This window comes from Salvelinus fontinalis, chromosome 34, assembly GCF_029448725.1.
Source record: "Salvelinus fontinalis isolate EN_2023a chromosome 34, ASM2944872v1, whole genome shotgun sequence".
In the NCBI taxonomy this organism is placed as follows: Eukaryota; Metazoa; Chordata; class Actinopteri; order Salmoniformes; family Salmonidae; genus Salvelinus; species Salvelinus fontinalis.
The window spans coordinates 34,463,781-34,535,318 of NC_074698.1; the positions used below are offsets into that span (position 1 = coordinate 34,463,781).

The 71,538-nt window shown below is 42.6% G+C and overlaps 4 protein-coding genes across 4 annotated transcripts in view; 1 reads left to right on the forward strand and 3 right to left on the reverse strand.

Annotated features, from left to right (window-relative positions):
* LOC129833764 (metalloproteinase inhibitor 2-like) overlaps positions 1-86 on the forward strand; it is a 3,383-nt gene extending 3,297 nt beyond the window's left edge. The window contains exon 5 of the mRNA XM_055898566.1: positions 1-86. This exon is cut by the window's left edge and continues 293 nt beyond it. The gene's annotated coding sequence lies outside the window, so the exon portion shown is untranslated.
* Positions 87-11,269: 11,183 nt separating this feature from the next.
* Positions 11,270-17,029, reverse strand: LOC129833767 (metalloproteinase inhibitor 2-like). Its single transcript, XM_055898568.1, has 5 exons — positions 16,751-17,029; positions 15,475-15,545; positions 14,790-14,892; positions 11,678-11,799; positions 11,270-11,526 (listed from the first exon to the last, which is right to left on the reverse strand). The coding sequence occupies exons 1-5, from the start codon at positions 16,878-16,880 to the stop codon at positions 11,401-11,403; spliced, it is 552 nt and encodes a 183-aa protein (XP_055754543.1). The 5' UTR covers positions 16,881-17,029; the 3' UTR covers positions 11,270-11,400.
* A 15,536-nt stretch (positions 17,030-32,565) lies between these two features.
* Positions 32,566-37,267, reverse strand: LOC129833766 (metalloproteinase inhibitor 2-like). The gene is made up of 5 exons (XM_055898567.1): positions 36,854-37,267; positions 36,128-36,198; positions 35,423-35,519; positions 33,066-33,187; positions 32,566-32,903 (listed from the first exon to the last, which is right to left on the reverse strand). The coding sequence occupies exons 1-5, from the start codon at positions 36,981-36,983 to the stop codon at positions 32,748-32,750; spliced, it is 576 nt and encodes a 191-aa protein (XP_055754542.1). The 5' UTR covers positions 36,984-37,267; the 3' UTR covers positions 32,566-32,747.
* Positions 37,268-50,586: 13,319 nt separating this feature from the next.
* On the reverse strand, positions 50,587-54,257 carry LOC129833768 (metalloproteinase inhibitor 2-like). Its single transcript, XM_055898569.1, has 5 exons — positions 53,973-54,257; positions 52,721-52,791; positions 51,734-51,836; positions 51,030-51,154; positions 50,587-50,883 (listed from the first exon to the last, which is right to left on the reverse strand). The coding sequence occupies exons 1-5, from the start codon at positions 54,100-54,102 to the stop codon at positions 50,710-50,712; spliced, it is 603 nt and encodes a 200-aa protein (XP_055754544.1). The 5' UTR covers positions 54,103-54,257; the 3' UTR covers positions 50,587-50,709.
* Positions 54,258-71,538: the final 17,281 nt, after the last annotated feature.

Sequence of the window (71,538 nt, forward strand, 5' to 3'; positions counted from 1 at the left end):
GCAGGAAATGGTGTATGTGAAAGAGCGCAACAATCTTATGAAAATGTCACTTGTTGTAAAAGTACAATAAAAATGAACTACAAATATAGCGTTTCAAGTACTAATTTCTTCTGCCATTAATTTGCTTGTTTTAAACTGGAACCAAAGGCTTTATTGAACGTGGTCCTGGATTAGTTTGTCTAAACCAGGGCTTCAGCTTTGTCATTGACTAAATTAAACTCATTGTTTCTTCCTTTTATAAGATTAAATTCAGTTGGATGAATATTCAGCTGTTTCAGTGTCAGAACTAGAAAAAACTGACATGTCTGACTTGCTAACTGGTGGTACAATGCATTCGGGAAGTATTCCGATCCCCTTCTACCACATGTTAAGTTACAGCCTTATTCTAAAATTGATTAAATACAAGTTTATCTTCAGTCTACACACAAAGGCAAAAGGTTTAGCTTTTATTTGCCAATTTAACTAAAATCCCTTATTTATATAGGTATTCAGATCTTTTGCTATGAGAATCAAAATTGAGCTTGGGTGCATCCTGTCTTGGCTCATTCTTGATGTTGCTACAGCTTCATTGGAGTCCACCTACAGTAAATTCAATTGATCGGAAATTATTCCGAAAGGCACCCCTAAGGTCCCACAGTTGACTGGGGAAAAAAAAAAAAGAGGTCGACGGAATTGTCCGAGCTCCAAGGATTGTCGAGGCAAAGATGTGAGGAAGGATCCCAAAAAATGTCTGCAGCCTCGATGGTCCCCAAGTACACAACCTCCCTCGCTGGAAGAAGTCTGTAACCAAGATTCTTCAGCGCTGGCCACCCAGCCAAAAAGCACATTTGGGGGAGAAGGGCCTTGGTCAGGGAGGTGACAAAGAACCCGATGGTCGCTCCAGAGTTCCTCTGTGGAGAAGGACAACCATCTCTGCAGCAATCCACCAATCAGTCCTTTATGGTAGTGGCCAGACCGAATCCACTCGGTAGAAGGCAGATTACAGCCTGATGGAAGTGTACCTAAAGGCACCTGAAATCAAGATTTACTCTGGCCTAAATTCCAAGTGTCACATCTGGAGGAAACCTGGCACCATACCTACAATGTGGGTTGTTTTTCAGCGGCAGGGAATGGGAGACTAGTCGGAAACAAGGGAAAGATGAACTGAGCAAAGTACAGAGATCCTTGATGAAAGCACAAGTCTGAGGTCCTGAGCAGGTTAAGGTTCACCTTCCAACAGGACAACCACCCTAAGCATACAGCCAAGACAACGCAGGACTTCGGGACAAGTGGCCCAGCCAGAGCCCGGACTTGAACATTGTAATATTTGTGTTGTGGAGAAATAACAAGGCAGGAGACGGGAGTACAGTTAGTTTTCGTTTAGTCAAAACCTCCTCGTGCTCTACAGTTCTCCCGGGCACACTAGTGCGCATGTGCATTTCCTATTAGGTGTAGTAACGTACACTGTCGTAATACATCACTGCTTAGTAACAGCATAGTAACTAATATAAACAGATGTAGATCCCAGATACTACACTCCTCCCCCATAGTGTTTAACTCCCAGAGAACAAGGTAAATATGTTAGGGAACTACTAATGCAATATCTGAACAATGCATTCTTAACATTTTTCAACTACTGGGTTGAAGCAGACTTTTCAGAGCCCAGCACAAATCCAGGGGATTATTCTGCCCCGAAGATGGAGTTTGTGTCCTAATAACTAACCCAGGTAATGTCCTTTTTCTTTCCTTTTATCTAGGACATATTAAAGTGTTTGTTTGTTTTACTGTCTGTTACCTCAAACAGCTCAACTCACAGGTCAAGCTTTTGAGGTGCCTTTCGCTGTCGAATAGGATATCTCCACTCCTCCTGGGCTTCCGGTGGTGGGCCAGGTTCGGGTGGAAGGTCAGGCTCTGTCTCTCCCGTACGTCCACAGTCAGGAGAATAGTCCTGGGGGTCGTTATTGTTCTCTCGGCGTGTCTCTGCTGGGGCGTTGGACCGTAGCAGATGATCCACATGAACGTTGACCTGGCGATGACCAATTTGGACTTGGTAAGTCAAAGGTCCTTTGCGTTGCAAGATCACACCTGAGTTCCACAGGCTCTTGGGGTGTCTGAAATCACGTACCATCACCCTCTCTCCCTCTTTGAATTCTCTGACAGTCTTTGAGTGTCTGTCATGAGCTTTCTTCTGCTGTAGCTGGTGCTTTGCCACAGTGCTTGACAAGTCTGGTTTCAACAATGTCAGGCGGGTACGTGGTTGGCGTCTCAGAAACAGTTCAGCTGGTGTACATTCCGTTACTGTGTGTGGTGTGTTACGGTAAGTAAACAGGAACCGGGGAAGCCTTAGGTGGGTGGGCACAGACTGAACCTCGAGTCTAGTCCAGGCCTTCTTAAAGGTTTGCACGGCTCTTTCCGCTGCTCCGTTTGATGCCGGATGGTAAGGTGGTGACCGGATGTGCCTTACCCCATTGTTCTTGAGAAACATTTCAAAATCGTTTGACGTGAAAGGAGGGCCATTGTCCGATACGAGCTCCTTGACTAGTCCAAAGGATGCGAACAGGTGTCTGAGAAGATTGATGGTCTTCTCAGCTGTGGTCAGTTGAGTAGGGAACACTTCCATCCACTTGGAATGGACATCGACGACAACAAGGAAATGTTGCTTGTCAATCTCGGCGTAATCCACATGGATGCGTTCCCAAGGTGTCGCAGCCCAGGACCATGGATGAAGAGGTGCAGCAGCAGGCTTGTTGCGAACAGCTTCACAAGGTGAGCAGTGGCCTACATGCTGTTGAATGTCCTGATCCAGTCCAGGCCACCACAGATAACTGCGAGCGAGTGCTTTCATTCGAGTGATCCCTGGATGTCCCTCATGCAGGTCAGATAGCAGTCTCCTCTGGAATTTGTGAGGTACCACCACCCTTGATCCCCACAGAACACATCCTTGATCAGTGGACAACTGGTCTTTCTTGTCGATGAATGGACAAAGGTTATCGTCATTTACGAAGTTTGGCCAACCTCCTAATGTTAAGTCCAAGACTTTGGAAAGCACTGGATCTTTCCTTGTTTCCTCTGCTATGTCTGAAGCAGATATGGGCAGTTCGTCAATGAGAGAGATCTGGAAGACTGCTCTATCATCTTCACTGTCGGAGTCACTATTGCATGGTAGTCTTGATAGTGCATCTGTATTTGCGTGATCACTGGATCGTCTGTACTCAATCTCGTAGTCGTAGGCTAACAATATCAGAGCCCAACGTTGCATTCGAAGTGCAGCAAGGGTTGGTATAGCTGATTTAGGTCCAAGGATGGCCAACAGAGGCTTGTGATCTGTCAGCAGTTGGAACTTCCTTCCGTACAGGTATTTGTGAAACTTCTTCACTCCGAATATTATGCTCAGGGCTTCCTTCTCAATTTGAGCATAATTTTTCTCACTTGGTGACAGAGTCCGTGATGCAAATGCAATAGGGTGTTCTTCACCTGACGATAGAACATGTGAGATGACGGCTCCTACTCCGTATGGAGATGCATCACACGCGAGTCTCAGCTTCATCTCTGTGTTGTAGTGGGCAAGCCACTTGCTCTTTAGCAGACGCTGTTTGCAAGTCTTGAATGCTTCTTCGCATTGTGGGGACCAATCCCACTTTATATCGGCCTGCAGCAGTTGGTGAAGCGGATGCAACAATGTGGACAAGTTTGCCACAAACTTTCCGTAATAGTTCAGGAGCCCCAAAAATGACCTCAGCTCTGAGATATTTGTGGGTGCTGGTGCGTTTACAATTGCTTCCACCTTGCTGTTGGTTGGGTGCAGGCCTTGTGCATCAATCTTGTATCCGAGATACTCCACTGAGTCCTGGAGAAACTCACACTTGCTGCGTTTCATTCTCACTCCGTATTTCTCCAGTCTTGACATCACTTTGTCCAGCACTACAAGGTGCTCTCCAATGGTTGGTGCTGACACGAGGATGTCGTCCATGAAGCACACAACGTTGTCTATACCGTCCAAGATCTGATCCATTGTGTGTTGGAATATCGCTGGAGCTGTCGAGATTCCATAGGCCAAGCGATTGAATCTGAATAGCCCCTTGTGTGTATTGATGGTCAGATACTGTTCTGACTCCGGATCCAGCTTCAGTTGCTGATAAGCGAATGCCAGGTCCAGCTTACTGAAAACCTTCCCACCAGCTAGAGTGGCAAACAGATCTTCAGCGTTTGGTAGTGGATATTCCTCTGGTAGTATGCAGCGATTTACTGTGACCTTGTAGTCACCACACATTCTGACGGTCTTGTCTTTCTTTGGGACTACAACAATCGGAGCGGCCCAGTCACTCCTCGCTACTTTCGTGATTATGTTATTCTTCTGTAGGCGGTCCAGTTCCTTCTCTACTGCTTCCTTAAGAGCATAGGGAACTGGACGTGGTTTGTGAAAGATAGGCTTGGTTCCTTCTTGCACTCTGACTTTTGCTGTGAAGTCTTGTATTTCGCCGTAGCCATCTTTGAAAAGTTCTTTGTGCTTCTCCAGCATGTTAGTGAGTGTAGCTTGACTCACTGGTTTGTCCTTTCTCAGACTGAAGATTTCTCCCCAGTTCAACTTGATCTTTTGTAGCCAGTTTCTGCCTAGCAAGGCTGATTTTTCTCTTTTAACAATGACAAGCGGTAGCGTCCACTCCTTCCCCTCATACTGGACTGGTACCTGGATCTGCCCTAACACAGGAATAGTGTCACCAGTGTATGAAGAAAGGCGGATGGACGCTGGCTGAAGAGGGCACTCTTTCAGTTTTTCTTTGTAGAGTCTCTCTGGAACCAGAGATACAGACGCTCCGGTGTCCAGCTGCATTTTTACCGGTTTTCCCGCTAACTCCATGTTGAGATAGATTCCATCTTTTGTTGTTGAGCTGTGTACACTGTGGACAGTACTTTGTGCGCTCTTGCTGTGCGTTTTGAGGCTTTACACACTTTCTGTAAATGTCCAACCTTTCCACAATTGTGGCACTTTACATTTTGGAATCGACATTCACTGTGCTGATGATTATCTCCCCCACATCTGTAGCAAGTTGGCTTAGACCTTTGAGATGTGGGCTGCTTTTTTCTTGTGTAACCTTGAGGACGGAACTGAGAAAAGTGTGACTTTTGTGAGCCTTTTTCACCACGTGCATCACTGACCTTGTGAACACCTTTCTGACGTTCTGCATATCCCGATAGCTCAATAGTATCCCTGTGGGCAAGCTCGAGTCCAAGTGCGATATCACAGGCTTTCCGAAAGGTCAGGTCCTTCTCTGACAGAAGCCTTCTGTGATATGCTTCACCTGTGAGACCACATACAAACTTGTCTCGAAGAGCATCATCAAGAAATTGTGCAAACTCACATGTACTTGCCAGCCTTTTCAAAGCAAGGATGTAGTCAGCCACGGTTTCCCCTTGACTCTGGTGACGTTGGTAAAATCTGAAACATTCTGCAATGAGAATTGGCTTAGGCTTGAAATGCCTTGAAAGAGTATCAGTCAGTTCTGCATAGGTCAACTCCACTGCTTTTATTGGTTCAATGAGACCTTTCAGCAATCCATACTCAGTTGGACCCAAAACACTGAGAAATACGTCTGCTTTCTTTTCATCTTTGATTTCATTTGCAGCCAGACAACGCTCAAAACGCTCCAAATAGGAATCAAAATCCTCTTTTGTAGCCTCAAACTCCGGTACTCGACTAATGGTTGCCATTTTCACAGTTAATTGTTCAGTTTCCTTATTCCTTGTATTCCTTAATTTTCATCTAATTCTTCACTTCAGAAGTTTCTGCAATTACTTCGTTCACTGCACTCATTTGTAATAATGTACACACCGTGTTACGTTCCTTCTTCCTTTTTTTTCTTTCTTGATAATATTTCTCCACTGAGATCGCCTAATTTCAATGGGTTCAATGACAGTTCTTTTTATTTTACCACCAGAGGGCAGTGTCGCTATTCTGGACTCCAATAGTCTTGCTACTTGGCAGCTCCTGAACACTGTACCTGCTAGCAGTGCTTAGCCTTTTTTTACTGGCGAAAGAAAATAAAAAATAACTGACGAATTACGTAATTATTTTGAGTTTCATTACTAACGCAACATTCTTCCCTTCAAGCAATGTCCGTTAAAGAAGTTTAACCACCTCGTCGCCACTGTAATATTTGTGTTGAGGAGAAATAACAAGGCAGGAGACGGGAGTACAGTTAGTTTTCCTTTAGTCAAAACCTCCTCGTGCTCTACAGTTCTCCCGGGCACACTAGTGCGCATGTGCATTTCCTATTAGGTGTAGTAACGTACACTGTCGTAATACATCACTGCTTAGTAACAGCATAGTAACTAATATAAACAGATGTAGATCCCAGATACTACAAACTTGATCTAACATCTCTGGAGAAACCTGAAAATAGCTGTGCAGCGACGCTCCCCATTCAACCTGACAGCGCTTGAGAGGATCTGCAGATTGAGGAAGGAGTAAGAGTAAGGCTGTAATGTAACAAAATGTGGAAAAAGTCTGAACTTGCCGAATGCAGTGTACATGTCCCGCGTTCAACCACTTATCAAGTCAGAAGTTTCCTAATTCTGACTAGCATGTGAACGTGTCACTAGACAGTACTCTGATATTGTATATATTATTTACGGTTAGGAAACTGTCAGCTGGAATAAGTGTTGAGGTCCTTTACGCACAAAATATTGGGAAATAAAAATACTGAAATTTTACATTTAATTAATTAAATATTGGAAGATGATGTGTACAATAGGTAAATGACAGAGTTGTTTGGATAAGGGAATTGTAAATATAAATGACAAATGTTTAAGATCTATTTTAACTTAAGATTGCTCAAGACCAATTTGAAGCCAGTAATAAGGCAGCAAACCGAAGCATATCACCTTCTCCAAAGTGAAGTTTATGAAATGTTGGCCTTTTAATTAAAACTGCTACGGGATCATTGTCCCTCCCGCGGGACGGTTTAGCTAACGTAGGCCAATGCGATTAGCATGAGGTTATAAGTAACAAGAACATTTCCCAGGACATAGACATATCTGATATTGCCAGACAAATTACATTATTGTTAATCTAACTGCACTGTCCAATTTCCAGTAGCTATTACAGTGAAAGATTACCATGGTATCGTTTGAAGAGAGTGAACAGTTATGAACTTGATAAGTTATTAATAAACCAATTAGGTACATTTGGGCTGTCCTGATACATTTTGAGCAGAAATGCAATGGTTCATTGGATCAGTCTAAAACGTTGCACACACTGCTGCTATCTAGTGGCCAAAATCTAAATTGCATCTGGGCTGGAATTAAACATTATGGCCTTTGTCTTGCATTTCAAAGATGATTGTACAACAACAAAAATACTTTTTTCTTTGCATTATCTTTTACCAGATCTAATGTGTTATATTCTCCTACATGCATTTCACATTTCCACAAACTTAAGTGTTTCCTTTCAAATGGTATCAAGAATATGCATTTCCTTGCTTCAGGTCCTGAGCTACAGTCAGTTAGATTTGGGTATGTCATTTTAGGCGAAAATTGGGGAAAAGGGGCGGATCCTTAAGAGGTTTTAACAAATTACATTTGGAGACCGAAGCTATAGGCTTCTGTAGCCATGCGCAAATGACAGTATAAATCGGGTCAAATGCATTAAAATATCATTTTATTTAACATTCTGGCCTGTAGAGGTTGTGAGAGGAAACTTTCCTGATTCAAACTCAAATTTCAATGTTCACCCAGGACGGAGTGTTCAAGCACGACTCCAACTCAATCAAATTTGCTGACTACACAACAGCGGTAGGCCTGATTACAAACAGCGAAGAGGCAGCCTACAATGCAAGCATGGGGCGATGGCGCTGAAGGCAGCAGGGCCGCGGGGAGCCTAGTGCAGTCTTTTCCAACTCTGACTCCCGAGTTCCTCAAACAGTACACATTTTTATTGTAATCCTGGACAAGCAAACCTGATTCAACTTGTCAACCTATCATCAAGCCCTCAATGAGCTGACTGTCCAGGGCTACATCTAAAATGTGTACTGTTGGGGGTCCTCCATGACCAGGGTTGGGAACACTGGCCTAGTGGTTAGTGTGGCCAGTAACCGAAAGGTCGTTGGTTGGAATAACTGAGCTGTCTCTGTGCCCTTGTACATGGCACTTAACTCGATTTGCTCCAGGGACAAGCATACTAATATCACTGACCTTCTAAAATCACATTTCACTGCACCTATCTGGTGAAAAGTACAAACATTTTTGTGGGGGAAAAACTGAACTTTGTTACAATCAGGAGAAAACAAATTGCCTCACCACTGGGACTTTTGACACCTCTTACCAATCAGATTCTGGGATATCACAGGTTGTTCATGGCGCACGGAAAGTCTAGAAAGCTGAGTGCTGCTATTATTTTAACGGGAAAGAACTCACTCCAGATACACTTCTGTAAGGAGTTTATGCTTGTGTAACAGCCTAGAATGGGGGTTTAAAACCTACAGCTGCCTATGCCAACACGGCATATCCTACACATATAGCAAACCCTTGCAATACAATCTTAACAAATAAAGCTGGCCAAAATGTATACAATGTTCTCTGCAATTAGATAAGTTTGATTTCTAAACCAGATGAGTTCTCAAATGTCAGAAGCTGCCCAATACGTTGGTGGGTACGCATAGTGGCTTCATACTTAACTTTACCATGCTTAGAGAAATGTCTGATTTGTTCCCCCATCTACCAATTACTGCCCTTTTAGAAGGCTTTCAAAAAGTTCCCTGGTCTTTGAAGGTCTGCTAAATGACTGAAATGTATGGACTAGTCATCCCACTAAAGAACATTACAGAATGAGTCCGAGTTGTTTATTGGTCAACGTCATTATAGGTAAAGCCCTGGTTTAGACCTAACTACTAAAGGGACACATGTTGAATGTTCCAGATAGACATGCCATTAGAGCCAACATGATTCCTTTCTTCCTGATTCTGCCTCCTCAACCCTCCTCTCCTCCCTTTCTGCATCCTTTGACTCTCTATGTCCCCTATCCTCCAGGCCGGCTCGGTCCTCCCCTCCTGCTCCGTGGCTCGACGACTCATTGCGAGCTCACAGAACAGGGCTCCGGGCAGCCGAGCGGAAATGGAGGAAAACTCGCCTCCCTGCGGACCTGGCATCCTTTCACTCCCTCCTCTCTACATTCTCCTCTTCTGTCTCTGCTGCTAAAGCCAATTTCTACCACTCTAAATTCCAAGCATCTGCCTCTAACCCTAGGAAGCTCTTTGCCTCCTGAATCCTCCTCCCCCCTCCTCCCTCTCTGCTGATGACTTCGTCAACCATTTTGAAAAGAACGTCGACGACATCCGATCCTCGTTTGCTAAGTCAAACGACACCGCTGGTTCTGCTCACACTGCCCTACCCTGTGCTTTGACCTCTTTCTCCCCTCTCTCTCCAGATGAAATCTCGCGTCTTGTGCCGGCCGGCCGCCCAACAACCTGCCCGCTTGACCCTATCCCCTCCTCTCTTCTCCAGACCATTTCCGGAGACCTTCTCCCTTACCTCACCTCGCTCATCAACTCATCCTTGACCGCTGGCTACGTCCCTTCCGTCTTCAAGAGAGCGAGAGTTGCACCCCTTCTGAAAAAACCTACACTCGATCCCTCCGATGTCAACAACTACAGACCAGTATCCCTTCTTTCTTTTCTCTCCAAAACTCTTGAACGTGCCGTCCTTGGCCAGCTCTCCTGCTATCTCTCTCAGAATGACCTTCTTGATCCAAATCAGTCAGGTTTCAAGACTAGTCATTCAACTGAGACTGCTCTTCTCTGTGTCACTCCGCACTGCTAAAGCTAACTCTCTCTCCTCTGCTCTCATCCTTCTAGACCTATCGGCTGCCTTCGACACTGTGAACCATCAGATCCTCCTCTCCACCCTCTCCGAGCTGGGCATCTCCGGCGCGGCCCACGCTTGGATTGCGTCCTACCTGACAGGTCGCTCCTACCAGGTGGCGTGGCGAGAATCTGTCTCCGCACCACGTGCTCTCACCACTGGTGTCCCCCAGGGCTCTGTTCTAGGCCCTCTCCTATTCTCGCTATACACCAAGTCACTTGGCTCTGTCATATCCTCACATGGTCTCTCCTATCATTGCTATGCAGACGACACACAATTAATCTTCTCCTTTCCCCCCTCTGATAACCAGGTGGTGAATCGCATCTCTGCATGTCTGGCAGACATATCAGTGTGGATGACGGATCACCACCTCAAGCTGAACCTCGGCAAGACGGAGCTGCTCTTCCTCCCGGGGAAGGACTGCCCGTTCCATGATCTCGCCATCACGGTTGACAACTCCATTGTGTCCTCCCAGAGTGCTAAGAACCTTGGCGTGATCCTGGACAACACCCTGTCGTTCTCAACTAACATCAAGGCGGTGACCCGATCCTGTAGGTTCATGCTCTACAACATTCGCAGAGTACGACCCTGCCTCACGCAGGAAGCGGCGCAGGTCCTAATCCAGGCACTTGTCATCTCCCATCTGGATTACTGCAGCTCGCTGTTGGCTGGGCTCCCTGCCTGTGCCATTAAACCCCTACAACTCATCCAGAACGCCGCAGCCCGTCTGGTGTTCAACTTTCCCAAGTTCTCTCACGTCACCCCGCTCCTCCACTGGCTTCCAGTTGAAGCTTGCATCCGCTACAAGACCATGGTGCTTGCCTACGGAGCTGTGAGGGGAACGGCACCTCCGTACCTTCAGGCTCTGATCAGGCCCTACACCCAAACAAGGGCACTGCGTTCATCCACCTCTGGCCTGCTCGCCTCCCTACCTCTGAGGAAGTACAGTTCCCGCTCAGCCCAGTCAAAACTGTTCGCTGCTCTGGCACCCCAATGGTGGAACAAACTCCCTCACGACGCCAGGTCAGCGGAGTCAATCACCACCTTCCGGAGACACCTGAAACCCCACCTCTAAGGAATACCTAGGATAGGATAAAGTAATCCTTCTAACCCCCCCCCCCCCCTTAAAAGAGTTAGATGCACTATTGTAAAGTGGTTGTTCCACTGGATATCATAAGGTGAATGCACCAATTTGTAAGTCGCTCTGGATAAGAGCGTCTGCTAAATGACTTAAATGTAAATGTAAGACAGTTTGTTCTTCATCTATAGAACATCGCATCTGAACTTCCTACATTACACCCTGCTTGATGCGTCAGGAAAACTGATCAATTTACATGTATAACCATAGACAACAGAGCACCATTTGAGGTTTGATAACAGCTTTGGTTCCAGTTAAAAAGCAACAAATTAATGGCAGAAGAAATGAACACAGTGCTATGTGTGATTTGTTTATTCTACAAGAAGTGACCAGTAAGACGTGTTGGTTCATTTAAATCTACACATTTGCAGCTTTGTCATCTAGAGTCACTGAGCGGATGGCTTGTAGAGTACAGGAGTCTCCAATATCTATGAACTACTGCCAAGCACAAGACCCATTACTCTCGATACAGGCAAGGTTTTGGCCATTGTTAGTCCCCCAGTCCATCCACAGGCATGCATCTGTGGTGCTGATCGGACAGGGGAGAGAATGATCTGTGGAGCAGAGAGACCAAGATCACTGAATTATCCCAATACTCTAGCTCATTGATTTAGCCAATGTGACCAGAGTAATATACTCCCTTTTAGAAAATGTGCTGTGTAAATAATGGTGTACAGTAATATGACTATAATTCCCATCACACACCTTGCAATCGCAGCCGCTTTGGTAGCGGTGAGTTAAGCTGTTCTTTTGCGCAGCACTCACGTCCTCCCAGGGCGGATTATAGCCACACAGTGTTACATGCATCCTTCCAGTCTCCAGCTTGCCTACAGACAGAGGAGATGGAGTCAATGTACCATGGGGAAAACATGGTGTAGGGTACTGTTGCCCCTAGATGCTGATCTTGGCTCAGTTTAGCATTTGTTCCACTAATGGTTAGGATTGGGATACATTCCTGGGTATAACTTACCACTGGAGCGTGAAGACATACTGATGCAGCCCAGAACAGAGATCTCATCATAAGTGTACATACTAGTAATAAGTAATGCATTAGTTGTACACATTTCCAGTGCCTATAGAAAGTCTAAGTCCATTGAACTTATCACATTGTTTCCAAGTTACGCAATACCACTGAACAGAAATATAAATGGAAACTCAGGAAAATATATATCCTCACTGTCAACTGTTTATTTTCTGCAAACTTAACAGGTTTAAATATTTGTATAAACATAAGACTCTACAACTGAGACAAACTGAACAAGTTCCACAGATATGGGACTAGCATAAATGGAATAATGTGGGGGGGTCAAAATCAAAAGTCAGGATCTGGTGTGGCCACCAACTGCATTAAGTACTGCAGTGCAGCTCATGGACTGCACCAGATTTGCCAGTTCATTCTGTGAGATATTACACTTCCACCAAGGCCCCGGACATTTCTGAGGGGGAAATGGCTCTAGCCCTCCAATCCAACAGGCCTCAGATGTGCTCAATGGGATTGAGATCCGGGCTCATTGCTGGCTATGGTAGAACACGGACATTCCTGTCTTTCAGGAAATCACACAGAACAAGCAGTATGGCTGGTGTCATTGTCATGCTGGAGAGTCATGTCGGGAAAAGCCTGCAGAAAGGGTACCATACGAGGGAGGAGGATGACTTCCCTGTAACACACAGCGTTGAGATTGCCTGAAATGACAAGGTCAGTCCGATGACACCCCAGACCATGACGGACCCTCCACCTCGATCCAGAGTACAGGCCTCGGTGTAACGCTCATTCCTGCCACAATAAACGCAAAGCCGACCATCACCCCTGGTGAGACAAAACCGTGACTCATCAGTGAAAGAGCACTTTTTGCCAGTACTGTCTGGTTCAGCAACAGTGGGTTTGTGCCCATAGGCGACGTCGTTGCCAGCGAGGACCTGCCTTACAGCAGGCCTACAAGCCCTCAGTCCAGCCTATTACAGACAGTCAGAACACTGATGGAGGGATGGTGCGTTTCTGGTGTAACTCGGGCAGTTGTTGCCATCCTGTATCTGTCCAGCAGGTGTGATGTTCGGATGTACTGATCCTGTGCAGGTGTTATTACACGTCGTCTGCCACTGCGAGAAAAATCAGCTGTCCGTCCTGTCTTAGGCGTCTCAGTACAGCCGGTGCAATTTATTGCCCTGACCACATCTGCAGTTCTCTTGCCTCCCTGCAGCATGCCTAAGGCACATTGACGCAGATGAGCAGGGACCCTGGGCATCTAATCAATGTTTTTCCCCCTCCAGAGTCAGTAGAAAGGGCACTAAAGAGGCCTATGTTTTCGTAACTGTGACCTTAATTGCCGACCATCTGTAAGCTGTGTGTCATAACGACCGTTCCACAGGTTAATTAATTCATTGTTTACGGTTCATTGAAGCATGGGAAACAGTGTTTACACCCTTTACAATGAAGATCTGTTAAGTCATTTGGATTTTTACGAATTCTCTTTGAACGACAGGGTCCTGAAAAAGGGACGTTTCTTTTTTTGCTGAGTTTATCGTGTCGGTTCCATGTTTCAAGAGTCAAAATAAAATATGGCAGAAATTTTCCTAACACACAGAATCACTGCACAGGTGCACCTTGTGCTGGGGACAATAAAAGGCCACTAAAATGTGCAGTTGTCACAGTGCCACAGATTTCTCAAGTTGAGGGAGCATGCGATTGGCATGCTGACTGCAGGAAAGTCCACAGAGATGTTGCCAGAGAATTTAATGTTTATTTCTATATAAGCCACTTCTGTTTTAGAGAATTTGCCCTTCATCCGCCGCCATCACCTCATGTTGCAGCATTATAATGCATGGTCCCATGTCGCAAGGATCTTCCCATAATTCCTGGAAGCTGATCATTTCCCACTTCCTCCATAGGAAGAAATGTAACCCATTGAGCATATTTGAGATGCACTGGTTCGAAGTCTTCCAGTTCCAGCCATATCCAGCACCTTCGAGCGGGACAACATGCCACAAGCTACAGCCTAAACTATGAGTAGGTGATGTGCTGCGCTGCATGAGGCAAATGTTGGTTATATCAGAAACTCTGATCCACGGCCCTAGATTTGTTTTTAAGGTACAGTATCTCCGACCAACAGATTAAAATCTGTATTCCCAGTCATGTGAAATCCATAGATTAGGGCCTAATGAATATATTTCAATTTACTGATTTGCTTATATGAATTTTACATGTAAAAATTTTAGAAGCTGTGGCATTGATATTTTTGTTCAGGAGGTTAAAAACCTGAGACTCTTAACACGTAACATGTTGCGCTATATGATGCTCACAAGCTAATCAAGTCATTAGAAGGTAAGGGGTTCTTCTAAAGAGAAGATAATACTTTATTTATGAATGCTGTAATTAGCCTGGTGGTTAGAGCGTTGGACTAGTAACCAAAAGGCTGCAAGATCAAATTCCCGAGCTGACAAGGTAAAATTCTGCCGTTCTGCCCCTGAACAAAGCAGTTAACCCACTGTTCCTAGGCCGTCATTGAAAATAAGAATTTGTTCTTTAATGACTTGCCTAGTTACATAAAAGGTCATTTAAAAAAAAAGTGAAGTATTATCAAGTATTTGCTTTAGCAGACCTCAAGTTAACATTTGTCAATGAAACTCAATGCCAAAGTCTACATACAATTGTTTTATTGTAGCCCAGGTTATCCTGAAAATAGAAGTGGTAAAACACTGAGGCTAAATCTAAGGGCTGGACATGCAGATAAATGGAAAGCTGATTTGTGGGTGAGTCTCAGGACTGATGGGGTTAACCAGTGCTGGCAATAGAACTTGGGTAACGTATAGAGAAAAGCACCTGTGAAGAGATACTCCTTGTTGATTTCCAGAGTCACACCGCATGCTGCTGGGGATGATGCAGTGTAGATGGCGTGGATAACCTGGTTTGGACATTTGAACATCTAGCCAATCACAAGGAGAGAAAGGATCTGTCAAACATCTACACATATAGTTTAGAACCTCACCAAGTACAGTTCTCAGCCAGTGTCAGTCTTCACCCTTTGATATTCACAGATCTGTAAGGTGCAAGCAGTCATGTATTCCAGTTACCACACCCAGCCTCAAGGACGGCTAGCTCATGTCTAAAGATTAGTAACCATGTAAGGCAGGCACAGTGGGAGTTTTAGTAGAAGGGCTTTATGAATTAAACACAGCAATGTAGCAACCTGTGACATCAGAGGGCCAACTATCTGGTAGAGAATGTAGTGATAGCTTTAATGAAGTGGCAGCTGAGTTCATATAGAGTATGTCAACAGACTTGGACCAACAGGAACATACACTGAACTACATTAATGCTTTAGGGAGAAGCATTATATACAAATAAACTCTTTCTTATGGTGGAAGCTCCACAACTGCACAGCTTATACCTATCCATATACTTAAGATCTGGAGCCAATTGGGACCATCTGTCAGACTGGGGTTCAGGGGGCTTCAATGTTTCAGTGCAGGAAGGAACAACCACTTAATAAAAAGGCTGATCATACCTTGATCTGTTGGACGTCATACTTGATCTCGTTAGACAAAGCTTTCTTGCCAACCACCTTCGCCCTGATCACTAGAAGAGGGAGAAAAGGTTTAACATTATAGAAATCTATTCCGGTATACTGGTCTGTCACACTGATGGTTTAAGGGTGATATGGATCAGAGAACAGTGTAGGATGCTTTTCAGACCCAAAGTTTTAAAGTCTATTCAGACTGTTTATGCATAAGTTAAGACTCAGTGTAACATTCTGGCTAGGTTTACACCAAAACAGATGACTAGTCCATTTCCCTCCTGGTCCTACATTCCTAGCGCTGGTCTCCTGCTTTTAATTTGACACACCTGGTTTAAGCATGCCCTCCGTAAATGATTGGTTCAGGTAGGAAGATGCAGCAGAGTGTCTGGTACAGTAGCTGCTGCTATACGATTATGCAATAGAACAGAACCTCAAGTCATTGGCACATGGACTCGACAAGGCGTCGAAAGCATTCCATAATTATGCCGGCCCATGTGGACTCCAATGCTTCCCACAGTTGTGTCAAGTTAACCGACTGTCCTTTGGGTGGTGGGCCATTCTTGATACACAAGAAACTTGTGAAAACCACAGCAGCGTTGCAGTTCTTCACACAAACCGGTGCGCCTGGCACCTACTACCATGCACCATTTAACGGCACTTCAATCTTTGGTCTTGCCCATTCACCCTCTGAATGGCACACATACACAAGCCATGTCTCAAGGCTTAAAAGCCTTCTAACCGGTCTACTCCCCTTCATCTACTCTGATTGGAGTGGATTGAACAAGTGACATCAATAAGGGATCATAGTTAACACCTGGCCAGTCCATGTCATGGAAAGAGCAGGTGTCCTTAATGTTTTGTAAACAGACCTCAATGTGTAGGCACACTATGCCTAAAGCAAAGCAGGGCTCTCGACCCTGTTCCTGGAGAACTGCCGTCCTATATGTTTCGCTCCAACCCTAATCTAGCGCACCTGATTCTAATAATTAGTTGGTTGATAAACTGACTCGGGTTCGTTACAAATGGGTTAGATTTAACATTTGAAGGAGCATAGCTCTCCAGGAACAGGGTTGAGAGCCCATATTACTGTCTCCTACTCAATTCTGTAAATAAGTGTGAGAAGATGTAAACAGGCTAAATGAGCATGTCCTAATTATTTATACTACGACCACAGAAAATACATTAAATGTTTACATGTTGCGTATTGATAGCTTCAACATGTGAAGAAAAGCTGAAAAGTGAAATATCGCCAAATTCGCCTTACCGATATCTGCATCGCAAAAAGCCTGTTGAGGATGCTGAGGGGAGCATTTGCAAGCATCTGCGATGTCTTCGACCCGCCAAAGGAATAGAACGAACAGAGTAAAGAAACAACTGCTTACATACCGAGTCATTTGGAAACGAATTATGGTTACACAAATATCACAAAAGGATCCGACTAATTGAAGTGTGAGGCGTAAATTACAATAAAACGTATTTCCCTTCGAGACTGTAACCAGAACGACGTATAACTCTCACAAATACTTTCCCCTCAACGTAGACATCCGCTATTTATTGCAGGCTGTGAGCTCCTCCCCCAGTCAGAACCCAGCCTATGGTAGGCTGAGCATTCAATTACTCCAGAACAGCAACCATTCATTAAAAAAAAACTAACTAATGGCTTAACCACAGGCTCAACATGCCTGCCTGCCATAAATTGGGGATGAAACTCAAATATCATTTTTTGTTTTGGGGGGGCTCCCGAGTGGTGCAGCGATCTAAGGCAATGCATCTCAGTGCTCGTGGTGTCACTACAGACCCTGGTTTGATTCCAGGCTGTATCACAATCTGGCCGTGATTGGGAGTACCATAGGGCGGCGCACAATTGGCCCAGCGTCCGGGTTTGGAAGGGTATACCGTCATTGTAAATAAGAATTGACCTAGTTAAATAAAGGTTCAATAATAAATTGTCTAAACTTACTGGACTTACTTAACGTTTTGTTGTTTTCAGTAAAAAAATAAAAACACCTGGGGACATTTCAGAGCAGGCTCAACTTGCCCAACTGCTCAGTTCACTTGCCCCTGTCATCCCATATATGAGATGAAAATGGCAGATTGTTGTTGATAAGCGCCTAAATTGGCTGTACAGTAACACACAATACTTGACATAAGAGCTCAGGTTCTCCGCTTCACAGCACTGGTAGGGGTTTTGACTGACACACCAAAATGATAATCTGTTTGTTTGTAGGGCCTTTTGAAAGCCTCCCAGCTAGCACATTTGGTTCCTTGGAGGTTGTGGAAATGCAGGTTTTCGGTTTCCCATTGGTTCTGGGAACAAAGCCATCAGTTTCCTGACTGGTAAAACGTATTGTTTTATAAACATCCTGAGAGCTGAAATGTGAACTTCACATGTTCCGGGAACATTTATTTTTAGGTTGCAGGGAGGTTCTGAGAACGTTTTACTATGGTTCCCTGAACGTTTTCCTGGGAAGTTTTATTAATGTCCTGAAAACAGAAATGATAGGTTATTTGAAGATAATTCAATAACATTCTGAGAACATGTTTCAAATAAGACTTTTAATAATAGTGCTAGCTTAGTTTGGGTTGACTGTTTTCAACTCTAAGCACAGATAGGACACATGGAAATTAATTTGCTTAGGCATTCATATTTTGTTATGGAATCTTCTGTTCTCTATCCATAGAATTAGTCCACTGCGCCACCGGGTTGGAGCTAGCATGCTAAGTCATACAAAGCTGTTAATATGAGTCTATTCAAACACACCCATTTCAAAGGAAACAAGCACTCATTAAGATCAGGTGTGGACAATTAGTGGGTGCAGCCAACACACCTGAGTTCAGTAGTAAAAATGTGCTTAATAAGTCACATAATAAGTTGCATCGACTCACTTTGTGTGCAATAATAGTGTTTAACATGATTGTTGATTGACTACCTCATCGCTGTACCCCTCACATGCAATAATCTGTAAGGTCCCACAGTCAAACAGTGAATTTCAAAGACAGATTCAACCACGAAGACCAGGGAGGTATTCCAATGAATCGCAAAGAAGGGCACCTATTGGTAGATGGGGGAAAAAGCAGACATTGAATATCCCTTTTGGCATGGTGAAGTTATTAAATACACTTTGGACGGTGTATCAATACACCCAGTCACTACAAAGATACAGGCGTCTTTCCTAACTCAGAGAGGAAGAAAACCGCTCAGGGATTTCACCATGAGGCCAGTGGTGACTTTTAAACAGTAACAGAGTTTAATGGCTGTGATAGGAGAAAACTGAGGATGGATCAACAACATTGTAGTTACTCCACAATACTAACCTAATTGACAGAGTGAAAAGAAGGAAGCTTGTATAGAATCAAAATATGCCAAAACATGCATCCTGTTTGCAATAAATAACTAAAGTAATGCTGCTAAAAATGTGACAAAGCAATTCAGTTTTTGTTCTGAATACAAAGTGCTATGTTTGGGACAAATCCAATACCACACATTACGGAGTACCACTCTCCATATTTTAAAGCATCATGTAATGGGTATGCTTGTAATTGCTTATGCCTGGGGAGTTTTTCAGGATAAAAAGAAACAGGATGGAGCTAAGTGCAGGCAAAATCCTAGAGGAAAACTTGGTTCAGTCTGCTTTCACCAGACACTGGGAGATGAATTCACCTTTCAGCAGGACAACAACCTAAAACACAAGGCCAAGTCTACATCAAGAAGTGCGTGTTCCTGATTGGCCGAGTTACAGCTATGACTTAAATCTGCTAGAAAATCTATGACAACTTGAAAATGGTCTAGCAATGATCAACAACAAATTTGACAGAGCTTTAAGCGTTTTGAAAAGAAGAATAGGTAAATGATGTACAATCCAGGTGGGGAAAGCTCTGAGAGACTTACTCAGAGATACTCACAGCTGTAATTGCTGCCAAAGTTGCTTCTACAAAGTATTGACTCAGGGGTGTGAATACTTATGTAAATGAGATATTTCTGTATTTCATTTTCAATAAATTTGCAATCATTTTTAAAAACATGTTTTCACTTTGTCATTATGGGGCACTGTGTGTAGATGGGTGAAGAAAAAACATAAATGTAATACATTTTGAATTTAGACTGTAACATAACAAAATGCAGAATAAGTCAAGTGGTATGAATATACAGGGATGGAATTGAACGATTTTGGACACAGGCCATTTCTCTCCATGAGCCTACATGATACAACACTGCATTAAGCAAGCTTGGTCCTGTTAGTTGTATTGTCTCATCACAGTTGTCTCTGTGTCTGTGTAAGGTAAACTCCCCTGTTATTCCAGTTTTAAAATATAATTCATGTGAGAAATGGTTGCTGCAGTTTGACAGGGTTTTCATCCTCCCTATAGGGCCAGGAGTTTTTCCAGGAGTTTAAATCTACGTGACCTGATTAGAAAAACTCCCCATAGCCCATATACAACCATTCTGCAACTGATTCATCACTGTCATACCCTACACAGAGAGATTGACTTTAAGGTCTGAAAGGCACTTTCCCATCGGCCAAATCAGCAGTATTTTATGGTTGCTGAAGATTATGGTCATTTACCCGATAGTTGTTTACATACAGAAATGCCATAACTTGTCGGTCCCTTAATTAAACTACTGGGAGGAAGCCGAAAAAATCTGTTTTTCTGGCCTGCTACATCGGACACATAATAAAAACTTTGTCAGAGCGTGATTTCAAGATTTCAACGTGCAGCTCACGTCTGACAGGGCATATACACTAGAGACAGCATCACTTGGTGAAACAATAGCTTCCCATTCATTTTCAATGAAAGTAAAGTGGTGAGAAGCACAGTGGCCAGGGACCATTGGGAGATGCAAGCATGGGGGAGGGAGCTGAACAGGGCGAGACTGAAGTTGGGCAAAGCTGATCATCAAGCAAATATTTGAAGATATTGCTTGCGAGTAACCGATCGAACCTCACTAGAGTTTCCAATCCCTACTTGACTGGTTGACAATGGATGTTGATATCTAGCACTACTTAGCATGCTTGTTAGCACCCACACGAGGGCGAAGCTAGCATGGCTAGGTGAGTTACTGCTATATAGAGTATCTCAGCTGGAGTAACAGGATAAATGTGTCTCAGCTCTGCTCGCCCTGACTAAAAGTTACACTTCCAGTGTAGCAGGTAAAAAATATGTATTTTGTGAATTTTACAGTTTGGTTGTATTTAGTTTAAAAAATACTCTGCCTGATGGGACAACCACAGAGCAGGTTCAACTTGCCCGGCTGCCATAAATATCATAAACTGTCCGTCTCACTTAAATAATAGGGATGAACCAGAAATATCTGTTTTAGACTACGCCTACTGGAATTCCTTACAGTGTTGTTGCTTTCAGTAAAAAATAATAACTTGGGGTAACTTTAGAGCAGGAGAAAAAAAACACTCTGGGACCAGTGGTGCCACCTGTTTGACCAATCAGATTCACGGAAGTCACAGGTCATGCGGGTCGGATGTGGCACACGTGTTGTAGCAGCCTACACCTTAAAAACATTTGAATCAATGACCACGCCCCACGGAAATCTAATTGGCATAATACAAAAATCTCAATCAAAATCTGTCTGTTCAAGCTAGAGATATCAGTTGTTTTGCATGGTGTGGTGGAAATTCAACATCAGGGACACCTGATGCCAACATGAAATGAATCACTCTTTATTATGATGTCTGGAGAGGTTCACAAACTCAGTCCAAACTTGATGAAAACTTTGACACGGGTGTTCCCTTTCAGTCCTTGTATACTGCTACACAAACAAATCATACAAGCATCATTTACATGATTCATTATTAACATTGGTTCCTGCATGTAACTGACTGATACCTCACAAGGCTTCTTCTCTCAAAGCTGAGACCTTGAAACTGAGATACTCCTTTTGGTTCCCAGAGCAATGTTCTGGGCGTACTGCCAATTGGTGTGAGGAGGAGGTCCCAGTCAACTTCACGAACCAAGGTAGAGTGAGAGGAGATGATGTGTACAATTCAAGGCTATCTCTGCAGACAATAAAATGTTCCCTCACACTCCCTCCTTTTATCACTTCCGTGGTTACGATGTTAATATTTTAAGGTAATCATTCAATTATGGCTTAAACTATCAAATGAGGTTCTATCAAAATACTTATATTAAAGTAAGCTAAATCAACACATAAAACCAGATTGTTTATCCTTTCAAACCCTTCATTCTAGTAAGTCAATCAGTTACACACATTCTTCCTTACACAATTTAATTGATGGAAATACTATCATCATAATAAAGCTCAAATCTACAGGCAAGTTTATACTTCTATCAACAGGAGTGAATCTATTAAAAAACACACACACATACACAAGGGATCCGTAGACTCAGAGGTAAATACATCTGTCAAAGTTTAATCATTGTTTCCATAGCTCTTACCACAACCAGGTTGCATTGACACGTGTTCTGTATTAGCTGTCCCTGGGACTTCAAATAGCCAGAATATAAAACCTGTTGTTTAACAAATCCACTGGGGCCTTCAAAAAGTTGGTGCTGACTTATCATCTTAATATTCGGTACTTAAACATTTACGTGGATCTACTTCAATTCTGGACTGGTGTTATTCAAACTATTGAAATGAGTCAAAATAATTGGAAAGGGTCAAAAACATATCTAATTAAATGATTCATACCTCTGCCCCAAATGCTTCCACTGTGTCCCTTACACCCTGAGTTCAGTGAGTACCACTCACTTTCATTGGAGGCGTATCTACTGCTCCACAGGAGGCTTATCTTTAACCCAAACACCAGATGGCAGCCTTTCATTTAACATCAGTCCCAAGGCTCAATCCCTCTGTTCATCATGTGGCCTTGTATTGAAACCTTAGACCCTTCAAATTACTAAGATATTGCAATATTAGAGTGCTATCTAAAAGCCACTAATAACACATACTGTCAACACTCATGAAATTGGACATCAACTGATAGACCACTGTCTTTGTTACTTTCAACTAGGACTATTCTACTCTTTCTTGTAGGACAACCACTACTTCTAATATACACAGATCACTCTCAAACAATGTTCTGCTTTTACCCCTATTATAAGGTTTATAAACAAAACAAACATGGCAACTTTCTCCTTATTGTAGGGCATTGTTAACGGGTTAACTTACAAGTAGGGCTGTGGCGGTCCCGAAATTTCGTCAGCTGGTGATTGTCAAGCAAATAACTGTGGGTCTCACGTAATTGACCGTTAATTAACAGGAACACACTCCTGGCTCAGCATCTCCTGGCTTCCACATATAGCCTACAAGCCACTGATGCAGATCTTTGGAACATTTACATTAGAAAAAGTATAATAAATCCATGGAATATAGGCTACACCTTCACAATATATCCATAATATATTTTAGACAGGTCTAAAGAAACATAAAATTAAGAAAATGTAGTCTATTTCAGAAGAACAGAATAGCATACTGAGTTGTCCTTATGTCAGGTCCTGATCTGGCTAAGCCATATGGTTGTGGGCTGCACTAGTTCATTTAGCAGACAAGATTTGCTTAGAATTCCGTGGCATTATTTTATATTATTTTATAGTATGAAGAATAAAATTATACAAAGCTGAATAAAATAAAATATATATTTTCTCCAAACGATTTGAGAGTGCACTGTGTTGAGCGGTTAACAAAGAAAAAGGTTCTCCTATATACTTAATTTAGAGGTATTAATGTAACTTTAGTTGTTCTACAAACGTTGGGCTATATGTTTTGATTTTTAATACATTGTAAGCTTGCATGATGCAACTCTAATGATGATTTGAAAAAAGTCGCTTGAAAGGCATGAGATCTGCTTTGTTTTTTTGCACAGGCTGTAAACACTTCGTCACTCTCTCATTCACAATTTGATTAGCTATTGATAATGCCTTAAATTTCCCAGAGGCATCCCCTTTGTGTGGCCATAATGCATCCTAAAAAAATCCATGCCTTTTGCAGCCCTTCTCCCTAAATGCTGGCCGCTCTGAAGCACCTCTCATTCACAAGGCTCGGCTCTCCATCAAATGATCGGGTCTTTCTCACAGGATACAAGTGAAGACAGACACATCGGGGACGCAACTGTGCATGTCCTTATCCAATTCCGAGGTGCATATTCAAGATGTTGGAACAACTGTCCACATTTACTTTTCGTCAGCCAACAAGATGAGTAGGCCTAACGAACAGCAAAAGCACTAGCCTATGTCAATCTATTATCCCCATAGTACAAAAGTTGACCTATTCTATTCTGTGCGAGAAATAAATATTCCTAACATAGTCTGGGACAGTTGTGGAATGCGATAGATCCCAAATTAGCACTACCACTAGCTTTATAAGAAACATTTTTACGCAATGAGGCTGACACAGCAGATCAGAATGTTTTGCTTAAATGTTGATAAACTATTAGGCTATTTATTCACATTATAAGTGCAGCAATGTGCACACGGCAGTATGCTTTAAGCGCAAACATTCCATTAGCGGAAAACACAATTCTCAAAAGTGACCACAAAGGCATTTATGCGTGTAATGCTTTTATTATAAATGTGCATTTTTATGGTGAAATTATCTTCCCCAAACTTGAAACTCACGTGCTGCATACAGTATGTATGCCAGTTAGGCTCTACACTCGTTGTAAAGCGAATTAATGTGCTTGATTTTAGACATTTTTGGGCCATTTTAGTTGTGATACAAATCAAAACATATAGGCCTATGGGCTAGGCTACTACATGAGGTGTGTGACTATGATTCAAAAAAGTACCCCCCAAAAAAGGCATTGTTTCTTGCCTTAAGCTGGGCATCATTCACAAGTGATAATAAATAATTCACAAGTGATAGGCTAATATTGTCACCCATCAGACTATTATTCATTTGATTTTGTCTTGTCTTTACATATACAAAATACATGTGTGAAATATATGTGTGAAATTTGTTTTGATTTAGACCATTTTCATGCAGCTGTCTTGAAACAGGAGCAGGGGAAAACATCTCTGCACTTAAATAGCAAATGGAGGACGCTTTTCCTGTGTTCCATTTTCATGCCAGCCAGGTAGGCTATACTCCTGTTGTAAAGATAAGCAAAATGCTTAATATTTGCTTGATATTAGGAAAGTTGAGAAATAAATATAGTAGGCCTAGCCTATAGAAACCTGATGGAAACCTCCTCTTTTTAATAGAGGCCATCACATGCTTTCATGCGCAATTGCATATCCTATAGAAATGTTGTGCAACATGAGCTCATGGGCTCTCATGAATGTTTGATTAGATTTTCGATTACACTTGCATTGATGTCAGAGTGATTAGAGGGACAATAGAGTGCAGAGTACCAGGTAGTTAGCAAGTTTGGTAGTCTACTAATGACCATCAGCAGCATCAGTGCTTGGAGAAGTCTAATTACCGTGACTAAACATTCACATGGAATTTGACTGCCTTCATGCCGGTCGGCGGTGATACAGTAAATGTACCGCTGTACTCATTAGCACTCCTGTGCTAATGCAGGTGGCCACACTGCACCACCGTAACTGGCGAGGCCCCATCTTCTCCTGGATCATCTGCAGTGTGACACGTGGATCCAGGTATCTCTCTCAGCAACCTTCACCGCAGTGGGGGTGGTTAGAAGAACTTGGTACGACCCTCTCCAACGGGGGTCCTGACAACTCTTTCTCCTAAAGTCTTTGACCACCACGAAATCACCTGGGATCAAACAGCGCCCAGGTCCACCTGCCAAGTTCGGCAAAGACGCCTTCACCTAGGGGAGAGTGGAGGCTCTGGACCGCAGACCGTCGCTAGAGGCTCTGGACTGCCGAACGTCGCTGGTGGTTCCGGACCGTTGACCTTCTCAGGATGTTCTGGACCGAGGACCGTCTCAGGAGGTTCCGGACCGCGGACCTCTCAGATGGTTCCGGACTGCGGACCGTCTCAGGAGGTTTCGAACTGCGGATCTTCTCAGGAGGTTCCGGACTGCGGACCGTCTCAGGAGGTTTCGGACTGCGGACCTTCTCAGGAGGTTTCGGACTGTGGACCGTCTCAGGAGGTTCCGGACAGTAGACCGTCTCAGGAGGTTCCGGACTGTAAACCGTCTCAGGAGGCTCCGGACTGTGGACCGTCTCAGGAGGTTCCGGACTGTGGACCGTCTCAGGAGGTTCCGGACTGTGGACCGTCTCAGGAGGTTCCGGACTGTGGCCCGTCTCAGGAGGTTCCTGACTGTGGACCGTCACCGGAGGTTCCGGACTGTGAAACGTCACCTGAAGCTCTGGACTAGGAACTGTCGCCGGAAGCTCTGGACTGGGAACTGTCGCCGGAGATTCTGGACTGGGAACTGTAGCCGGAAGCTCTGGACTGTGGAGGCGCACTGGAGGCCTGATGCGTGTGGCCGGTAGAGGTAGCCCCGGGCTGATGACACGCACCTCAGGGCGAGTGCGGGGAGGAGGCACAGGACGTACTGGACACTGGAGGCGTTCTGGAGGCCTGATGCGTGGGGCCGGTACAGGTGGCACCGGGCTGGTGACACGCACCTCAGGGCGAGTGCGGGGAGGAGGTACAGGACGTACTGGACTGTGGAGGCGCACTGGAGGCCTGATGCGTGGGACCGATACAGGTGGCACCGGGCTAGTGGCACGCACCTCAAGTGCGAGGAGCAGGTACAGGATGTACTGGACTGGGGACACGCACTTCAAGGAGAGTGCGAGGAGCAGGTACAGGACGTACCTGACTGGGAAGGCACACTTGAGGGAGAGTGCGAGGAGCAGGAACATTAGGTACCAGGCTGTGGAGGCGCACTAGAGACACGGGTGCGTAGAACCGGCACACATTGTACCGGAACGATGACACTCTTCACACGGTGAGTACGAGGAGTTGGCACAGGACGTACTGGGCTGGGAAGGCGTACTGTAACCTGGTGCGTATAGTCGGCATCACTTGTACCGGAACTTTAACACACTTCTCAGGATGAGTACGGAGAGTTGACCCAGGTGGCTTTAAATCGATAACACGCTCCTTAGGGCAAATGTTGTGCATCCTCCACCAATTCAATAACTCTCATTTCTCTCTCCTCCACATTCTCCCTCAACTCACTGTCAGTCTTTGGTTCACTCCGCTCAACTTTCGCCGCCCACTCCTCGCTCAATCTGTCCCAATATTCGTCCTCGGTCTCTGACTCACCCCTCAGCGTCGCCGACCACTTCGTGTGCCCCCCCGCAAAATACATTTGGGCTGTATCTCGGGCTTCCGTTGTGGTCGCGAACCCCGGTGTTGTCATTGTTGTTCCCTCGCTGCCTCCGCCTGCTTCCATGGCAGTCTTCTGTCTCCTGCCATAATCTCGTCCCACGTCCAGGATGTCCTCCACTCCTGGCTTTCCTCCTGGGCACGCTGCTTGGTCAGTTGTTGTTGGGATCTTCTGTAGCGATCGTTATAAGGAGAGGACCAAGATGCAGCGTGGTATGTTTCCATCCTTTTTATTTGGAAGAGAAACTCAAAGGAAAAAACAATAAAGCGAAAAAAAACTAAATGTGAAGCTCAAAGTAGATCCCACAAAGATCCCACAAAGCACAATGGGGAAATGGCTGCCTAAATATGATCCCCAATCAGAGACAACGATAAACAGCTGCCTCTGATTGGGAACCATACCAGGCCAACATAGATCATTAATCACCTAGATAACCCACCCTAGTCACTTTCACGCCCCCAACCAACATAGAGAATAAACAGCTCTCTATGGTCAGGGCGTGACAATTGACTTACTGAAATTCAGTAGACGTGTCCCTCAGAGGTTTGCCGGATCAGGTATCTTCCCCCGGGCACCTCACAGTAAAAGTCTGGTCTGGGCGGGTCCAGGTCATCTTTGGTCAGACAGGAATTTCCCTCACACTTTCACACGGAATGCGCCACCAGTGTTCCCTCACAGACCTTCACTGACGCCAAGATTGTGGAGGAAATTGAAGGGACACCTGAAGTCAATTTTAAATGAATCACTGTTTATTATCACAGCCGGAGAGGTTCACAAACTCAATCCAAGCTTGATGAAAACTAAGGCATTCCCTTTCAGTCCTTATATAATGCTACACAAACATGTCATATAAGCATGATTGACATTATTCATTATCTCTTATTAACATTGGTTCCTGCATGTGACTGACTTATACCTTACAATGATTCTTCTCACAAAGCTAGGACCTTGAAACCAAGATGCTCCTTTTGGCCAGGGCACTTAACTTTTGGATTAAATTGTGTTTAAACAAATTAACACCTGACTTTCAGCATGCTTATAGGGAAGGGCACTCAACATGTACGGCACTGAAACAAATGAATGATGATTGGCTGAAATAAATTGATAATAAGAAGATTGTGGGAGCTGTTTTGGTTGACCAGTGCAGTTTATTACATTATCAATCAGTCTGGTGTTATAAAAAACATATGTGTTATGTCTTTACATTATCTGCCATATCGTGGATTGAGAGTTACCTATCTAATAGAACACAGGCTGTTCTTTAATGGATGCCTCTCTAACATAAACCAGGTAAAACTAAACCTCATCTAAAACCCTGAACCTCATCTATAACCCTTAACCTGATCTAAAACCCTCAACCTCATCTAAAACCCTAAACATCATCTAAAACCCTGAACCTCATCTAAAATCCTAAACCTCATCTAAAACCCTGAACCTGATCTAAAACCCTGAACCTCATCTAAAACCCTCACCCTCATCTAAAACCCTCAACCTCATCTAAAACGCTAAACCTCATCTTGTCATGAATACTGTGGCAATTGAGAAAGTTGAGGAGTCTAAACTGCTTGGTGTAACCATAGATTGAAATCTGAAATGGTCAAAACATATTGATGCAACAGTAGCTAGATGGGGAGAGGTCTGACCTTGATAAAGGGGTGCTCTGCTTTCTTGATATCACATCAACAAAACAAGTCCTACAGGCCCTAGTTTTATCACACCTGGACTACTGCCCAGTGATATGCTCAAGTATCACAAAGAAGGACATAGGCAAATTACAGTTGGCCCAGAACAGAGCAGTGTGGCTGGCCCTTAAATGTACACAGAGGGCTAATATCCATAACGTGCTTGTCAATCTCTCCTGGCTCAAAGTAGAGGAGAGATTGACTGCATCACAACTGGTCTTTGTGAGAGGTATTGACGTGCTGTGAGGACACACATGCACACACACACTCTCTCTCTCTCACACACACACACACACACACACACACACACACACACACACACACACACACACACACACACACACACACACACACACACACACACACACACACACACACACACACACACACACACACACACACACACACTAAGATTGTAATATTGTACATTTTATATTGTAAATGTGTAATATTAGAGTAATAACGTAGTAATTTATTCTATGATGTATTGGTTTATTTATGATGTAGGGTGTTTTGTTGTGATGTAATTGTTTTGTTCCTGTTTGGACCCCAGGAAGAGGAGCTGCTAAATACTCTAAATACTAAATACTTTTGCCGAGCGTGAGACACTCCTATTCATTTCAAGTCAAATCAAATGTTATTCGTCACATGAGCTGAATACAACGGGGATCAATTTTACTGTGAAATGCTTGCTTACAAGCCCTTCCCAACAAAACAGAGTAAAACAATTATTATGAAAATAGTAACACAAAAGGAATAAAACACACAAGAATGGAGCTATATACAGGGGTACTAGTACCAGATCAATGTGCAGAGGTACGAGGTATTTATGTACATACATGAAGACAGGGTAATGTGACAAGGCATCAGGATAGATAATAATAATAGTCAAATAAAGAGCAGAGTAGCAGCAGCATATGATGAGTGTAAAAGTGTGTGTGTGTAGTGTATGTCAATATGTGTGGGTTTTGTGTGAGAGTGTACGTTCAGTGTGCGTGTACAGTATGTACTGTGTATTTACTGGAGAGTCGTGTGGGTGTGCATATAGTAATTGTAAGATAGGGTCAATGCATGTAGTCCGAGTCACCAATTAATTTACTATTTAGTAGTCTTATGCCTATGAAGCAGTTTTATGCCTTGGGGGTAGAAGCTGTCTCAGAGCCTGTTGGTCCAAGGGCTGATGCGGGGACTTTAAGGCTTGCAAGGTTAGAGTTGACCCAAGTGTTTCTTTCTACAGAAAACCACACAATTGTAAGGAATTCCAGTAGGCATAGCCTAAAACTGATCTTTCTGGTTTATACCCATTTTTTAAGTGAACGATGGACAATTTATGGCATTTATGGCGGCCAGGCAAGTGTAGCCTGCTCTGTTGTTGTCCCATTAGGCAGGGAATTTTTAACAGAAAACAACCAAACTGCAAAGAATTCCAGTAGGGGCGTCACAAAATACGTTTTTTTAAAAGCCTGCTATTTTAGTCAGGGCGAGCAGAGCTGAGACACATTTATCCTATTACTCCGGTCGAGATACACTATTTAGCGGTAACTAACCAGCCTAACACTATTTAGCGGTAACTAACCAGCCTAACCACACCAGCTTCGCCCTCATGTGGGTGATAACAAACTAGCAAGCATGCTAGGTAGTGCTACACATTGTGAGAAAAATATATTTTTCAGCTTCTTTCCTGTTCCTTTTTCAGGCAAGTTACCAAAATCAACAGTTAACCAAGAAAGACTGCAGGCTTGGCCGATGGGAAAGTCCCTTTCAGACCTTATCAATCTCTGTGTAGGGTATGACAGTGATTAATCAGCTGCAAAACGGTTTTATATGGGCCATAATGAGGACAGAGTCTGTCTAATCAGGTCACCTATGAAATGTATTAAAAAAACTAGATAAGGACATTTACGGAAGTAAATGTGGTGTGCTTGTTAGTCTAGAAGTATTTATTGTGAAGTAGTAGTAGTAGTAGTATTGGTAGTGATGGCAGTAGTAATGGTAGAAATATCATTTTTTTTTTAAAGGCAACGTGTTCTTTATAGTGAGCTATTTTGGGGTGCTTCAAACTTATACAAGGTTGCATGGGTTTTCTCTTAATGCAACTCTGTGCAGTCAACGGCAATATCTGTTTCAGCTATAATTCCAGGAGCCGCTTGTGGATTTGACAGCTCTGACACGGTTCCACCTCAGACACCGCCAAAACAACTGCTATGTGGATGTTGGCTGAAGAGGATCTGATTGAATAGAGCCCTAAGTCTCTAAGAGCTTTGCACACCTGGATTGGGCAATATTTGCCCATTATTCTTTTCAGAAATCTTCAAGCTCTGTCAAAGTGTTGGGGATCATGGCTCGACAGCAATTTTCAAGGACATTTCAGTCAAAACTAACGTGACCAGCCAGGAACTTTGTAGATTATTGTATTTCTGAAAGGTGCATTCCTCTCCCAATGTCTGGTGTAAGCAGACTGAAGCAGGTTTTCCTTTAGGATTTTGCCTGTGCTTAGCTCCATCCTGTATCTTTTTATCCTGAAAAACTCCCCAGTCTTTGCCAAGGTCAAGGATACACATACCATGATGCAGCCACCACTATGCTTGAAAATAAGGAAGCAGTTACTCAGTGATATGTTGTTGGATTTGTCCCAAACATGTTTTGCATTTAAACCAAAAAGTCTATTCATTCAATATGTTTTTTGCAGTTTTACTTTAGTGCCTTGTTGCATGCAAGATGCATGTTTTGGAACATTTATATTTCCACTGTCATTTAGGTCATTATTGTAGAGTCACTACGATGTTGATCCATTCTCAGTTCTCCCATCACAGCCATTGAAGTCCGTAGCCATTTTAAAATCCCCAAATGGCCTCGTGCTGACACCCCTGAGCAGTTTCCTTCCTGTCCTGCAGCTCAGTTCAGAAAGACGACTATCTTTTATGTCTGGGTGGTGTTATACATAATCCACAGCATAATTGTTAACTTTGTTTCCCATCTACCAATCACTGACCTTTATAAGCCTTTCAAAAAGCTCCCTGGTCTTTGAGGAACCTTGCAGATGTATAAGGAACAGAGGAAGGGTAGTCACTCAAAAGTCATGTAAACTACTATTTCAGTCCATGTCATTTATGTAATTTATTAAGCCAAATGCTTTTCCTTAACTTAATTTAGGTTTGCCTGAAAGGCGGTTAATACTGTACAACAATTTTTTGTTCATTTGCATTTTTTGGGATCCCAATTTTTTTTATATATATATCTATTTCAATCCCACTAACAAAATGTGAAAAAAATCCAAGGAGTGGTGAATACCCACTAAACATTACACTGAACAGGTTGATGTTTGTCATGAGTCTTGTCCTGGAGGCAGACCTGGGCCATTTCCCCTGAGGCCAGCTGCACTGTCAAAATTATAACAATTCATTATGGATAATTTGCTTTTTTGTCTTAAGGTTAGCAGTATGGTGAAAGTGAAATTTAAAATGGGATTTTATTCCTGTGTCCATTTTCAATGTGGACTCCAGTACAAGATTGACGAGAAACACTAACCTGCACTGTGAACCAAATCAACCAGGTTTACCATCTACGTTGCAGAGAAATTGAATATTTTTGTCCGTAGTAAGAGAAGCCATTCAATTGAATAAAGCAGTTAGTGAATTCAACGCAGTGATGTGGCACTTTTACCACTCCTGTGCTAATAAAATAATCCACCTGGCTGAGTATGGCAATTTTATAACAACCAGTTTGCAAGACATCGTCAGTTTCCTAATTCGATTAGCACAGGAACATAGCATTGTGCATAAGAATGAACAGAATATTAATCCACTGAAGAATAATGTTCTGATTTATAAAGCAAGGAAGAAATAATCTAAGTGGTTTAATTTGGTCAACGTCATTACATAGGTAAAGCCCTGGTTTAGACCCAAACTACTGAAGGGCCACATTCAGGAGACAAATGTTGAAGATGCCATTCAAACCGACATGATTCCTTTCCTCATGTCAGAAGACACTTTGTTATTCATGTATAGAACATACCATCTGAACTTTATGCATTACACCCTGTTGAATGTGTCCCAGGCTTCATGGTATTTCAGGAACACTGTTCCATTTACAGACAAGCATATCGAAAACAATTTGGGGTTTCACCTTTGGTTCCAGTTTAAAAACAAGCGACAAATGAATGACATAAGCAATGATTACGTTGAGTGCTATATATATGTTTATTTTAAATTGACTTGTAGAAGTAACCAGTAAGCAATTTTAAAATCCCAATTTGCATTTGTAGCTGTGTTCTCATTTATTAATTGCAGGCATCTTTAGTCACTCTGAACAGTGAGTGGAAGGCCTGTTGAGTTAAGGAGTCTCCAATATCCCGGAACTACTTCTTGGGTAGTGCTATCCCCTTGTACCAGGCACAGGACCCATCTTGCCTCTTGATACAGGCAAGGTTTTGGCCATTGTCTGTTCCCAAGTCTGTCCACAGGCATGCATCGGAGGTGCTGATTGGACAGGGGAGGGAAGTGCAGGGGATGATCTGTGGATCAGAGTAGAGAAAAGACCAAGATCACTGACCGACCATTACCCCAATACTCAAGCATTTGCCAATGTGACCAGAATAGTATACTCCCTTAAAATGTGCCATGTAATTATTTAACAAAACTGGTGTATAGTAATTACTATAATTCCCATCACACACCTTGCAATCACAGCCGCTTTGGTAGCGGTGAGTTAAGCCGTTCTTTTGCGCAGCACTCACGTCCTCCCAGGGCGGATTATAGCCACACAGTGTTACATGCATCCTTCCAGTCTCCAGCTTGCCTACAGACAGAGGAGATGGAGAGTCAATGTACCATGGGGAAAACATGGTGTAGGGTACTGTTGCCCCTAGATGCTGATCTTGGCTCAGTTTAGCATTTGTTCCACTAATGGTTAGGATTGGGATACATTCCTGGGTATAACTTACCCCTGGAGCGTGAAGACATACTGATGCAGCCCAGAACAGATTTATCATCATAAGTGTACACACACTAGTATTAACTAATGCATTAGTTGTTTACATTTACAGTGCCTATATAAAGTCTAAGCCCCTTGAACTTGTCACATGTTGTGTCTCATGCATTTACACTGAACAAGAATATAAAAACGCAACATGTAATGTGTTGGTCCCATGTTGCATGAGCCAAAATAAACGATAGCAGAAATGATCCAAACACAAAAAGCTTGTTTACCTCAAATTGTGAACAAATTTGTTTACATCCATGTTTGTGAGCATTTCTCCTTTACAAAGAAAATCCATCCACTTCACATGTGTGGCATATCAACAAACTGATTAAACAGAATAATCATTATCCAGGTGCACCTTGTGCTGGGGACAATAAAATGCGCAGTTCCGACAACACCACAGATGTCTCAAGTTTAGGGAGCGTGCAATTGGCATGCTGACTGCAGGAATGTCCACCAGAGCTGTTTCCAGAGAATTGAATGCTAATTTCTCTACCATAAGCCACCCCCATTTTAGAGAATTTAGCAGTACCTCCAAACCAACCTCAACGGCAGACCACGTGTATGGCGTTGTGGGCAAGCGGTTTGCTGTTGTAAACATTGGTCAGAGTGCCCCATGGAGGCGGTGAGGTTATGCTATGGGCAATAAACTGCATTTATCAATGGCAATTAACGCACAGCGATACCTTTCACCCACCACCATCACCTCATGTTACAGCATGATAATGCACAGCCCCATGGTGCAAGGATCTTCACACAATTCCTGGAAGCTGATAATGTCCAGGTCTCCCATGGCCTGTATACTCAGACAAGACACCATTGAGCATGTTCGGGATGCTCTGGATCAACATGTTCCAGTTCCTGACAATATCCAGCAACTTCAGCCATTGAAGAGGAATGAGACAACATTCAACAGTCTAAACAACTAAGCGAAGGATATGTGTCACGCTGCATGGGGAAAACGGTAGGAACACCAGAAACTGACGGCCCTACATTTTTGTAAAGGTACATTATCTGCGACCAACAGATGCATATCTTTATTCCCAGTCATGTGAAATCCCGAGATAAAGGCCTAATTAATATATTTCTATCGACCGATTTACCTTACTTTATGAAATGTAACAAAGTAAAATCTTTGGATTTATATTTTTGTTAAGTATATTTATGAAAAGCTGAGACTCACGAACATTTAACATGTTTTATTCTATGACACTCACCTGCTAATCTAGAGTCATTTGAAAGTAACGGGGTTCCTCTCCAGAGAAGATAAGAAATTCAAGGACAATGTCTTTAGTAATGTAATACGCTTACATAGTTTTTTTTTACTAAGTTGTCATTGATTAATTGGATATTAATTTCCCACCGAGCAAACAATTTCTGTACTTATGGCATTCATATAAATTCATTTTTATCAAGTATTTGCCTCATATTTGTCACGTCCTGACCATAGTTCTTATGTGTTCTGCTTGTTTTAGTGTTGGTCAGGACGTGAGCTGAGTGGGCATTCTATGTTGTGTGTCTAGTTTGTCTGTTTCTGTGTTCGGCCTAATATGGTTCTCAATCAGAGGCAGCTGTCAATCGTTGTCCCTGATTGAGAATCATATATAGGTGGCTTGTGTTGTGTTGGGATTTTGTGGGTGGTTGTTTCCGGTCTTTGTGTTTTCTCTGCACCAGCTAGGACTGTATTGGTTTGCCACATTTATTATTTTTTAATTGTTAAGTGTTCACGTTTATAGTTCGTATTAAACATGTTGAGCACTGGCTACGCTGCGTGTTGGTCCAATCCTTGCTACACCTCTTCAGACGAAGAGGAAGGCTGCCGTTACAATGTTAACATTTATTAATAAAACTCATTAATGTAACTGTTTGTCCACTTGTTTTGTGGTTTACTTGTAGCCCTGGTTGTCCTGGAAAGAAAAATGGTAAAACACTAAGGCAAAAAGTCTGGGCTGGACATGCAGATAAATGAAGAGCTGATCTTTGCTGGGGTCTATGGACTGAGGGTTAACCAGTGCTGGCAATAGAACGTGGGTAACGTAGTGAGAAAAGCACCTGTGAAGAGATACTCCTTGTTGATTTCCAGAGTCACGCCGCACGAAGTGGTGTCAGTGAAGATGGCGTGGATAACCCGATCACAACCTTTGAACACCTAGCCAATCACAAGGGGAGAAAGCAAGATCTGGCAACCAGCTACATATATAGTTTGGAACCTCACTGACTGCAGCACTCGGGCACTGTCAGTCTAACCTTTAATGTCAGCAGATCTGTAATGTGCAAGCAATCATTATTTAACCAAGATCTATTTTACAGATGAGACCTGAATTATAAATACACTAAAATAAACAAAGAACTCAAATAAGAAACTCAGAAAGGAGACCAGCTTTCTGCTTTTTATTTGTATGCATTTTCTTCCTAAAAGGCACCAAAAAGTACAATATTTTAACATGGCTCCACAAATCAGGTGCAAAAAATATATACTAAAAGCTGGTGTACCTATCTCCATAAGGAAGGTCCAGTTACCACACCCAGTCTCAGGGATGGCTCGCTTATGTCTTAATAATGATGTAAGGCAGTCAAAGTAAAAGGGCCAACCAACTATCTGGTAGAGAATGTATTGATGGCTTTAATGAAGTTGCAGCTGAGTTCATAGAGGATGTCACCATAGTATAGGACCAGTAGGAAGATCGACTGAATAATTACATTACTATAGAGAGGCATTTTTATAAAACACCCACTTAATAAAAAGGAGAATCATACCTTGATCTGTTGGATGTCATACTTGATATCGTTAGACACCGCTTTCTTTCCAACCACCTTCGCCCTGATCACTAGAAGAGGGAGACATGGTTTAACTAACGCTATAGAAATCTATTCCAGTATACTGGTCAGTCACACTGATGGTTTAAGGGTGATATGGAGAGAGAACAGTGTAGAATGCTTCTTTAACCTGTCTCCTCTCCTTAATCTACACTGATTGAAGAGGATTTGACATCAATAAGGGATCATAGTTTACAGCTGGCCAGTCCATGTCATGAAAGAGCAGGTATCCTTAATGTTCTGTAAACACATACATCTCAAATAATTCATTTGTAGGCATGCCTTCAGAAAATAACAGTGTAGCAGGGCTCTCCATCCTGTTCCTGGAGAGCTGCAGTCCTGTAGGTTTCCTCCAACCCTAAGCTAGCGCACCTAATTCTAATAATTAACTGGTTGATTAACAGAAGGTTCATTACAACTAGGGGTTGGCTTAAATTTACAGGCGGGTAGTTCTCCAGGAACAGGATTGGAGAGTCGTGGCTGTAAACCATCTTACTGTTGCCTAATTAATTATGTAAATAACTGAGAAGATGTAAAATAGTTTAATGATCATGTCCTAATCATTTATACTACGACAGACAATCCATAAAATGTTTTCATGTTGCGTATTGATAATTCTCAACGTGAAGAAACGCTAAAAAGTAAAATGTTGCCAAATTGCCTTACCAACTTCTGCATTGCAAAAAGCCTGTTGAGGGTGCTGAGGTCTGCATCTGCAAGCTTCTGCGATGTCTTCGACCCGCCAAAGGAACAGAACGAGCAGAGTAATGAAACAACTGCTTACATACCGAGTCATTTGGAATCGAATTACGGGGTTGCCAAATATCACAAAAGGATTTGACGAATGAAAGCGTGAGGCGTAAACTACACTAGAACCTATTTCCTTTCGAGACTGTTCCCAGACCGATGGATACCACTTCGAAATGTTTTCCCCTCAATGTAATCATCCGCTTTTTATTGCAGGCTGTGAGCTCCTCCCCCAGTCAGAACTGAGCATTCTATTAATCCAGAACAGCAACCATTCGGTTTAAAAAACCCTCCGCCTAATGGGACAACCACAGACCAGGCTCAACATGCCCGGCTGCCATAAATGGCATAAATTGGGAATGAAACTGAAAGCTCGGTTTTAGGGGGCTCCCGCGCGATCTAAGGCACTGCATCTCAGGGCTAGAGGTGTCACTACAGACCCTGTGATTGAGAGTCCCATAGGGCGGCGAACAATTGGCCCAGCTGAGTCTGGGATTGGACAGGGTATGCCGTCATTGTAAATAAGAATTTGTTCTTAACTGATTTGCCTAGTTAAATAAAGGTTCAATTTTTAAAAAATGGCTAAGCTTACTGGAATTCCTTAAAGTTGTAGTTTCAGTTTAAAAAATAAAAATACCTGGGGAAATTTCACAGCAGGCTCAACTTGTCCAACTGCTCAGTTCACTTGCCCCTGTCATGCCATATATGAGATGAAAATGGCAGATTGTTGTTGATAAGCGCCTAAATTGGCAGGACAGTAACACGCTATACATGACATAAGAGCTCAGGTTCTCCGCTTCACAGCAATGGTTTTGACTGACAGCCGTTATAAACTTGAGCACCACAAGAGACAAGAGAGATAACACCATCCCTTCCTCTAATTGGTCTACTTTTGCACAATTGTTGTTGTCTGAGTGAGGGAAATGCGTTAAATTGAGAGGAGTCGATGTGTTATAAAATATGTGATATTAATAAGTACAGTATTAATAAATACATAATAAGTTGCATGGACTCACTTTGTGCGCAATAATAGTGTTTAACATGATTTTTGAATGACTACCTCATCGCTGTACCCCTCACATGCAATAATCTGTAAGGTCCCACAGTCAAACAGTGAATTCCAAACACAGATTCAACCACAAAGACCAGGGAGGTATTCCAATGCATTACAAAGAAGGGCACCTATTGGTAGATGGGTAAAAAAAAAAAGAAAAGCAGACATTGAATATCCCTTTTAGCATGGTGAAGTTATTAAATACACTTTGGACGGTGTATCAATACACCCAGTCACTACAAAGATACAGGCGTCTTTCCTAACTCAGAGAGGAAGAAAACCGCTCAGGGATTTCATCATGAGGCCAGTGGTGACTTTAATCACTATTAGGCCAGTGGTGGCTTTAAAACAGCAACAGAGTTTAATGGCTATGATAAGAGAAAACTGACGATGGATCAACATTGTAGTTACGCCACAATACTAACCTAATTGACAGAGTGAAAAGAAGGAAGCCTGTACAGAATTAAAATATTCCAAAACATGCATCATGTTTGCAATAAGGAACTAAAGTAATTCTGCTAAAAATGTGACAAAGCAATTCACTTTTTGTTCTGAATACAAAGGGTTATGTTTGGGGCAAATCCAATACAACACAATACTGAGTACCACTACATATTTTCAAGCATAATGGTAGTTGCATCATGTTATGGGTATGCTTGTCATCGTTAAGGACTGAGGAGTTTTTGGGATAAAACAAATTAATCAAATTTAGCTATGCACAGGCTTTCCACCAGACACAGGGAGATTAATTTTATTTTCAGCAGGACAATAGCCTAAAATTCAAGGCCAAATCAACACTGGATTTTCTTACCAAGAAGACAGTGAATGTTCCTGAGTGGCCGAGTTATAGCTTTGACTTAAATCTGCAAGAAAATCATTCACAAAACTTGAAAATGGTCTAGCAATGATCAACAACAAATTTGACAGAGCTTTAAGCGTTTTGAAAAGAATAATAGGTACATAATGTACAATCCAGGTGGGGAAAGCTCTGAGAAACTTATTCAGAGATACTCACAGCTGTAATTGCTGCCAAAGTTGCTTCTACAAAGTATTGACTCAGGGGTGTGAATACTTATGTAAATGAGATACTTCTGTATTTCATTTTCAATTATTTCTAAAAAAGTGTTTTCACTATGGGGTACTGTGTGTAGATGGGTGAAGAAAACACATAAATGTAATACATTTTGAATTAAGACTGTAACACAACAAAATGTGGGGGAAAAATCAAGTGGTATGAATATACAGGGATGGAATTGAACAATTTTGGACACAGGCCATTTCTCTCCATGAGCCTACATGATGCAACACTGCATAAAGCAAGCTTGGTCCTGTTAGTTGTATTGTCTCATCACAGTTGTCTCTGTGTCTGTGTAAGGTAAACTCCCCTGTTATTCCAGTTTTAAAATATAATTCATGTGAGAAATGGTTGCTGCAGTTTGACAGGGTTTTCATCCTCCCTATAGGGCCAGGAGTTTTTCCAGGAGTTTAAATCTACGTGACCTGATTAGAAAAAGTCCCCATAGCACATATACAACCATTCTGCAACTGATTCATCACTATGTCATACCCTACACAGAGAGATTGACTTTGGGTCTGAAGGTCTGAAAGGCACTTTCCCATCGGCCAAATCAGCAGTATTTTATCGTTGCTGAAGATTATGGTCATTTACCCGATAGTTGTTTACATACAGAAATGCCATAACTTGTCGGTCCCTTAATTAAACTACTGGGAGGAAGCCGAAAAATCTGTTTTTCTGGCCTGCTACATCGGACACATAATCCAAACTTTGTCAGAGCGTGATTTCAAGATTTCAACGTGCAGCTCACGTCTGACAGGGCGTATATACTAGAGACAGCATCACATGGTGAAACAACAGCTTCCCAATCATTTTAAATGGAAGTAAAGTGGTGAGAAGCACAGTGGCCAAGGACCATTGGGAGATGCAAGCATGGGAGAGGGAGCTGAACAGAGCGAGACTGAAGTTGGGCAAAGCTGATCATCAAGCAAATATGTAATGATATTACTTGCGAGTAACCAATCGAACCTCACCAGAGTTTCCAACCCCTACTTGACTGGTTGACAATGGATGTTGATATCTAGCACTACTTAGCATGCTTGTTAGCACCCACACGAGGGCGAAGCTAGCATGGCTAGGTGAGTTACTGCTATATAGAGTATCTCAGCTGGAGTAACAGGATAAATGTGTCTCAGCTCTGCTCGCCCTGACTAAAAGTTACACTTCCAGTGTAGCAGGTAAAAAATATGTATTTTGTGAATTTTACAGTTTGGTTGTATTTAGTATAAAAAATCCTCTGCCCGATGGGACAACCACAGAGCAGGTTCAACTTGCCCGGCTGCCATAAATGTCATAAACTGTCAGTCTCACTTAAATAATGGGGATGAACCAGAAATATCTGTTTTAGACTACGCCTACTGGAATTCCTTACAGTGTTGTTGCTTTCAGTAAAAAATAATAACTTGGGGTAACTTTAGAGCAGGAGAAAAAAACCACTCTGGGACCAGTGGTGCCACCTGTTTGACCAATCAGATTCACGGAAATCACAGGTCATGCGGGTCGGATGTGGCACACGTGTTGTAGCAGCCTACACCTTAAAAACGTTTGAATCAATGACCACGCCCCACGGAAATCTAATTGGCATAATACAAAAATCTCAATCAAAATCTGTCTGTTCAAGCTAGAGATATCAGTTGTTTTGCATGGTGTGGTGGAAATTCAACATCAGGGACACCTGATGCCAACATGAAATGAATCACTCTTTATTATGATGTCTGGAGAGGTTCACAAACTCAGTCCAAGCTTGATGAAAACTTTGTCAAGGGTGTTCCCTTTCAGTCCTTGTATACTGCTACACAAACAAGTCATACAAGCATCATTTACATTATTCATTATTAACATTGGTTCCTGCATGTAACTGAGGCTTCTTCTCTCAAAGCTGAAACCTTGAAACTGAGGTACTCCTTTTGGTTCCCAGAGCAATGTTCTGGGCGTACTGCCAATTGGTCTGAGGAGGAGGTCCCAGTCAACTTCACGAACCAAGGTAGAGTGAGAGGAGATGCTGTGTACAATTCAAGGCTATCTCTGCAGACAATAAAATGTTCCCTCACACTCCCTCCGTTTATCACTTCCGTGGTTACGATGTTAATATTTTAAGGTAATCATTCAATTATGGCTTAAACTATCAAATGAGGTTCTATCAAAATACTTATATTAAAGTAAGCTAAATCAACACATAAAACCAGATAGTTTATCCTTTTAAACCCTTCATTCTAGTAATCAGTTACACACATTCTTCCTTACACAATTAAATTGATGGAAATACTATCATCATAATAAAGCTCAAATCTACAGGCAAGTTTATACTTCTATCAACAGGAGTGAATCTATTAAAAAACACACACACATACACAAGGGATCCGTAGACTCAGAGGTAAATGAATCTGTCAATGTTTGATCATTTTTTCCATAGCTCTTACCACAATCAGGTTGTATTGACACTTGTCCTGTATTAGCTGTCCCTGGGACATCAAATAGTCAAAATATTAAACCTGTTGTTTAACAAATCCACTGGGGCCTTCAAAGGTTGGTGCTGACTTATCATCTTAATATTCGGTACTTAAACATTTACGTGGATCTACTTCAATTCTGGACTGGTGTTATTCAAACTATTGAAATTAGTAAAAATAATTGGAAAGGGTCAAAAACATATCTTATTCAATGATTCATACCTCTGCCCCAAATGCTTCCACTGTGTCCCTTACACCCTGAGTTCCGTGAGTACCACTCACTTTCATTGGAGGTGTATCTACTGCTCCACAGGAGGCTTATCTTTAACCCAAACACCAGATGGCAGCCTTTCATTTAATATCAGTCCCAAGGCTCAATCCCTCTGTTCATCATGTGGCCTTGTATTGAAACCTTAGACCCTTCAAATTACTAAGATATTGCAATATTAGAGTGCTACCTGAAAGCCACTAATAACACATACTGTCAACACTCATGAAATTGGACATCAACTGATAGACCACTGATAGACCCCCCCCCCCCCCCCCCCCCACCCCAAAAAAAAAAAATACATTCGGGCTGTGTCTCGGGCTTCCGTCGTGGCCGCGAACCCCGGTGTTGTCGTTGTTGTTCCCTCGCTGCCTCCGCCTGCTTCTATGGAAGGCTTCTGTCTCCTGCCATAATCTCGTCTCACGTCCAGGATGTCCTCCACTCCTGGCTTTCCTCCTGGGCACGCTGCTTGGTCCGTTGTTGTTGGGATCTTCTGTAGCGATCGTTATAAGGAGAGGACCAAGATGCAGAGTGGTATGTTTCCATCCTTTTTATTTGGAAGAGAAACTCAAAGGAAAAAAACAATAAAGCGAAAAAAACTAAATGTGAAGCTCAAAGTAGTGCTCTCAGTCAACTATATCTAGACAAGATCCCACAAAGCACAATGAGGAAATGGCTGCCTAAATATGATCCACAATCAGAGACAACGATAAACAGCTACCTCTGATTGGGAACCATACCAGGCCAACATAGATCATTAATCACTTAGATAACCCACCCTAGTCACTTTCACGCCCCCAACCAACGTAGAGAATAAACAGCTCTCTATGGTCAGGGCGTGACAATTGACTTACTGAAATTCAGTAGACGTGTCCCTCAGAGGTTTGCCGGATCAGGTATCTTCCCCTGGGCACCTCACAGTAAAAGTCTGGTCTGGGCGGGTCCAGGTCATCTTTAGTCAGACAGGAATTTCCCTCACACTTTCACACGGTGTCAAGTTCCTGACCTGTTTTCTGTTGTTTTTGTATGTGTGTGATGGTCAGGGCGTGAGTTTTGGGTGGGCAGTCTATGTTTTCTGTTTCTATGTTGGTTTTGGGTTGCCTGGTATGGCTCTTAATTAGAGGCAGGTGTTTTGCGTTTTCCTCTAATTGAGAGTCATATTTAGGTAGGGTGTTCTCACTGTTTGTTGGTGGGTGATTGTCTCCTGTGTCGTCGATGTCTGTACCATACGGGACTGTTTGGCTGTTCGTTCGTTTGATGTAGTCTGTTCCTGTCCGTGAGTTCTACGTGTAGTTATGTAAAGTTCATGTTCAGATTTCGTCTACGTCGTTTTCTTATTTTGTTAGTTTTGTAAGTGTTTTGTTTTCGTTTTGCCGTCCTATTCAATAAAAGATGGCTTATTTTCCTACTGCTGCGTATTGGTCCACTGATCCTTCTCTCCTCTCCTCGTCCGAGGAAGAGGAGGACAACAGCCCTTACACACGGAATGCACCACCAGTGATCCCTCACAGACCTTCACTGACGCCAAGATTGCGGAGGAAATTGAAGGGACACCTGAAGTCAATTTTAAACGAATCACTCTTTATTTTCACAGCCGGAGAGGTTCACAAACTCAATCCAAGCTTGATGAAAACTAAGGCATTCCCTTTCAGTCCTTATATAATGCTACACAAACATGTAATATAAGCATGATTGACATTATTCATTATCTCGTATTAACATTGGTTCCTGCATGTGACTGACTGATACCTCACGACGATTCTTCTCACAAAGCTAGGACCTTGAAACCAAGATGCTCCTTTTAGTTCCCAGAGCAATGTTCTGGGTGTACTGACAATTGGTCTGAGGAAGAGGTCACAGTCACCTGCACGAACCAAGATAGAGTGAGAGGAGATGCTGTGTACAATTCGAGGCTCTCTCTTCAGACAACAAAACTTTCCCTCAAAATGGGCTGCGTCTCAATCACCTCATTCGCCACTGGCAGCCTTCCACATCGGCGGTGGAAGGTGGCGAAGCATCACGAAAATCGGTCTTCTCACAAAAATATAAATAGTGTATGACCCCTGTGTGGAAGGGCAAGACTCTCACGAAACACGTACATGTCAGTTTCTTAATGAAACAACAAGGAGGAAGCAGAAACATCTGTTTTACTGGCCTGCTGCATCGGACGGGTACAGTAGGCCTAACATGACATGCCAACAACAAACACTGAACTTTCATATACATGCATAACTGTCCAAATTATGAAAGATAAGCATTGTCATTTTAACTCTGTAAAGTGAGTGTGGAATAAGTGAACAAAAATAACAAACCACAATTATGACAAACCACCTGGTACTGACAACTTTTATGGAAAGTTGTCACTCCTATTTGCCATTTCTTCAATCTCAGCCTGCAGAAAAGAGCCCTCAGACCTGTAGGGAAGCAGAAGTTATTCCTCTACGAAAGAATAGCAAAGCACCCTGTACTTGTACAAACAGCTGACCAATCAACATGCTACAGACGCTTAATACACTGTTGGATTAAATTGTGTTTAAACAAATTAACACCTGACTTTCAGCATGCTTATAGGGAAGGGCACTCAACATGTACGGCACTGAAACAAATGAATGATGATTGGCTGAAATAAATGGATAAGAAGAAGATTGTGGGAACTGTTTTGGTTGACCAGTGCAGCTTTTTACATTATCAATCAGTCTGGTGTTATAAAAAACATGTGTGTTATGTCTTTGCATTATCGTGGATTGAGAGTTACCTATCTAATAGAACACATGCTGTTCTTTAATGGATGCCTCTCTAACATAAACCAGGTAGAACTAAACCTCATCTAAAACCCTGAACCTCATCTATAACCCTGAACCTCATCTAAAACCCTGAACCTGATCTAAAACCCTGAACCTCATCTAAAACCCTGAACCTCATCTAAAACCCTAAACCTCATCTAAACCCTAAACCTCATCTAAAACCCTAAACCTCATCTAAACCCTAAACCTCATCTAAAACCCTAAACCTCATCTAAAACCCTGAACCTCATCTAAAACCCTGAACCTCATCTAAAACCCTGAACCTCATCTAAATCTTGTCATGAATAATGTGACAATTGAGCAAGTTGAGGAGTCTAAACTGCTTGGTGTAACCATAGATTGAAATCTGAAATGGTCAAAACATATTGATGCAACAGTAGCTAGATGGGGAGAGGTCTGACCTTGATAAAGGGCCGCTCTGCTTTCTTGATATCACATCAACAAAACAAGTCCTACAGGACCTAGTTTTATCACACCTGGACTACTGCCCAGTGATATGCTCAAGTTTACAAAGAAGGACATAGGCAAATTACAGTTGGCCCAGAACAGAGCAGTGTGGCTGGCCCTTAAATGTACACAGAGGGCTAATATCAATAACGTGCTTGTCAATCTCTCCTGGCTCAAAGTAGAGGAGAGGTTGACTGCATCACAACTTGTCTTTGTGAGAGGTATTGACGTGCTGTGAGGACACACATGCACACACACTCTCTCTCACACACACACACACACTAAGATTGTAGTATTGTACATTTTATATTGTAAATGTGTAATATTAGAGTAATAACGTAGTCATTTATTGTATGATGTATTGGTTTATTTATGATGTAGGGTGTTGTTTTGTTGTGATGTAATTGTTTTGTTCCTGTTTGGACCCCAGGAAGAGGAGCTGCTAAATACTCTAAATACTAAATACTTTTGCCGAGCGTGAGACACTCCTATTCATTTCAAGTCAAATCAAATGTTATTCGTCACATGAGCTGAATACAACGGGGATCAATTTTACCGTGAAATGCTTGCTTACGAGCCCTTCCCAACAAAACAGAGTAAAACTATTTTAATGAAAATAGTAACACAAAAGGAATAAAATACACAAGAATGGAGATATATACAGGGGTACTAGTACCAGATCAATGTGCAGAGGTACGAGGTATTTATGTACATACATAAAGACAGGGTAATGTGACTAGGCATCAGGATAGCAGCAGCATATGATGAGTGTAAAAGTGTGTGTGTGTAATGTATGTCAATATGTGTGGGTTTTGTGCGAGAGTGTACGTTCAGTGTGCGTGTACAGTATGTACTGTGTATTTACTGTAGAGTCGTGTGGGTGTGCATATAGTAATTGTAAGATAGGGTCAATGTATGTAGTCCGAGTCACCAATTAATTTACTATTTAGTAGTCTTATGCCTATGAATCAGTTTTATGCCTTGAGGGTAGAAGCTGTCTCAGAGCCTGTTGGTCCAAGGGCTTATGCAGGGACTTTAAGGCTTACAAGGTTAGAGTTGACCCAAGTGTTTCTTTCTACAGAAAACCACACAATTGTAAGGAATTCCAGTAGGCATAGCCTAAAACTGATCTTTCTAGTTTATACCCATTTTTTAAGTGAACGATGGACAATTTATGGCATTTATGGCGGCTAGGCAAGTTTAGCCTGCTCTGTTGTTGTCCCATTAGGCAGGGAATTTTTAACAGAAAACAACCAAACTGCAAAGAATTCCAGTAGGGGCGTCACAAAATACATTTTTTTTCCAAGCCTGCTATTTTAGTCAGGGCGAGCAGAGCTGAGACACATTTATCCTATTACTCCGGCCGAGATACACTATTTAGCGGTAACTAACCAGCCTAACACTATTTAGCGGTAACTAACCAGCCTAACACTATTTAGCGGTAACTAACCAGCCTAACACTATTTAGCGGTAACTAACCAGCCTAACCACACCAGCTTCGCCCTCATGTGGGTGATAACAAACTAGCAAGCGTGCTAGGTAGTGCTACACATTGTGAGAAAAATATATTTTTCAGCTTCTTTCCTGTTGTTTAATTAAGAGGCCGACAAGTTGTGGCATTTCTGTGTGTAAACCTCAACTTTCCCTTTTTCAGGCAAGTTACCAAAATCAACAGTTAACCAAGAAAGACTGCAGGCTTGGCCGATGGGAAAGTCCCTTTCAGACCTTATCAATCTCTGTGTAGGGTATGACAGTGATTAATCAGTTCCAAAACGGTTTTATATGGGCCATAATGAGAACAGAGTGTCTAATCAGGTCACCTATGAAATGTATTAAAAAAACTAGATAAGGACATTTACTGAAGTAAATGTGGTGTGCTTGTTAGTCTAGAAGTATTTATTGTGAAGTAGTAGTAGTAGTATTGGTAGTGATGGCAGTAGTAATGCTAGTAATATCGTCTTTTTATAGGCAACGTGTTCTTTATAGTGAGCTATTTTGGGGTGCTTCAAACATAAACAAGGTTGCATGGGTTTTCTCTTAATGCAACTCAGTGCAGTCAACGGCAATATCTGTTTCAGCTATAATTCCAGGAGCCGCTTGTGGATTTGACTGCTCTAACACGGTTCCACCTCAGACACCGCCAAAACAACTGCTATGCGGATGTTGGCTGAAGAGGATCTGATTGAATAGAGCCCTAAGTCTCTAAGAGCTTTGCACACCTGGATTGGGCAATATTTGCCCATTATTCTTTTCAGAAATCTTCAAGCTCTGTCAAAGTGTTGGGGATCATGGCTAGAGAGCAATTTTCAAGGACATTTCAGTCAAAACTAATGTGACCAGTCAGGAACTTTGTAGATTACAGTATTGTATTTCTGAAAGGTGCATTCCTCTCCCAGTGTCTGGTGTAAGCAGACTGAAGCAGGTTTTCCTTTAGGATTTTGCCTGTGCTTAGCTCCATCCTGTATCTTTTTATCCTGAAAAACTCCCCAGTCTTTGCCAAGGTCAAGGATACACATACCATGATGCAGCCACCCCCATGCTTGAAAATAAGGAAGCAGTTACTCAGTGATATGTTGTTGGATTTGCCCCAAACATAAGGCTTTGCATTTAAACCAAAAAGTCTATTCATTCAAGATGTTTTTTGCAGTATTACTTTAGTGCCTTGTTGCATACAAGATGCATGTTTTGGAATAATTTTATTTTCACTGTCATTTAGGTCATTATTGTAGAGTCACTACGATGTTGATCCATTCTCAGTTTTCTCCCATCACAGCCATTGAAGTCCGTAGCCATTTTAAAATCCACAAATGGACTCGTGGTGACACCCCTGAGCAGTTTCCTTCCTGTCCTGCAGCTCAGTTTCAGAAAGACGACTATCTTTTATGTCTGGGTGGTGTTATACATAATCCACAGCATAATTGTTAACTTTGTTTCCCATCTACCAATCACTGACCTTCTTTATAAGCCTTTCAAAAAGCTCCCTGGTCTTTGAGGAACCTTGCAGATGTATAAGGAACAGAGGAAGGGTAGTCACTCAAAAGTCATGTAAACTACTATTTCAGTACATGTCATTTATGTGATTTATTAAGCCAAATGCTTTTCCTTAACCTAATTTAGGCTTGCCTAAAAGGCGGTTAATACTGTACAATTATTTTTTGTTAATTTGTCTGCATTTTTTGGGGATCCCAATATTTAAAAAATATATTTCAATCCCGCTAACAAAATGTGAGAAAAGTTCAAGGGGTGGTGAATACCCACTGTTAACATTACACTGAACAGGTTGATGTTTGTTACGAGTCTTGTCCTGGAGGCAGACCTGGGCCATTTCCCCTTAGGCCAGCTGCACAATCCAAATTATAACAATTAATTAAGGAAAATTTGCATTTTTTTCTTAATTTAAGGTTAGCAGTATGGTGAAAGTGAAGTTTAAAATCAGATTTTATGCCTGTGTCCATCTGCAATGTGGACTCCAGTACAAGATTGACGAGAAACACTAACCTGCACTGTGAACCAAATCAACCACGTTTACCATCTACGTTGCAGAGAAATTGAATATTTTTGTCCGTAGTAAGATAAGCAGATAAGCCATTCAATTGAATAAAGCAGTTATAGTGAATTCAACCCAGTGAGGCACTTTTACCACTCCTGTGCTAATAAAATAATAATCCAACTGGCTAACTGGCTGAATATGGCAATTGTATAACAACCAGTTTAAGACATCGTCAGTTTCCTAATTCGATTAGCACAGGAACATAGCATTGTGCATAAGAATGAACAGAATACATTTCAATGTTTGGGCTCTTGGAGGGTTGGAACCCCCCCTGCTGCCTATGCATCTCAATACTCTACACTGGGTATGGTAGTAGGTGTCAGGCGCACCGGTTTGTGTCAAGAACTGCAACACTCCTGGGTTTTTAATGCTCAACAGTTTCCCGTGTGCATCAAGAATGGTCCACCTCCCAAAAGACACCCAGTCAACTCGACACAACTGTGGGAAGCATTGGAGTCAACATGGGCCAGCATCCCTGTGGAACGCTTTTGACACCTTGGAGAGTCCAAGGCCACATGAATTGAGGCTGTTCTGAGGGGGAAAAAAGGGGGGTGCAAATCAAATTTAGGCAGGCGTTCCTAATGTTTGGTACACTCAGTATATATATAGAAATATGGTGTCAATTGTTGCAGTTGTGACCGTTTCGGTTTGGACAATTTTGACTTAACATATAGCTGGCTATCTTTCATTTGGACAGATGTACAGTACCAGTCAAAAGTTGACACACCTACTAATTCCAGGGGTTTTATTTTTACATTGTAGAATAATAGTGAAGACATCAAAACTATGAAATAGAACTAATGGAATCATGTAGAAACCAAAAAAAGCATTAAACAAATATATTTTATATTTGAGATCCTTCAAAGTAGCCACCCTTTGCACACTCTTGGCATTCTCTCAACCAGCTTCATGAGGTAGTCACCTGGAATGTATTTCAATTAACAGGTGTGCCTAAAAAGTTAATTTGTGGAATTTCTTTCCATCTTAATGTGTTTGAGCCAATCAGGTGTGTTGTGACAAGGTAGGGGTGGTATACAGAAGATATATCTATTTGGTTAAAGACCAAGGCCATATTATTGCAAGATCAGCTCAAATAAGAGAAACAATAGTCCATTACTTTTAGACATGGTCAGTTAATCCAGAACAGTATTTTTATTTCACCAATATAGTCTAAACCAGTTTACTTTTAAAAACTTTCCAAACCATACATATACAATTGAGTATTTGCATATTACAAATTGGTGCTGAAAAGGAGACGAATATACATGTATTGGGGCTCCCGGGTGGCGCAGCGGTCTGAAGGCACTGCATCTGTGCTAGAGGCAGCACTACAGACCCTGGATCGATTCCAGGCTGATTCACAACCGGCCGTGATTGGGTGGCGCACAATTGGCCCAGCATTGTCCGGGTTAGGCAGTCATTGTAATTAAGAATGTGTTCTTAACTGGCTCACCTAGTTAAATACATTACATAGCTTTCAAAAATATTCTGAACGGTTATCGATATAGTCTACCCCCTCGGCCCAGATGTCAGTTCAATGTCTAGATATCAAATAAAGGATTTAGGTAAAAGATTTAACTAAATCCAAAATTAATTTTACTTTGATGCAACAAGTGTTAAATGAAAACATTGCCCAGTGGTTAGTGAGTCTGAGAAATTGTTCAATATTAAAGTACAAATTTAAAGTGACGACTTACAATAAATGTTCTGAAAACTCAATCTTTTGGTCAGCAAGTACGAGTGTTCTCAGCAATTTCATTAAAATGCATTCAACGTGCAGAAGGGAACCACACCTGCATATCTTTGTCAAGGAAGACTACGTATATAACATTCATTCTACAATATTGTGCCCAGCTGAACATGCCCCAGGCTTTAGGATGGTATTTCAGGAAAAATATTCTAGTCAGAAACACAACAAGGAGATCACGCTTGATTTTCAATAACACCTTTGGTTCCAGTTTAAAAACAGATGAATGGCACAAGAAATGAATACTTGGAGCGCTATATTTGAGGAGAAGTTTATTTTTATTGCACAAGAAGTGACCAGCTTTTAAATTGCAGGCCTATTTAGCCCCTGAGCAGTGAGTGGAAGGCCTGTAGAGTTTAGGGGTCGTCAATATCCAGGAACTACTTCTTGGATGGAGCCATCCCACTGTACCAGGCACAGGACCCATCACTCCCCTTGAGACAGGCAGAGTACTTGGCCTGGGGTCCGCTTTGGCCATCGGCCAACAACCAGTCTGTCCAAAGGCACTCATCTGGGGCGCTGACGGGACAGGGGAGGGAAGAGCAGCGGATGATCTGTAGATCAGAGCAGGAAGAGAGAAAGATCCAGATCACTGACTGATCATTATCCATATACTCTAGCTCGTGTTTAGCCAATGTGACAAAGTAAACATTTAACAAAAGTGGTCTAAAGTAATTTGACTATAATTCCTGTCACACACCGTGCAATCGCAGCCGCTTTGGTAGCGTTGAATCAGGCTCTTCTTTTGTGTGCCATTCAAGTCCTCCCAATACTGAATAAAGTCACACATGCCTAAACGCATCCTGCCATCAGAATTCATCCTGCCTGGAGACGGAGAAGACAGTGAGACAACCTGTGGGGAGAAAGTTAACCCCAGATGCTGATCTTAGATCCATTTCCTATTTTTCCCCCCCACAAATGGTTAAGAGTAGAAATGGGGGAGGGGGAAACAGATCCTAGATCTGTCCCTGGGGGTAACTTTACCCTGGAGCAGGAAGACATACCGATGCAGCCTGGAACACTAGAATTTATCATAATAAATAAGTGATGCATTAGTTGTAAACATTTATAAGCATTAAACATTTAAATTCATAACATTAGGTACTATTAAGTGTAACTTGAAGAGCCAGGCTGTATCACATCCGGACGTGATTGGGAGTCCCATAGGGCGGCGCACAGTTGGCCCAGCGTTGTCAGGGTTTGGCCGTCATTGCAAACAAGAATTTGTTTAACTGACTTACCAAGTTAAATAAAGGTTAAAAAAAAAAGTATTTATTCTAAAGCACTTGATTTCTTGTACAAGATGAAGTCAATAGTTTAGAACAGGCCATGATGCTGCAAGCACAGGTTGAGCAGTGTAACCGGCGCTAGCAATGAACTTGGGTAACGTAGTGAGAACCGCACCCGTGAAGAGGTAAGCCTTGTTGATATCCAGGGTCACACCGCACGAGGCTGAAGAGGATGTAGTGAAGACGGCGTGGATAACCCGGTCAGGACCTTTGAACATCTAGCCAATCACAAGGAGAGAACAAAGGATCTGTCAAACATCTACATATACAGTTTTGAACCTAACCGACTGCAGCTCTCAGGCAGTCGTTCCTAATTCCTTCCCTATTCCCTCAGCCTGATGTTTGCAGATCAAAAAATATTGCTTCATCTAACCTTCATTTTTATCAGGGTGTAATTTTTTTTTACAGATCCCCGAATTTCAGAAACACACAAAATGTAAGCAGAACAGTCAAAATCAATTCTGAGTCGCCCTAAAGGCAAATAAACGTCACATTTAGAACATTTTGAAGATCGTTCGGCAAAAATATTTCAGGCAGATTCGTCCAACTCAGTAGAGACCAATGGAATATCCAGACTTAAACATCCCTGATCTGAGACAGGCTGTAACTATAATGTCTAAAGGTGGGTAATAATGTTAGGTACAGTGAGAGTTTTAGTAAAAGGGCTTTATAAATAAAAATCTGGCAATTTATCCACCAATGTGACAAAGAGTCAGCCAACTTCCTGGTAGAGAATACAGTGATGAGTACCAAACCCCCATCACCAGTAATAAAGTGCATTATGATGAACTGCATTTTAAAGCTTTGATGAAATGGCAGCTGCAGTCATAGATGATGTCACCATAGTCTAGGACTGGTAGGACCGTCAACTGAATAATGTGCTTTCCAGCAAGAGGCATGAGCCATTTCTACAGAAGCTCCTTTTCATATGGTGGAAGCTCCACAACTACACCGTTTAATGCCAACCCAGATCTGCAAACACTGAAGGGATGGAGCCCAGGGGAAAGGAGAGAACTGGGACCAGCTGTCAGACTGGGGTTCAGGGGGCGTCAATGTTTCAGTGCAGGAAGGAACAACCACTGAATAAAAAGGCTGATCATACCTTGATCTGTTGGACGTCATACTTGATCTCGTTAGACAAAGCTTTCTTGCCAACCACCTTCGCCCTGATCACTAGAAGAGGGAGAAAAGGTTTAACATTATTGAAATTATATCTGTCACACTGATGGTTTAAGGGTGATATGGATCAGAGAACAGTGTAGAATGCTTTACAGACCCAAAATTGTACCGTCTTTTCAGACTGTTTATGCATAAGTTAAGACTCAGTGTAACATTCTGGCTAGGTTTACACCAAAACAGATGACTAGTCCATTTCCCTCCTGGTCCTACATTCCTAGCGCTGGTCTTCTGCTTTTAATTTGACACACCTGGTTTAAGCATGCCCTCTGTAGATGATTGGTTCAGGTAGGAAGATGCGGCAGAGTGTCTGGTACAGTAGCTGCTGCTATAAGATTATGCCATAGAACAGAACCTCAAGTCATTGGCACATGGACTCGACAAGGCGTCGAAAGTATTCCATAATTATGCCGGCCCATGTGGACTCCAATGCTTCCCACAGTTGTGTCAAGTTGGCTGGATGTCCTTTGGGTGGTGGGCCATTCTTGATACACAGGAAACAGCAGCGTTGCAGTTCACTTAAACCGGTGCGCCTGGCACCTACTACCATGCCCCATTTAACGGCACTTCAATCTTTGGTCTTGCCCATTCACCCTCTGAATGGCACACATACACAAGCCATGTCTCAGGGCTTAAACAGCCTTCTTTAACCTGTCTACTCCCCTTCATCTACTCTGATTGGAGTGGTTTGAACAAGTGACATCAATAAGGGATCATAGTTAACTCCTGGCCAGTCCATGTCATGGAAAGAGCAGGTGTCCTTAATGTTTTGTAAACAGACCTCAATGTGTAGGCACACTTTATGCCTAAAGCAAAGCAGGGCTCTCGACCCTGTTCCTGGAGAGCTGCTGTCCTATAGGTTTCGCTCCAACCCTAATCTAGCGCACCTGATTCTAATAATTAACTGGTTGATAAACTGACTCGGGTTCGTTACAAACGGGTTTGATTTAACATTTACAGGAGCATAGCTCTCCAGGAACAGGGTTGAGAGCCCATCTTACTGTCGCCTACTTAATTCTGTAAATAAGTGTGAGAATATGTAAACAGGCTTAATGAGCATGTCCTAATTATTTATACTACGACCACAGACAATACATAAAATGTTTCCATGCTGCGTATTGATAGCTTCAACATGTGAAGAAAAGCTGAAAAGTGAAATGTCGCCAAATTCGCCTTACCGATATCTGCATCGCAAAAAGCCTGTTGAGGATGCGGAGGGGAGCATCTGCAAGCATCTGCGATGTCTTCGACCCGCCAAAGGAACAGAACGAACAGAGTAATGAAACAACTGCTTACATACCGCGTCATTTGGAAACGAATTATGGTTACACAAATATCACAAAAGGATCCGACTAATGAAAGTGTGAGGCGTAAATTACAATAAAACGTATTTCCCTTCGAAACTGTTCCCAGAACAACGGATAACTCTTACAAATATTTTCCCCTCAACGTAGACATCCGCTATTTATTGCAGGCTGTGAGCTCCTCCCCCAGTCGGAACCAAGCCTATAATAGGCTGAGCATTCTATTACTCCAGAACAGCAACCATTCATTAAAAAAATCCTCTAACTAATGGCTCAACCACAGGCTCAACATGCCCGGCTGCCATAAATTGGGGATGAAACTGAAATATCATTTTTTGTTTTTGGGGGGCTCCCGAGTGGTGCAGCGATCTAAGGCAATGCATCTCAGTGCTAGTGGCGTCACTACAGACCCTGGTTTGATTCCAGGCTGTATCACAATCTGGCCGTGATTGGGAGTACCATAGGGCGGCGCACAATTGGCCCAGCTTTAAGGTTTGGAAGGGTATGCCGTCATTGTAAATAAGAATTGACCTAGTTAAATAAAGGTTCAATAATAAATTGCCTAAGCTTACTGGACTTACTTAAAGTTTTGTTGTTTTCAGTAAAAAAATAAAAACACCTGGGGAAATTTCAGAGCAGGCTCAACTTGCCCAACTGCTCAGTTCACTTGCCCCTGTCATCCCATAAATGAGATGAAAATGGCAGATTAATGTTAAGCGCCTAAATTGGCTGTACAGTAACACGCTATACATGACATAAGAGCTCAGGGTCTCCGCTTCACAGCACTGGTTTTGACTGATAGCCGTTATAAATTTGAGCACCACAAGAGACAAGAAGGTAACACCTTCCCTCCCGCTAATTGGTCTACTTTTGCACATTTGTTGTTGTCTGAGTGAGGGAAATGCGTTAAATTGAGAGGAGTCGATGTGTTATAAAATATGTGATATTAAGGATTATAATAATACCATTTTGATGTCATACAAGCAAACCACTCACATGTCTGTATTTGAAAATGAATGTAATTTACAGTATCAATGTTTATGATCTCTATTTTTTATCCACAGTTACAAGGATGACATGCGTTATAGCCTGGGTTGTCCTGAACAGAATGAGCCTATCTGCGTCATATTGTGAAGAAAAATTGCCACGGAACATACATTTGAATGCTCCAAAGACACAATTCTATTGCACACCAAAGTTATAATCTGTTTGTCTGAAGTGCCCTTTGAAAGCCTCCCAGCTAGCACATTTGGTTCCTTGGAGGTGGTGGAAATGCAGGTTTTTGGTTTCCCATTGGTTCTGGGAACAAAGCCATCAGCTTCCTGACTGGTAAAATGTATTGTTTTTTAAACATCCTTAGAGCTGAAATGTGAACTTCACCTGTTCCGGGAACATGTATTTTTAGGTTGCAGGGAGGTTCTGAGAATGTTTTACTATGATTCCCTGAACGTTTTCCTGGGAAGTTTTATTAATGTCCTGAAAACAGAAATGATAGGTTATTTGAAGATAATTCAATAACATTCTGAGAACATGTTTCAAATAAGACTTTTAATAATACTGCTAGCTTAGTTTGACTGTTTTCAACTCTAAGCACAGATAGGACACATGGAAATTAATTTGCTTAGGCATTCATTTTTTGTTGTGGAATCTTCTGTTCTCTATCCATGGAATTAGTCCACTGTGCCACCAGGATGGAGCTAGCATGCTAAGTCATACAAAGCTGTTAATATGAGTCTATTCAAACACACCCATTTCAAAGGAAACAAGCACTCATTAAGATCAGGTGTGGACAATTAGTGGGCGCAGCCAACAAACCTGAGTTCAGTAGTAAAAATGTGCTTAACAAGTCATATAATAAGTTGCATGGACTCACTTTGTGTGCAATAATAGTGTTTAACATGATTTTTGAATGACTACCTCATCTCTGTACTCCATACATACAATTATCTGTAAGGCCCCACAGTTAAACAGTGAATTTCAAAGACAGATTCAACCACAAAGACCAGGGAGGTATTCCAATGAATCGCAAAGAAGGGCACCTATTGGTAGATGGGTGAAAAAGCAGACATTGAATATCCCTTTTAGCATGGTGAAGTTATTAAATACACTTTGGGTGGTGTATCAATACACCCAGTCACTACAAAGATACAGGCGTCTTTCCTAACTCAGAGAGGAAGAAAACCGCTCAGGGATTTCACCATGAGGCCAGTGGTGACTTTTAAACAGTAACAGAGTTTAATGGCTGTGATAGGAGAAAACTGAGGATGGATCAACAACATTGTAGTTACTCCACAATATTAACCTGATTGACAGAGTGAAAAGAAGGAAGCCTGTACAGAATCAAAATATGCCAAAACATGCATCCTGTTTGCAATAAGGAACTAAAGTAATACTGCTAAAAATGTGACAAAGCAATTCAGTTTTTGTTCTGAATACAAAGGGTTATGTTTGGGGCAAATCCAATACAACACATTACTGAGTACCACTCTACATATTTTCAAGCATAGTGGTGACTGCATTATGTTGTGGGTATGCTTGTAATCGTTAAGGACTGAGGATAAAAAAAAGAAACCAAATTTAGCTATGCGCAGGAAAAATCCTAGAAAAAAACCTGGTCCAGTCCGCTTTCCGCCTGACACTGGGAGATGAATTCACCTTTCAGCAGGAAAGTAGCCTAAAACACAAGGCCAAATCTACACTGGAGTTTATTACCAAGAAGTGCGTGTTCCTGATTGGCCGAGTTACAGCTATGACTTAAATCTGCTCGAAAATCTATGACAAAACTTGAAAATGGTCTAGCAATGATCAACAACAAATTTGACAGAGCTTGAAAAATGTTGAAAAGAATAATAGGTAAATGATGTACAATCCAGGTGTGGAAAGCTCTTAGAGACTTAACCAGAGATACTCACAGCTGTAATCGCTGCCAAAGTTGCTTCTACAAAGTATTGACTCAGGGGTGTGAATACTTATGTAAATGAGATATTTCTGTATTTCATTTTCAATAAATTTGCAATGATTTCTAAAAACATGTTTTCACTTTGTCATTATGGGGTACTGTGTGTAGATGGGTGAAGAAAAAACATAAATGTAATCAATTTTGAATTTAGACTGTAACATAACAAAATGTGGAAAAAGTCAAGTGGTATGAATACACAGGGGTAGAATTGAAGGATTTTGGACACAGTCCATTTCTATCGCTGGACCTTCATGATGCAACACTGCATAAAGCAAGCTTGGTCCTGTTAGTTGTATTGTCTCATCACAGTTGTCTCTGTGTCTGTGTAAGGTAAACTCCCCTGTTATTCCAGTTTTAAATTATAAATCATATGAGAAAGGTTGCTGCAGTTTGATAGGGTTTTCATCCTCCCTATAGGGCCAGGAGTTTTTCCAGTAGTTTAAACCTACGTGACCTGATTAGAAAAAGTCACCATAGCCCATATACAACCATTCTGCAACTGATTCATCACTATGTCATACCCTACAGAGAGAGATTTACTTTAAGGTCTGAAAGGCACTTTCCCATCGGCCAAATCAGCAGTATTTTGTGGTTGCCGAAGACTATGGTCACTTACCCGATAGTTGTTTACATACAGAAATGCTATAACTTTTTTTGTCGTCCCTTAATTAAACTACAGGGAGGAAGCAGACAAATCTGTTTTCATGGCCTGCTACATCGGACACATAATCCAAACTTTTCAGAGCGTGATTTCAAGATTTCAACGTGCAGCTCACGTCTGACAGGGCGTATACACTAGAGACAGCATCACATGGTGAAACAATAGCTTCCCATTCATTTTCAATGAAAGTAAAGCGGTGAGAAGCACAGTGGCCAGGGACCATTGGGAGATGCAAGCATGGGAGAGGGAGCTGAACAGGGAGGGACTAAAGTTGGGCAAGGCTGATCATCAAGCAAATATTTGGTGATATTGCTTTGCGAGTAACCAATCGAACCTCACCAGATTTTCCAACCCCTACTTGACTGGTTGACAATGGCTGTTGATACCTAGCACTACTTAGCATGCTTGTTAGCACCCACACGAGGGTGAAGCTGGCATGGCTAGGTGAGTTACTGCTATATAGAGTATCTCAGCTGGAGTAACAGGATAAAGTGGCTCGCGCTCTGCTCGCCCTGACTAAAAGTTACACTTCCAGTGTAGCAGGTAAAAAATATGTATTTTGTGAATTTTACAGTTTGGTTGTATTTAGTTTAAAAAATACTCTGCCTAATGGGACAACCACAGAGCAGGTTCAACTTGCCCCGCTGCCATAAATGTCATAAACTGTCCGTCTCACTTAAATAATGGGGATGAACCAGAAATATCTGTTTTAGACTACGCCTACTGGAATTCCTTACAGTGTTGTTGCTTTCAGTAAAAAGAATAACTTGGGGTAACTTTAGAGCAGGAGAAAAAAAACACTCTGGGACCAGTGGTGCCACCTCTTTGACCAATCAGATTCACGGAAATCACAGGTCATGCGGGTCGGATGTGGCACACGTGTTGTAGCAGCCTACACCTTAAAAACGTTTGAATCAATGACCACGCCCCACGGAAATCTAATTGGCATAATACAAAAATCTCAATCAAAATCTGTCTGTTCACTCCCGGGTGGCGCAGTGGTCAAGGGCACTGCATCGCAGCGCTAGCTGCGCCACCAGAGTCTCTGGGTTCGCGCCCAGGCTCTGTCGCAGCCGGACGCGACCGGGAGGTCCGTGGGGTGACGCACAATTGGTCTAGCGTCGTCCGGGTTAGGGAGGGTTTGGCCGGTAGGGATATCCTTGTCTCATCGCGCTCCAGCGACTCCTGTGGCGGGCCGGGCGCAGTGCGCGCTAACCAAGGGGGCCAGGTGCACAGTGTTTCCTCCGACACATTGGTGCGGCTGGCTTCCTGGTTGGAGGCGCGCTGTGTTAAGAAGCAGTGCGGCTTGGTTGGGATGTGCTTCGGAGGACGCATGGCTTTCAACCTTCGTCTCTCCCGAGCCCGTACGGGAGTTGTAGCGATGAGACAAGATAGTATTTACTAGCGATTGGATACCATGAAAATTGGGGAGAAAAGGGGGTAAAATTAAAATAAATAAAAATAAAAAATCTGTCTGTTCAAGCTTGTGATATCAGTTTTTTTGCATGGTGTGGTGGAAATTCAACATCAGGGACACCTGATGTCAATATTAAATTAATCACTCTTTATTATGATGTCTGGAGAGGTTCACAAACTCAGTCCAAGCTTGATGAAAACACTGCCATGGGTGTTCCCTTTCAGTCCTTGTATACTGCTACACAAACAAGTCATACAAGCATCATTTACATTGTTCATTATTAACATTGGTTCCTGCATGTGACTGAGTGATACCTCAAAAGGCTTCTTCTCTCAAAGCTGAGACCTGGAAACTGAGATAATCCTTTGGTTCCCAGAGCAATGTTCTGGGCGTACTGCCAATTGGTCTGAGGAGGAGGTCCCAGTCAACTTCACGAACCAAGGTAGAGTGAGAGGAGATGCTGTGTACAATTCAAGGCTATCTCTGCAGACAATAAAATAACCACTTCTGTGGTTACGATTGTAATATTTTAAGGTAATCATTCAATTATGGCTTAAACTATCAAATGAGGTTCTATCAAAATACTTCTATTAAAGTAAGCTAAATCAACACATAAAACCAGATTGTTTATCCTTTCAAACCCTTCATTCTAGTAAGTCAATCAGTTTCACACATTCTTCCTTACACAATTTAATTGATGGAAATACTATCATCATAATAAAGCTCAAATCTACAGGCAAGGTTATACTTCTATCAACAAGAGTGAATCTATTAAACAACACACACACATACACAAGGGATCCGTAGACTCAGAGGTAAATGAATCTGTCAATGTTTAATCATTGTTTCCATAGCTCTTACCACAATCAGGTTGCATTGACATGTGTTCTGTATTAGCTGTCCCTGGGACATCAAATAGTCAAAATATAAAACCTGTTGTTTAACAAATCCACTGGGGCCTTCAAAAAGTTGGTGCTGACTTATCATCTTAATATTTGGTACTTAAACATTTACTTGGATCTACTTCAATTTGGATCTACTTCAACTTGGATCTACTTCAATTTGGATCTACTTCAGTTATTCAAACTATCGAAATGAGTAAAAATAATTGGAAAGGGTCAAAAACATATCTAATTAAATTATTCATACCTCTGCCCCAAATGCTTCCACTGTGTCCCTTACACCCTGAGTTCCGTGAGTACCACTCACTTTCATTGGAGGCTTATCTACTGGTCCACAGGAGGCTTATCTTTAACCCAAACACCAGATGGCAGCCTTTCATTTAATATCAGGCCCAAGGCTCAATCCATCTGTTCATCATGTGGCTTTGTACTGAAACCTTAGACCCTTCAAATTACTAAGATATTGCAATATTAGAGTGCTACCTGAAAGCCACTAATAACACATACTGTCAACACTCATGAAATTGGACATCAACTGATAGACCACTGACAGACACCCCCCCCCCCCCCCCCCCCCCCCCAAAAAAGATATATACATTCGGGATGTCTCTCGGGCTTCCGTCGTGGCCGCGAACCCCGGTGTTGTCGTTGTTGTTCCCTCGCTGCCTCCGCCTGCTTCCATGGAAGGCTTCTGTCTCCTGCCATAATCTCGTCTCACGTCCAGGATGTCCTTCACTCCTGGCTTTCCTCCTGGGCACGCTGCTTGGTCCGTTGTTGTTTTTGATCTTCTGTAGCGATCGTTATAAGGAGAGGACCAAGATGCAGCGTGGTATGTTTCCATCCTTTTTATTTGGAAGAGAAACTCAAAGGAAAAAACAATAAAGCGAAAAAAACTAAATGTGAAGCTCAAAGTAGTGCTCTCAGTCAACTATATCTAGACAAGATCCCACAAAGCACAATGAGGAAATGGCTGCCTAAATATGATCCACAATCAGAGACAACGATAAACAGCTACCTCTGATTGGGAACCATACCAGGCCAACATAGATCATTAATCACTTAGATAACCCACCTTGTCACTTTCACGCCCCCAACCAACATAGAGAATAAACAGCTCTCTATGGTCAGGGCGTGACAATTGACTTAGTGAAATTCAGAAGACGTGTCCCTCAGAGGTTTGCCGGATCAGGTATCTTCCCCCGGGCACCTCACAGTAAAAGTCTGGTCTGGGCGGGTCCAGGTCATCTTTGGTCAGACAGGAATTTCCCTCACACTTTCACACAGAATGCGCCACCAGTGTTCCCTCACAGACCTTCACTGACGCCAAGATTGTGGAGGAAATTGAAGGGACACCTGAAGTAAATTTGAAATGAATCACTCTTTATTATCACAGCCGGAGAGGTTCACAAACTCAATCCAAGCTTGATGAAAACTAAGGCATTCCCTTTCAGTCCTTATATAATGCTACACAAACATGTCATATAAGCATGATTGACATTATTCATTATCTCTTATTAACATTGGTTCCTGCATGTGACTGACTGATACCTCACGATGATTCTTCTCTCAAAGCTAGGACCTTGAAACCAAGATGCTCCTTTTAGTTCCCAGAGCAATGTTCTGGGTGTACTGACAATTGGTCTGAGGAAGAGGTCACAGTCACCTGCACGAACCAAGATAGAGTGAGAGGAGATGCTGTGTACAATTCGAGGCTATCTCTTCAGACAATAAAACTTTCCCTCATAATGGGCTGCGTCTCAATCACCACATCTGCGGTGGAAGGTGGCTGAGCTACAACAGTGTTTGTCAGACCATGAGACATCCCGAAAATCGGTCTTCTCACAAAAATAGAAATAGTGTAAGACCCCTGTGTGGAAAGGCAAGACTCTCACGAAACACGTACATGTCAGTTTCTTAACCTCTACCAAGCCTCAACCCCGGATCCGGGATCACCCCCCACCCCCCCCCACCCCCACACTGATTAGCATCGCTAGCATAGCGTCACAATTAAATAGTAGCATCTAAATATCATTAAATCACAAGTCCAAGACACCTAATGAAAGATACAGATCTTGTGAATAAAGCCACCATTTCAGATTTTTAAAATGTTTTACAGGGAAGACACAATATGTAAATCTATTAGCTAAACACGTTAGCAAAAGACACCATTTTTCTTTGTCCACCATTTTTTCTCAACACCAGTAGCTATCACCAATTCGGCTAAACTAAGATATTGATAGCCACTAACCAAGAAAAAACCTCATCAGATGACAGTCTGATAACATATTTATGGTAGAGGATAGGTTTTGTTAGAAAAATGTGCATATTTCAGGTATAAATCATAGTTTGCCATTGCAGCCACCATCACAAATCTCACCAAAGCGACTAGAATTACTACAGAGAGCAACTTGTATTACCAATTTACTCATCATAAAACATTTCTTAAAAATACACAGCACATAGCAATGGAAAGACACAGATCTTGTGAATTCAGACAACATTTCAGATTTTCTAAGTGTTTTACGGCGAAAACACAATTGTCACGTTCCTGACCTATTTCTGTTAGTTTGTTATATGTGTTAGTTGGTCAGGACGTGAGTTTGGGTGGGCATTCTATGTTTTCTGTTTCTATGTTGGTTTTTGGGTTGCCCTGTATGGCTCTTAATTAGAGGCAGGTGTTTGGCGTTCCTCTAATTAAGAGTCATATTTAGGTAGGCGTTGTCACAGTGTTCGTGGTGGGTGAATGTTTACGGTTTGTTCGGTTTGTGTAGTCTATGTTTCCTATTCGTGCGTTCTTCTTGTTTTATGTAAGTTCGTCGTCTAGGTCTGTCTACACCGTTTTGTTGTTTTTGTTAGTTTAGTCAAGTTTGTGTTTTTGTTAATAAAATATGTCATTTCACTACGCTGCGCCTTGGTTCCCTCAATACTCCTCCTCTTCAGATGAAGAGGAGGAGGACTGCTGTTACAGAATCACCCACCAAAAATCCAGAACCAAGCAGCGGAATTTCGAGCAACGGGAGAGTATACAGGACTTGTGGAGTTGGGAGCAAGTATTTAACGGAGAAGGACCATGGGCTAAAGTGAATCACCGTCCATGGGAACAGCTGGAGGCAGTTCGGAGAGCGGAGGAAAAGAGAGAGAGGAACCGGAGTTATGAGGGGACGCGTCTTGCACGGAAGCCCAAAAAGCCCGTGAGTAACACCCAAAAATTTCTTGGGGGGGAGGGCTAAGAGGTAGTGGGCCAAGGGCAGGTAGGAGACCTGCGCCCACTTCCCAGGCTTACCGTGGAGAGTGGGAGTACGGGCAGGCGCCGTGTTACGCAGTAGAGCGCACGGTGTCTCCTGTACGCATAGCCCAGTGCGGGTTATTCCACCTCCCCGCACTGGTAGGGCTAGATTGGGCATTGAGCCAGGTGTCATGAGGCCGGCTCAACGCGTCTGGTCTCCAGTGCGTCTCCTCTGGCCGGCATACATGGCACCTGCCTTACGCATGGTTTCCCCGGTTCGCCTACATAGGCCGGTGCGGGTTATTCCACCTCCCCGCACTGGTCGGGCAACCGGGAGCATTCAACCAGGTACGCCTGCACGGTCCGGTATTTCCGGCGCCACCTCCCCACCCCAGCCTAGTACCTACAGTGCCTACACTACGCACTAGGCTACCAGTGCGTTTCCAGAGCCCTGTTCCTCCTCCACGCACTCTCCCTGTAGTGCGTGTATCCAGTTCGGTGCCTCCAGTTCCAGCACCACGCACTAAGCCACCTGTGCGTCTCCAGAGCCCTGTACACACTGTTTCTTCTCCCCCTACTAATCCTGATGTGCTTGCCCTCAGCCCGGTGCCACCAGTGCCGGTACCACGCACCAGGTATAGAGTGGGCTTTGAGAGTCCAGTGTGCCCTGTCCCTGCTCCCCGCACTAGCATGAAGGTGCGTGTCCTTAGCCCGGTGCCTCCAGTTCCGGCACCACGCACCAGGTCTACAGTGCGCCTTATCCGGCCAGAGCCATCCGTCTCCCCAGCGCCATCTGAGCCATCCGTCTCCCCAGCGCCATCTGAGCCATCCGTCTCCCCAGCGCCATCTGAGCCATCCGTCTCCCCAGCGCCATCTGAGCCATCCGTCTCCCCAGCGCCATCTGAGCCATCCGTCTGCCACGAGCCTGCAAAGCCGCCCGTCTGCCATGAGCCTGCAAAGCCGCCCGTCTGCCATGAGCCTACAGAGCCGTCCGTCAGACAGGAGCCGCTAGAGCCGCCCGCCAGACAGGAGCCGCTAGAGCCGTCCGTCAGACAGGATCTGCCAGAGCCGCCAACCAGACAGGATCTGCCAGAGCCGCCAACCAGACAGGATCTGCTAGAGCCGCCAACCAGACAGGATCTGCCAGAGCCGCCAGCCAGACAGGATCTGCCAGAGCCGCCAGCGAGCCATGAGCAGCCAGAGCCGTCAGAGAGCCATGAGCGTCCAGAGCCGTCAGCCTGCCATGAGCGTCCAGAGCCGTCAGCCTGCCATGAGCGTCCAGAGCCGTCAGCCTGCCATGAGCGTCGAGAGCCGTCAGCCAGCCATGAGCGTCGAGAGCCGTCAGCCAGCCATGAGCGTCGAGAGCCTTCAGCCAGCCATGAGCGTCGAGAGCCGTCAGCCAGCCATGAGCGTCGAGAGCCGTCAGCCTGCCATGAGCGTCCAGATTCGTCAGTCAGCCATGAGCTGCCCTTCAGCCAGAAACGGCTATATACCCAGAACTGCCCCTCAGTCCAGAGCTGTCTCTCTGTCCGGAGCTGCCTTTCAGTCCGGAGTTGCCCCTCTATCCTGATCTCCCTCTCTATCCTGAGCTACCTCTATATTCTGATCTATCCCTCTGTCTTGTGCTATCCCTCTGTCTTGATCTATCTCTCTGTCCCGGTGTTGTCCCTGTCAGTGATGTCACCAAGAGGATTTTGTGGGGGTAGAATGAGGGTGGACATTTTTAGGGGGAGATGGAGGCTAGGATTGATTATGGTGGGGCGGGGACCTCGCCCGGAGCCTGAGCCACCACCGTGGTCAGATGCCCACCCAGACCCTCCCCTAGACTTTGTGCTGGTGCGCCCGGAGTTCGCACCTTATGGGGGGGGGGTTATGTCACGTTCCTGACCTATTTCTGTTAGTTTGTTATATGTGTTAGTTGGTCAGGACGTGAGTTTGGGTGGGCATTCTATGTTTTCTGTTTCTATGTTGGTTTTTGGGTTGCCTGGTATGGCTCTTAATTAGGCAGGTGTTTGGCGTTCCTCTAATTAAGAGTCATATTTAGGTAGGCGTTGTCACAGTGTTCGTGGTGGGTGAATGTCTTCCGTGTCTGTGTCTGTACACCACTCGGGACTGTTTACGGTTTGTTCGGTTTATGTAGTCTATGTTTCCTATTCGTGCGTTCTTCTTGTTTTATGTAAGTTCGTCGTCTAGGTCTGTCTACACCGTTTTGTTGTTTTTGTTAGTTTAGTCAAGTTCGTGTTTTCGTTAATAAAATATGTCATTTCACTACGCTGCGCCTTGGTTCCCTCAATACTCCTCCTCTTCAGATGAAGAGGAGGAGGACTGCCGTTACAACAATAAATCGTTATATTAGCATACCACATATGCAAACGTTACCCCAGCATGAATTCAAGCCAAAGAGAGCGATATCGTATCATCGCCAAAATATATTAATTTTTTCACTAACCTCAGAATTCTTCCGATGACACTCCTGTAACATCATATTACAACATACATATAGAGTTTGTTCGAAAATGTGCATATTTAGCCATAAAAAAACGTGGTTATACAATGAAAATAGTAGCAAAACAAGCCTGGAAATGTCGGTCGCCATCTTTGAGTGATCTAGTTTAATCAAAAGCTAATCATATACTTGACTAAAAAATACAGGGTTGACAGGAATCGAAAGACAAATTAGTTCTTAATGCAATCGCTGATTTACATTTTTTAAATTATCCTTACTTTTCAATACAGGTTGCGCCAAGCGACGCTATACAAAACAAAATGGCGCCATAAGCGTTTAACATTTTTCGACAGAAACACGATTTATCATCATAAATTGTTCTTACTGTGAGCTGTTGTCCATCAGAATCTTGGGCAAAGAATCCTTTCTTGGGTCTAATCGTCTTTTGGTCGAAAGCTGTTCTCTTGCCATGTGGAAATGCCCACTAACGTTCGGCATGAACTGGAAACGTGCCCAGCGGTTCAAAGTGTCTCAGAAATAAATGCCTCAAAATCGCACTAAACGGATATAAATTGCTATAAAACGGTTTAAATTAACTACCTTATGATGTTTTTTAACACCTCTAACGAGTAAAAATATGACCGGAGAAATATTACTGGCTAAACTAAAACTTGGAAGGAGGCGAGTCCGATGTCCTTTGCGCACAAGGCGCAGGCAGCAAAGGGAAGCTACTTCCGGTATTTTCTGTTTTATACAGTCCCTGATTGCGCAATCGACTCCATTCAAAGCGTCATCACGCACTGACACCCAGGGGAAGACGTAAGAAGTGTCTGTTTCTCCATAGCATTTACACGGACCTTTAAACTGACTCCAGATCAGTGGCCAAGATGTTTGAAATCTGACTCCCTATAATGAAAAGTGCTGTAGATTGAGTTCTGTTTCACTCAGAGACAAAATTCCAACGGCTATAGAAACTAGAGAGTGTTTTCTATCCAATAATAATAATAATATGCATATTGTACGAGCAAGAATTGAGTAGGAAGCCGTTTAATCTGTAGAGGAAATTATGCTAATGTGAAACAGCACCCCCTATAGTGGCAAATTAATGAAACAACAAGGAGGAAGCAGAAACATCTGTTTTACTGGCCTGCTGCATCGGACGGGTACAGTAGGCCTAACATGACATGCCAACAACAAACACTGAACTTTCATATACATGCATAACTGACCAAATTATGAAAGATAAGTATTGTCATTTTAACTCTGTAAAGTGAGTGTGGCATAGGTGAACAAAAATAACAAACCACAATTATGACAAACCACCTGGTACTGACAACTTGGATGGAAAGTTACTGAGGATGGTAGCGGACTATATTGTCACTCCTATTTGCCATTTCTTCAATCTCAGCCTGCAGAAAAGAGCCCTCAGACCTGTAGGGAAGCAGAAGTTATTCCTCTACGAAAGAATAGCGAAGCACCCTGTACTTGTACAAACAGCTGACCAATCAACATGCTACAGACGCTTAATACACTTTTGGATTAAATTGTGTTTGAACAAATTAACACCTGACTTTCAGCATGCTTATAGGGAAGGGCACTCAACATGTACGGCACTGAAACAAATGAATGATGATTGGCTGAAATAAATGGATAAGAAGAAGATTGTGGGAGCTGTTTTGGTTGACCAGTGCAGCTTATTACATTATCAATCAGTCTGGTGTTATAAAAAACATATGTGTTATGTCTTTGCATTATCTACCATATTGTGGATTGAGAGTTACCTATCTAATAGAACACAGGCTGTTCTTTAATGGATGCCTCTCTAACATAAACCAGGTAGAACTAAACCTCATCTAAAACCCTAAACCTCATCTAAAACCCTGAACCTCATCTAAAACCCTGAACCTCATCTAAAACCCTGAACCTCATCTAAAACCCTGAACCTCATCTAAATCTTGTCATGAATAATGTGACAATTGAGCAAGTTGAGGAGTCTAAACTGCTTGGTGTAACCATAGATTGAAATCTGAAATAGTCAAAACATATTGATGCAACAGTAGCTAGATGGGGAGAGGTCTGACCTTGATAAAGGGCCGCTCTGCTTTCTTGATATCACATCAACAAAACAAGTCCTACAGGACCTAGTTTTATCACACCTGGACTACTGCCCAGTGATATGCTCAAGTTTACAAAGAAGGACATAGGCAAATTACAGTTGGCCCAGAACAGAGCAGTGTGGCTGGCCCTTAAATGTACACAGAGGGCTAATATCAATAACGTGCTTGTCAATCTCTCCTGGCTCAAAGTAGAGGAGAGGTTGACTGCATCACAACTGGTCTTTGTGAGAGGTATTGACGTGCTGTGAGGACACACATGCACACACACTCTCTCTCACACACACACACACACTAAGATTGTAGTATTGTACATTTTATATTGTAAATGTGTAATATTAGAGTAATAACGTAGTCATTTATTGTATGATGTATTGGTTTATTTATGATGTAGGGGGTTTTGTTGTGATGTAATTGTTTTGTTCCTGTTTGGACCCCAGGAAGAGGAGCTGCTAAATACTCTAAATACTAAATACTTTTGCCGAGCGTGAGACACTCCTATTCATTTCAAGTCAAATCAAATGTTATTCGTCACATGAGCTGAATACAACGGGGATCAATTTTACCGTGAAATGCTTGCTTACGAGCCCTTCCCAACAAAACAGAGTAAAACTATTTTAATGAAAATAGTAACACAAAAGGAATAAAATACACAAGAATGGAGATATATACAGGGGTACTAGTACCAGATCAATGTGCAGAGGTACGAGGTATTTATGTACATACATAAAGACAGGGTAATGTGACTAGGCATCAGGATAGATAATAATAATAGTCAAATAAAGAGCAGAGTAGCAGCAGCATATGATGAGTGTAAAAGTGTGTGTGTGTAATGTATGTCAATATGTGTGGGTTTTGTGCGAGAGTGTACGTTCAGTGTGCGTGTACAGTATGTACTGTGTATTTACTGTAGAGTCGTGTGGGTGTGCATATAGTAATTGTAAGATAGGGTCAATGTATGTAGTCCGAGTCACCAATTAATTTACTATTTAGTAGTCTTATGCCTATGAAGCAGTTTTATGTCTTGAGGGTAGAAGCTGTCTCAGAGCCTGTTGGTCCAAGGGCTTATGCAGGGACTTTAAGGCTTACAAGGTTAGAGTTGACCCAAGTGTTTCTTTCTACAGAAAACCACACAATTGTAAGGAATTCCAGTAGGCATAGCCTAAAACTGATCTTTCTAGTTTATACCCATTTTTTAAGTGAACGATGGACAATTTATGGCATTTATGGCGGCTAGGCAAGTTTAGCCTGCTCTGTTGTTGTCCCATTAGGCAGGGAATTTTTAACAGAAAACAACCAAACTGCAAAGAATTCCAGTAGGGGCGTCACAAAATACATTTTTTTTCCAAGCCTGCTATTTTAGTCAGGGCGAGCAGAGCTGAGACACATTTATCCTATTACTCCGGCCGAGATACACTATTTAGCGGTAACTAACCAGCCTAACACTATTTAGCGGTAACTAACCAGCCTAACACTATTTAGCGGTAACTAACCAGCCTAACACTATTTAGCGGTAACTAACCAGCCTAACCACACCAGCTTCGCCCTCATGTGGGTGATAACAAACTAGCAAGCGTGCTAGGTAGTGCTACACATTGTGAGAAAAATATATTTTTCAGCTTCTTTCCTGTTGTTTAATTAAGAGACCGACAAGTTGTGGCATTTCTGTGTGTAAACCTCAACTTTCCCTTTTCAGGCAAGTTACCAAAATCAACAGTTAACCAAGAAAGACTGCAGGCATGGCCGATGGGAAAGTCCCTTTCAGACCTTATCAATCTCTGTGTAGGGTATGACAGTGATTAATCAGCTGCAAAACGGTTTTATATGGGCCATAATGAGAACAGAGTCTGTCTAATCAGGTCACTTATGAAATGTATTAAAAAAACTAGATAAGGACATTTACTGAAGTAAATGTGGTGTGCTTGTTAGTCTAGAAGTATTTATTGTGAAGTAGTAGTAGTAGTAGTGGTAGTGATGGCAGTAGTAATGCTAGTAATATCGTCTTTTTATAGGCAACGTGTTCTTTATAGTGAGCTATTTTGGGGTGCTTCAAACATAAACAAGGTTGCATGGGTTTTCTCTTAATGCAACTCTGTGCAGTCAACGGCAATATCTGTTTCAGCTATAATTCCAGGAGCCGCTTGTGGATTTGACAGCTCTAACACGATTCCACCTCAGACACCGCCAAAACGACTGCTATGCGGATGTTGGCTGAAGAGGATCTGATTGAATAGAGCCCTAAGTCTCTAAGAGCTTTGCACACCTGGATTGGGCAATATTTGCCCATTATTCTTTTCAGAAATCTTCAAGCTCTGTCAAAGTGTTGGGGGTCATGGCTAGAGAGCAATTTTCAAGGACATTTCAGTCAAAACTAATGTGACCAGTCAGGAACTTTGTAGATTATTGTATTTCTGAAAGGTGCATTCCTCTCCCAATGTCTGGTGTAAGCAGACTGAAGCAGGTTTTCCTTTAGGATTTTGCCTGTGCTTAGCTCCATCCTGTATCTTTTTATCCTGAAAAACTCCCCAGTCTTTGCCAAGGTCAAGGATACACATACCATGATGCAGCCACCACTATGCTTGAAAATAAGGAAGCAGTTACTCAGTGATATGTTGTTGGATTTGCCCCAAACATAAGGCTTTGCATTTAAACCAAAAAGTCTATTCATTCAAGATGTTTTTTGCAGTATTACTTTAGTGCCTTGTTGCATACAAGATGCATGTTTTGGAATAATTTTATTTCCACTGTCATTTAGGTCATTATTGTAGAGTCACTACGATGTTGATCCATCCTCAGTTTTCTCCCATCACAGCCATTGAAGTCCGTAGCCATTTTAAAATCCCCAAATGGACTCGTGGTGACACCCCTGAGCAGTTTCCTTCCTGTCCTGCAGCTCAGTTCAGAAAGACGACTATCTTTTATGTCTATGTGGTGTTATACATAATCCACAGCATAATTGTTAACTTTGTTTCCCATCTACCAATCACTGACCTTCTTTATAAGCCTCTCAAAAAGCTCCCTGGTCTTTGAGGAACCTTGCAGATGTATAAGGAACAGAGGAAGGGTAGTCACTCAAAAGTCATGTAAACTACTATTTCAGTACATGTCATTTATGTGATTTATTAAGCCAAATGCTTTTCCTTAACCTAATTTAGGCTTGCCTAAAAGGCGGTTAATACTGTACAATTATTTTTTGTTAATTTGTCTGCATTTTTTGGGGATCCCAATATTTAAAAAATATATTTCAATCCCGCTAACAAAATGTGAGAAAAGTTCAAGGGGAGGTGAATACCCACTGTTAACATTACACTGAACAGGTTGATGTTTGTCACGAGTCTTGTCCTGGAGGCAGACCTGGGCCATTTCCCCTTAGGCCAGCTGCACAATCCAAATTATAACAATTAATTAAGGAAAATTTGCATTTTTTTCTTAATTTAAGGTTAGCAGTATGGTGAAAGTGAAGTTTAAAATCAGATTTTATGCCTGTGTCCATCTGCAATGTGGACTCCAGTACAAGATTGACGAGAAACGCTAACCTGCACTGTGAACCAAAGCAACCAGGTTTACCATCTACTTTGTAGAGAAATTGAATATTTTTGTCCGTAGTAAGATAAGCAGATAAGCCATTCAATTGAATAAAGCAGTTATAGTGAATTCAACCCAGTGAGGCACTTTTACCACTCCTGTGCTAATAAAATAATAATCCAACTGGCTA

Coding starts and splice junctions, on each gene's coding strand:
- LOC129833767 (XM_055898568.1), bottom strand. CDS start 16,880: ATGACTCGGTATGTAAGCAGTTGTTTCTTTACTCTGTTCGTTCTATTC. Junction 15,546..16,750: donor TTTTTGCGATGCAGATATCG/GTAAGGCGAATT, acceptor TCCCTCTTCTAG/TGATCAGGGCGAAGGTGGTT. Junction 11,527..11,677: donor AAAGCGGCTGCGATTGCAAG/GTGTGTGATGGG, acceptor TCTGCTCCACAG/ATCATTCTCTCCCCTGTCCG.
- LOC129833766 (XM_055898567.1), bottom strand. CDS start 36,983: ATGACTCGGTATGTAAGCAGTTGTTTCATTACTCTGCTCGTTCTGTTC. Junction 36,199..36,853: donor TTTTTGCAATGCAGAAGTTG/GTAAGGCAATTT, acceptor TCCCTCTTCTAG/TGATCAGGGCGAAGGTGGTT. Junction 35,520..36,127: donor ATGACATCCAACAGATCAAG/GTATGATTCTCC, acceptor GTGATTGGCTAG/GTGTTCAAAGGTTGTGATCG.
- LOC129833768 (XM_055898569.1), bottom strand. CDS start 54,102: ATGACGCGGTATGTAAGCAGTTGTTTCATTACTCTGTTCGTTCTGTTC. Junction 51,155..51,733: donor CAAGGCTTACCTCTTCACGG/GTGCGGTTCTCA, acceptor CTCCGTCTCCAG/GCAGGATGAATTCTGATGGC. Junction 50,884..51,029: donor AAAGCGGCTGCGATTGCACG/GTGTGTGACAGG, acceptor TCTGATCTACAG/ATCATCCGCTGCTCTTCCCT.